Here is a 72,089-nt window from a genome sequence, read left to right on the forward strand (position 1 = left end):
TTTTATTTTTTATTTTTTTTATATTTCATATTATTCTTGGTTTTTTTCTATATTTCATATTTTTTATTTTTATTACGTATTTTGTATTTTTTTCTGGACAAATTCATGTCTACATTCCTTATTGGAGAAAATATGTTGTGCATTAGTGTAGACTGCCAAAAGACTCAGACAGTATATGCTCTATGATACCACATGGCTCATAGCAAAACTGGATCCAATTAAATATATCTTCGAGAAGCCTTATTTGTCTGAAAGAATTGCTAGATGGCAAGTAATGCTCTCAGAATATGATATTATATATGTAAGCCAAAAGGTAATAAAAAAAGCGCTATAGCGAAGTTTCTTGTAGATCGTGCTATTGAAGAATATGAACCAATAAGGTTGGAATTCCCTAATGAAGATCTAATGACTATTTCCCAATTGAAAAAAGGAAAGCATGGAAAAAATGTTGGAGAATGTATTTTGATAGAGCTCTCAATGCCTTGGGACATGGAATTGGGGTAATTTTGATCTTTTTCAGAAGAACAATACTGCCCTATAATAGCAAGGTTAAATTTTAATTGCACAAATAACATCGCTAAATATGAGGCATGTGTCATGGGCTTACAAGCTGCTATAGATAGAAGAGTGAAAGCATTAAAAGTGTTTGGAGACTCAGCTCTAGTTATATATCAGTTGAAAGGGGAATGGGAGACGAGAGATTCAAAACTCATTTCATATCATAAGTATATCCTAGAGTTGATAAAATAATTTGAAGATATCCAGTTTGATCATTTACCTCGAGAAGAGAATTTGATTGTCGATGCATTGGCTACTCTGGCCACAATGATTCGAATTAATGACAATACTGACATTCAGCCCATCATGCTAGATATTAAGGATATGTTAGCTCATTGCTCTAATGTAAAAGATGAGGAAAATGGGAAGCCCTGGTATTATGATATCCTACAGTATATTAAGGATCAATAATACCCAGTTCAAGCAACAAAAAATGATAAAAGGGTTATTCGAAGATTGGCTATGAGCTTTTTTCTATATGGGGGTGTTCTGTAAAAAAAAAGTCAGGATCAGGTATTACTAAGATGCGTAAGTAAGGCTGAAACGAGGAAAATCATTGAAGAGGTGCATGATGAAATATATGGGGCACATACAGTGGACATATGATGACGAGACAAATCATGAGAGCAGGATATTACTGGTTGATAATGGAGAGTGATTACATTGACTATGCTCGTAAATGTCATAAATGCCAGATATATGCTGATAAGATCCTACTTCGCCATCTGTTTTACATATTATGGCACCACCTTGGCCATTCTTAATGTGGGGCATGGATGTCATTGGTCCTATCACTCTAAAGGCTTTTAATAGGCATAGATTTATTTTTGTGATGATAGATTATTTACAAAATGGGTGGAGGTGGCATCATATGCAAATGTAACACAATTTGTGGTTTGCAAGTTCATAAAGAGAAAGATCATTTGTAGATATGAACTTCTAGAAAGAATTATTTCAGATAATGCCAAGAATCTAAATGGTAGGATGATGCAAGAAATATGTGCTCAATACAAGATTTAGCATATAACTCGACACCATACCGTCCGAAAATGAATGGGGCAGTTGAGGCAACCAACAAGAACATAAAAAAAATTCTTGAGAAGATGACCGAGACTTATAAAGATTGGCATGAGAAGTTACCATTTGCATGCATATCGAACATCAGTGCGTACCTCTACTGGAGCAACCCTATTTTCTTTGGTTTATGGGATGGAAGCTGTACTACCAGTGAAAGTGAAGATCCCATCCTTGAGGGTTCTAAAAAAAGTTGGATTGAAAGAAGCTGAATGGATTAGGGAACGCTATGAATAGTTAAATTTCATAGAAGAAAAAAGATTGATTGCACTGTGCCATGCTTAGTTATATCAAAGAAAAATGATGAGGACTCATGACAAAAATATTCGACCCCATTGCTTTTGAGAAAGAGAGTTGGTCTTAAAGAAAATCCTCTCAATCCAGCATGATAATAGAGAAAAATGGACTCTGAATTGGGAAAGGCCGTATATGATGAAATGGGCTTTCTCGGGTGAAGCACTAATACTGATTGAGATGGATGAAAATGATTTACCCCATTCTATAAATTTTGATGCTGTGAAAAAATACTATGCTTAGAAAAAAAAGAAGAGAAAAAATGAAATGAAAAAAATGAAAAAATAAAAAATGAAAATGAAAAGAAAGGAAAAAGAAAAGAAGAAGTGAATGAAAAGGAGGACTCAAGGCGAAAACCCTAAAAGGGTGGTTTGAGTCATAGGGGATTTATCTAAGTTGAAAATCTAAAAAGGCAGCTTAGATAAAGAGAATACAGCGTCAAATTTAAAAATTTGTTGGCATGGAGGCTAGCAAATTTGAAGGAGCTTTAAGTTGTTAAATGCATCGGATGGTTGGGTTTTTAGAAAAACCTTGAGATGTGTTATCATGATTATTCGATTGTTCATTTTTGGGCTTTGTCTCCCCATACTTATCCTTGTAATTCTTTCTTGGCCAAAGTTTGCCAACATTTTGCTAATAAAAGACATTCTATTTCACTCTTTGTATGCCTTTTCTGGTGACTATTTCTCAACCATTCTTATTATTTTCTTTTTAATACCCTACAATGGAAGAAATGTGCAAATGCATTCTTACTTTTTGAGTTTGAAATAATGATTGATAAATGAATAATGGCATGAAAGATTTTTACATTATATTGAATAAGTCAAGAGTGATAAAGGCAGAATTGAGATGATCAATTCTTGATAAAGACATTGAATTTAGAAAGAGATGGAAGAGATGGTTTAGAGTTACACTAGCTCGATCTTGGAAAAATAGCGTAACTTGGTCTTTGAAGAATCAAGGGGTTCGATGCCCAAGAAAAGAGCTTGAGAAACTTGAATACTACAATTGAATAGGAATTAATTAGCCAACATTTGCATGGCATGCATTAAATTTCACATGCATTGCATAGCATATACTACATTCAAGAAAATATAGTGCATAAATTCAAGAAACATGGGTATTCCAACATCTCACATAGAGAAGACAGATGTGAAGACATTTTTAAATTTGAGAAAAAGCTTGTTAGGTAAGTTTTTAATCCTTGAAATAAGATGTCTTGCGGTATCAAGGTTGATTTGTAAGACCTTTGGGCATAATCTCCTGAAATTTCTTCAAACACGATTTTTAACTCCTTTAGACTTGATTGTTAAGGAGCAATTTATTTTTCGAAGTTGTGATGCCTCTGTTTAAAGGAGTAATCTATTTTTTCAAAGTTCTGATGCCTCCGTTCAGAAAAGTAATTTACTTTTCAAACGTCATTGAGCCTCTAATTAGAGGAGCCTTTTATTTTCAAAAGTCGTTGAACCTCTGATTAGAGGAGCCTTTTATTTTTAAAAGTCGTTGAGCCTCTGTTTAGAGGAGCTTTGTTTATTTTTTTGAAATTGTTGAACCACTATTTAGAGGAGTTATTTATTTTTCCAAAGTCATTGAGCCTCTGCTTAAAGGAGCCTTCGTTTATTCTTCCAAAGTTGTTGAGTATCTATCATTGAGCCTCTACTTAGAGGAGCTTTGATCAAAATTTAAAAAATAAAAAATAAAAAAAAAATGTCAAGTTGAGTCTTGAATGAGTATTTACGTCTTAGCACAATTCCTATTTCACAAAAAATGTACAAAAAGGGGCAGCTGTAGACACTCAATTTGGTCCAAGCCAGATCAATTGAGCCTAGTCCAAATGGGTAAGCCCATTTCAGTTTATTTTATTTTATTTTTTATTCTGTATTTTGTATTTTGTATTTTTTGTATTTTATTTATTTATTTATTATTACTATTTATTAATATATATATACATATATATTTTTATTATTATTACTTATTTGTTTATATATCTATTATTATTATTATTATTTATCTATTAACATTTTTATTTATCTAATTATTTTCTTTTAATTATCTATTAACATTTTTTTATTTGATTTGATTTTCTTTTTCTTCTTATTCGGCTGGGATTGGGATGGAAATTTGGAATTATACTGTGGATTCAAGATTCAATCAGAGTCCATATTGGATTCAAGGATTGAATCCCAATCCAAGGAGGACTTGGGATTGTTCAGAAACTCTTCTGATCAATCCATATGAATAGATCCACGAATCACAAAGACTAGAACGAAAACGCAGACACTGATTGAGAAAAAGAGTGAAAAGAGAAAGAAAAAGGCATCCAGAAATGTCAGAATTAATTTCATGATTTTTTAGAAAATTTGGCAAATTTTTTTTTCTAGAAATTTTTGAAAAATTTTCAGATTCTGATTGAATTTTTCGACAAAGTTTGAATTTTTCAATGACTTTTCTGGCACCATTTGAATTTTTCGGCCAGTTACCTAGTTTTCGACAACTATTTTTAGAAACCGACCAACTTTTTGGAGAACTTCCGATGAAAAACCCAGATTTCAGTAAAATTTTTTAAAAACTGGTTAGATTCAACCGAGTTCTTCATCTGTTTAGAGAGAAGAGAGAGGAAAAGAAAGAAAGAGAGAGAGAGAGAGAGAGAGAGAGAAGGATCGGTCTGCTGAAAAATAGAGAAATTAGCCTTTTATACCTGTTGAAAATGACGTCATTTTGGTGTTACTGTTCCCAGAGGATTCGCGTGTTTTGAAATCGGGCGACCCGACTTGAGCGTTCACTCATATGTGACCTGAGTGCTATCAGACCCTTGGAGCCGAGCCAAGCCGACCCCACTGAGCCGCGTCTTCGAGCCTCCCTTTCTTCCTTAAGCCGAGCCGAGCCATTCCCAGGGTTTATTTTATTTTATTTATTTATTTATATTATTATTATTATTTATTAATTAGATTAGAATTGTTTAGTACTTTTTATCTTATTTTGTTTCTTTTTTTAGTTTCTTTTTTTTCTTTATTTTTATTTTTTTATTCTTATTCTTTTTTTATTATTTCTTTAAATAAAATTCAAAAAAATATATTTTTAAGGAAAAGTTGAAAGTATCAATTTTCCTTGAAAATAAGCTTTTAAAAAAATATTTTCGAGGAAAAGTTGAAAGTATCAATTTTTCTCGAAATTAAAGTTTCTAAAAAATATTTTGAGGAAAAGTTAAAAATATCAATTTTTTTTGTACAAAAGCAATGAATTTTTGAAAAGAAAAGAGTTTATATCTAAAGCAATCATTCTTTTTTCTTTTTTTTTTATTTTTTTGAATTTTTTTAATGTTAAATAATCCGATAATGGAGCCTCTGTAAGTGAAATAGTAGTTTTCTTGCATATTCTTGAGGTGAGAAAATTTTTTCAATTTTTTGCTAAAAGTATTAGAGTCAATTGAGAATAATTTTCAATAATTAATTACTTGATAAATTTTTAAGGCTTATTGGATAACACAAAATTAAGCTGGTACCATTTTTCGATGGGCGTTGTGAGGGTGCTATAACCTTCCTCACGCGTAATCGAACTCCCGAACCCTGTTCTGGTTAATAGACCTGAACCTATTCTTTTAGGGACCCTTAAACTTAGGTGTTCCTTGGAAGGATAGATTCCTTAGGTGGCCAATCACACCTAGATAAAAAAGATTGGTGGCAACTCCTTCAAGTCAATGTCTAGCGATGGATCCCCGGATCTAGACGTTATGACAACATGTAAACATGGCTCTAACCTAAGGTTGACTTCTTATATTCTACTACATGTAGTTTAGGTTAACTTTAAAGGTTCCTAAATTATTCCTCACATCATTGTCCATTACAAACTAGTAAAGCACTCCAATACTTGCCCATTATAGGCTACAAGCGAAAATGATTCAATTTGAATAAGAGTATTTCGTTAGCCCGGGTGGAGACATGAAATCTCATGAAAATATAGGTACTTTACTGTCTTCTAAGGGACGAAGCTCGGGTATAGAGCTCATGTTATATAGATGCAAGTGAATGATAGAATATGGTATAATTAGAAACGGATACAACATTAAAAAAAAATTCTTAATTTTAACTTAGGCTTTAAATAACACAAGTTTACTGGCCTGACTCTTAGAATCCCAATGGAGTCACCAAGCTATCAAAACGTATAGATTCATAGACCTATAGCTAGATTTGAGGTAAGGAGTTACCACCAATCTTTTTTATTTAGGTGTGATTGGCCACCTAATTGAATTTATTCCATTTTAAAGAGAAATCCCAAGCATAACTAAGGTACTTTAAAAGGTAGATTCCAATCCACGAAACCAAAATTAGGTCCAGGAATACGGTTACTTATGATGAAGGTTATAGCACTCTTACAATGCTCATCAAAGGATAGTGCTAGTTTGATTTCATATTTATCCAAGCCTTAAAATGCATTTGTAATTTACCAAGTAAACTTAATATTGGAAATTTTTCTTAAAATTATTCCAATAGTTTGGTAGTAATTTAAGACAAGTTTCTCATTTTAAGAGTATTCATGAGAACTCGTGTCCTACTCTGAAAAGGTTTCGTTATCTCATTCATTAACATATTTTCTAAGAAATCATATTTGAAAGCAAATAATAAAATTCTTCAATTATTTGGTAGGATTTTATATCAATGCATATCCCCAAATTGTTTGGTGGGATTTTTGTTGAAAATCCTTTTATGAAAATTTTCTTTTTTTTTTTTCTTTAAAAGTCACTAAATCTCTAATAATTTGGTAAGATTTAACAGAAATTTGAATTCTCTAATATATTGGTAAGATTTTATGAAAATTATTTTTTTAAAAAAATCATAAGTTTTTCCAATATGTTGGTAAAACCTTATCTTAAAAATCAAATTGCCTTCCAATATGTTGGTAAGACTTTATTGAAAACCATTTTTTCTCTTGAAATTTGTTTTTTATAAAAAATTAATAAGGTTCTCCAATATGTTAGTAAAATCTTATTTTAAAAATCAAATTGCCTTTCAATATGTTGGTAAGGTTTTTTATTTTATTAAAACAATTTATTAAAAATTTGAATATTCTAATATGTTGGTAAGATTCCTTTTATTTAAACATTTATTTTAAGAAAATTTAACCTTGCATTATATTGGTAAGGTTCTTTTTATATTATTTAAAAAATATTTTTTCCTCTTTTTTTCTTTTTTTTAAAAAATATTTAGAAATAAATAAATAAAATAAACAAATAAGCAAATAAATAGACAATTCTGATAAAATACAAAGATAACTAGAACTTAAAAAAAAAAAAAGATAAGTAAAAAGCAAATATCAAAGATAAAGCCATAATTGATTCCAAAGCATGTAGGCCTTTGTAATTGTGCTTGCCCACTTCAATTTGCTAGTTGTTGAAACTAGTTACGATTTAGACTTTTTATTAGATTGGATCCTCAAATTGGGTTAGTCTTATTTTACTTTTCCTACTTCTTCACTTCCTTGTCTTCTTTCTTATTTCTCTACAAAATAGCCTATGCCTTCGCTAGCACCTTTCGCCTATGGTGATTGTCTTTCTTTTTAGTTTAAATTAAAATCAAACAAATCTAAAGTATATATACTTGAAACCCTCAAAAATTTTGCTGCAAAAACATTTTGTTGAATGCCTCCCTTTTGTGCTTCTTCTCAACTCATTTATTCAACGCAAAACTCCAAAAAGAAAACCCTAATTATCTAAACCCACAACACTAGAAAAGACTATGAAAAACACTCTTAATTTTTTTGCATTTTTTTCTTCTTTCTATCTTGATTTTTTTGATTGTTTTTAATTGATCCTAATGGGGTCTTTTTATAGGCCTCTAATCCCAATTACAATAAGAAAATAAGTTTTCTTGGTTTGAATCTCTCAATCAACTTCAACCTTGGATTTTTAATCTAAATACACCTTTCAAACCAATTCCCTTTTACAATCATTTTTCAATTAAAACACTTTCAATTTAACAACCTGATTAGAATTAAACCCTCTTCAAGTTTCAGCAAAATAATTCTTTCCTTTTTTTAAATAATAATAATAACCCTAAATGAAATACAATATCAAAAATAAATAAATAAAATTTAAATCTAATCTTAAAATATAATTTTACCCCAAATTAAATTGGGTGCTACAATCTCTATAAGGTTACACCAAACTTCTGTTTGAGCTTAATTTTTATAATTTCACACCTATACGGGATATCCTAAATCTTTTTCTTTTACATAACTAGGGATATCTTCTGCATGACATGGAATTTTTATTTATAAAAGCAGCCAACAACAATAGCTTTGACGATTAGTACTTGGTTGGATACATGCACACCCATTATGTGAAAAAATATATTATTTGAATAAAAAGAAAAAGTTGGTATGGATAGTTTTTTTAAAAGAGGTGGGTAGTTTTTTTTTTAATTATTTAAAAATATATTATATAAAAAATTAAAAGACATGGATATCCTTTTTATATAATTTGATATTATGATTTATTTGGTTTTGTTTTTTTTGTATTTTTTTCAATTGAATTGATATTACTCAATTTGTGATATAAGTTCATTCAAAAATTTTAAAAGTATTATGGTAATTATAAGTAATTAATATATTAAAAAATATAATTAGTTTTTTTTATATAAATAGGTGAGCTTTGATAATTAGTATAACTGGATATTTATGAATAAGATTCAGCAAGTCACCGACTTTGAGTCCATCTAAGTCCACCGCCAAATGCATTGCTCTTCCACCAAAGGATACGAAAGCAAGAATTTCTGTCTCAATATCCCAAATGCTAGCTTTGATTGTTGTCAAAAGAAAGTCTCAGCCAACAGTCTTGTGATCCTTTTTATATATAAATAAATAGAAATGTATTTTACATATATAGTGGTCCTAAACATGATAGCTTTTTTTTTTTTAATTTAAATTATTTCATGAACTTGTCAATTAATTAGAAAATGAAAATGTATTGTAAGCTCTTACAAAAATTCTATCCAGATGAACACTACTTGTTAATACCTTAAAACTTTTATATTAAATTATTTTTTAATACATAAAAATTAACTCGCTCATTTTCTCTTCAAGATTATTTTATTAATAATGCTGGAAAATGATTGAAGCAAACTCATTTGAAGCATATCTAACTTGATGTTATACTACCCTTATTGTTCTCAAATTAAATTCCTAATTGCATGAGTTGGAACCAATAAAATCCATTAGACAATAAAATATAAAATATAGCCAAAAAAGATGAGATTGGATCCAGTACTCTTTATTCCAAAGAGATTAGGTTAGAGTGATAAAGTGTTTAGAAAAGCTATTATAATAAAAATAATAATCAAATTTTAAATTTAATTAGATATAATAATAATAATTTGACAGCAACATTAATTTTAAAATTTTCCTATTAGTTCTCGAATTCAAAATTTTCCCATTAGTTCTCGAATTCCCCATATCCATAAGTATATATGGAAGTCCCACAAGGCTACCTTTATATGGATGGAAGCCCCGCAAGGCTACCTTTATACCTTTATACCTTGATCTTTGTATTTTTTGTTTTTTTTTTTTTGGCCATTTGGCTCATGGCACTTGATAGCTAAGAAAGGGCAGTAATGGGTACCAAAAAATTCAAAAATCAGATAAATTGGTTAGGAATTGTCATCAACTTAATTTCTAAATGTTTAGGCATTTCAGTTTCACCATAATTCTTGTTAATCATCAATAACTGAAATGACAGAAAGTTGGAGGAATAAATGGGGAACCGACTTCCTCTTTTTCCTTTATTTTTCCCCCAAGAGATTTCCTTAATCTTTTTTTTCCTTTTTAATTATGATGGACCCTTGAAATGGGAAGCTAGAGGGCTTCCGCTCCCCAAAACTTCCTCTATATATTGAGGCATAGCCTCTAACCATATAGGCAAGAAAAACAACACGAATTTAGTACTTGTTCTTGCATTCTACAAGAAAGACTAAGCATGGCATGTTCAGTAGATCATCTTAAGAAGGTTGCCTTAGAAGGCTTCCCCTTGATAGATGAGCTCCATGGCCGGCAAACTGCGAAGAAGGCTCACAGGCATGCCCCAAACCAATACGTTTATCATGGACCTCAAGCTGTCACAGTTGTCCAACTGCCCGATACCGGCAACTATCATCAAATTCAGACTACCAAAAACTATGAAAGACGGTATGTTTGTCAGGTATCCCAAGCTCCAATAGTAGCAGAGGGTGGAACAATTACCAGCAATGATGCAGCAGCATACTATGGTGGGATGCTACTTATTGACTATGGTAAAACTAAACAAAAACAGTGGGCTTAGTTTTTTTTTTTGACTTGTGTAAAATACTACAACTATAGCTAGTAGACATGCAGACCTCCTCAGCCTGGTTAGTAACATGCATGTATTTTTTTCTTTAGTGTTACACCAGACCTTAAGCTTGTAGCAGCTTGAAAATAAGTTTCTGCTTGGTGTAAGATCGTAGTATTTTTTAAGTTGTATTTTCTTTTGCTTCTGTAATCTGTACTTATGTTTCTATTGCTTTTATTCCAAGTTCACTTTTCTCTCCCATATAAGTACTTGGTTTTCATTATTTACACATGATTCAAAACTCTTCCATCTTCAATAATTTCATTTTCCAATACTTTACTGTTAATATAAGTTCGCTCTGCCAACATTTGTACGATCTATTGATAGAACACTTTACTTTTATTTTCAGTTTTTTTTTTTTTCGGGGGGGGGGGGGGGGGTTGGTGTTCTCTTTGTAATTTTGGGCATTTTCGCTGTTTCTACTGATTCAACCAGGCATGCCTCTAAGTTTAATGCAGTGAATAGATAATGAATAATAGAAGAAACTAACTGAAAAGAATATAAGAAACTATTGGAGGGTGACTAAAAGGTGTTAAGAATCTCACTTTGTTAACTAAAATGAAATGACTTTTCCAAGTGGAAAGTGCCTTTTTCCTCATGGAGAACAAATTTTTTATCAGCAATCAGAGGGAAAAAATCTTTTTCTTTTCAATCTGAACTAAGAATATAAATAAATTTATATCAGAGAGGACATTTCCTTTAAATCAACTAATCAGGAAGGATTTTCTCTGTTGCCTTGTTGTTATTTTTGTTTCACCAAACAACTTCTTGTTCACAACATCCTATCAGGTCCAAATGAGTGGTCATTTTACGTAAGATAATAGTGTGAAGGACATAGTTATTCGCACCTTTCCTATCAAAAGAAACTTTGCCTTTACAAATTTAATCTCCACATGAACCCTTTCTTTTTGCTTAACATCTTAAATGCGATTGTCATCCATCGTGTCTAGTTTGTACAGTTCATCTCAATAAATTACTATTTATCTACGTGGATTAGTCACCAATTAATCAAGGGTTTTGATCGCTACTTCAAAAGTAAAATCGATCAGATGTGGGAATATGCACTTTTAAGATCACTCAAGAAAGAGATTGAACTCAAACAAAACCTATGATACACTTGATTAGAGGTGTAATCTATCGAATTCAAATCGATAAGTACTAAGCTCGAGCTCGACTGTAAATTCGATGCTTAAAACTCAGCTCGAACTCGACTCAAGATGAAAATCGAGCTACTTAAACTTACTTGATTAGATTCGGTTAACATGTAAAAATAAGCTCAATTATTATATTCGATAAAAGCTTGATTGTTTGTGCTTGAGCTTGAACTCAAGTTCGAAATATTTTATTAATTAAAATAATTAAAATACATTAAAATATAAAGGCTTAATTAGGCTCACAAATAATTTGAGCCGGATATAAGAATACTTGAATTTGGTTCGATTGATGAGTCAAGCTACTCAAGCTCGAGCTCAACTTGATAATAACCGAACCAAATTCAAGTTTTATTCGAATTGAACCCGAGTAGCTTGTGAGTATTAATATATCATTTACACCCCTACCCTTTATTGTATTATCCAAAAAAAATAGAGTATATGCTATGTTAATTAGTTCTATGTTCTTGTTGAACTTTGTATTTCAACTTCATTTATTAATAAAATTACTTTTATAAACACCCATATTATTATTATTATTATTATTATTATTATTATTATTATTATTATTATTATTATTATTGTTTTCTTATCTTTTCTAGTTTGTTTGACAAAAATCTTGGTGCACTAAATGCACCCACCCTAGATCCATTATCCCTGTCAGTACCAGCTGCCTAACACTCCCTACCTAACTTGGCAGTGTAGAATCCGGTCACCAAAAGTCTAGTGATTTTGAAAAAATATAACAAAACCTTTGAAAATCTGGGTTCTCAATCCCAGAAAATATGAGATTTGAATATAAAAAAAACTCTATAAATAGAGCTTTTTCTTTGCAAATCAAAAAGGAGGAGAAGAAAGGAAAACCCATAGAATCCAAGAAAAAAATCCCTGTAAAGAAACGAACCTAGAAAAACAAAAAAAGGTTCGCCAAAAAGTTTATTTCTCTTTTAAAACTTAAGAAAACCAAAACCAAAACCAAACAATACAAACATGTAAAACACAACTCCTAGTAACAGGATCTCAGCACCAAAAAAACACAAAAAAAAAGTTATTTTTGGTTGAAACTTTGGGCTTTGATCTATGCCATTTAAGCCATTTCTCAGAAAATAGAGATTGGATTTGGGTTCAGGGGTCAAAAATAATTTTTTAGGTATTTTTTGAGATTTTTTTTGTCACTGGCAATGGTGGCCAATGACCAGTGATGGTGGCTGGCATAGCGGTGACTAACCGGCTTCGGAGTTATTGGTTTTTTAGTGAGGGACCTTTCATTTTAGAGAGAGAAAGGCTCTTTCTTTTAGAAAGAGAAAGAGATAAAAAATGAAGCGAAAAAAAAATTATGGGAATTTTATAGTGCTACCAAAAAAAAAGGAAAACAACGTTATTTTAGGAAGGCCAGATTCATGTGTGACCTGCGACCCGAACCCAAGAACTATGCACCTAACTCAAGACTTAGCCTTCTCCCCTACTAATCGATTCGATTGAACCATTTGATTGAATCGCCCTTTGACTAGGCTGCTGAATTGCCCTTTGACCAATGTTAACCAAAGGTATTTTAGGTATTTTCATTTTATTTTTTATTTTTTTCTACTCAATGTTTTATATATTTCTATTATTTAATTTATAATTTTTTCTATTATTTTATTTTCATTTTGCATAAACTTTTGACAAAATAACAAAATAAATGGTAGAAAGAATAACTTTTTATTGAAATTAATTTAAAATAATTGCTAAAAAATAAATTTAGGAAAATTCAAAATCTTAATTTTCTCTTAAATAATTTTTAAATAATAAAATGAAATATTGAGAATTAAAATTTTAGTGAACAAAAATAAAAAAAACAATAATGAAAAAATAGATATAATATGATAAAATAACAACAAAATCACAAGTAATGATTTTATTAAAAATATTTACACAAAAATTTTTCTAAAATATTCTTAAAGTGTTAGAAATATTTTAAAAAATTTCAAGTATAAAATAATTATTAATAAAAAGATAAAATCACAAGTGATGATTTTTCATACAAAGAAAATTTTTAAAATATTCCAAAAATGTTAAAAATATTTTAGAATTTTTCATAAAAAAAAATAACAATAATATTCACTTTAGATAAATGGGAAAAATACGAAATAAAAAATAATAACAATATTAATTAAATCACAAGTGGTGATTCTTAAAAAAAGTATTTTTTTTCAAAATTTTGCCAAAAGTATTGGTAAAATTATTTGAAAATCTTTTTAATAAAAAAATAATAAAATATAAAATACTTAAATTGTCAAAATAAATAAAATTTTATAAGAATAAAAGTCACAAGTAGTGACTTTATCAAAATTTCTTAGGTAGGATATTTTTCTCAAATAGTCCAAAAGTGTTAGAAATATTTTAAGAGTTTAACCAAAAAAATTTTTATCTCAATAATAAAATAAACAATAAATAAACATTATGAAGTGAATTAAAATTTTCATTAATAATAAAATTAAAAGGTAATCACAGGTGATGATTTTTCTCCAAACTTTTAAAATCATAATAGAAATATCGATATAAGAAAATTATGATTTACTTTAAAAAATATATTAAAATAAATATGATGACGGAGTCCCTTTAATGAAATAAATGATTTCTTTAAATACTCTTAAAGTTAGAAAATTTTAAGTTATACCAAAAGTGTCGAACATAACTTACAAAAATTTTGAAAATAAAAATAAAAAATAAAAATGATACAATAATAAGTAAAAGACTATTTGAAAGAGACTAATTTAGGATCATATAAGATTAATTGGTATCGTATTCGAACGGGTATTGTAGGAGTGGTATAACATTTTTCATACGTAATCGTACTCTCAAACCCTACCTCGAATTCGTAAACCAAAAGATAGGATTGATGGCCAATAACACCTCAACAAAAAATATTGGTAATGACTCTTTGATCTTTTACATTTAGCAATCAAAGTCCCGACTGGACGAAAAATCTTTATGACAGCTTGGCGACTCCACTAGGGACATAGAGAGTCGAATCAAAAATTAATTTTAATATGATCCTAGGTCTTGGTTGAATAGTATAGTTTTCTTTATTCATTCATTTTATTAATCATTTGATTAATTTCTCATTTATTTATCTATTTGTTTAAAAGGTGTTTAAAATCTATTACTTCACACATTGCACATACATATTATAATATGAGTTTTAGACCCAGGCTTTATCCTTTTTAAGAGGGAGTAGAGTACTTATGCTGTCATGAGGTGTTAACCTCCACAATAGCTAACGAAATACTCTCACTCAAATTGAATTCTTTCCATTTATAGCCTATCATGTGCAAGAATCAGAATGCTTTACTAGTTTAGTGTGGACAACAGTGAAGAACAATTTAGGAACCTTTAGCTTGCTATCTTACCCCATCTTATAAATGACCTAGGAGGCCTACCTTAAGATAGAGCCATGACCACTTATTATTTAGAATTAAACACATAGGGACACATAAAAGAATAAGCTATGATTATTTAAACTTCTTATTATTTGTCTCATGCATCATCGTATTCTCATACAGGGAGTTGTTTGCCACTTACCAATTTTAACAAAATAAATCTCGGTGACATCCATGGAAAGCTTAGAATAGTCTCAATCCACATCGGTCTAATAAGATGCCTTGAAAATCATATCAAAAGAAACACAAAGTAAAGAAAGAGATTGTTTGTTGATAGATTATGTGTCCACTCTTCATAAGAAGGTTCACCTTAATTTGAAACAAAATGACCCTTCTAGTTTGACTTTGATTTGGAAATAATAGAATAACATTATGCGAGAAAATTTTCAAGAAAAATATGGGGACTTAGCATTAATTCTCTATGTAAATGTGGATGAACAACTTATTAGAGTCATGATGTGGTTTTGGGATCTTTCATATAGATACTTCATGTTCAATGAGGTGGATATGGTGCCCACAATTGAGGAATATTCCATGTTGCTTTGCCTACACCTTTCATCTCCTAACAAAGTTTATCTACAAAACAAAAACATAGGCTACTGTAAAAAGCTTATTATAATGACGAAAATCAGTAGGAAAGAGGTTGATAGACATATTAAAGGAAAAATGTGAGAATGTATATATTTCTTGGGATTTCTTATATAGTTATCTCATCAAAACTACAGATGACAAGTGGCACATGACTTTGTTTGCTCTAGCTTTGTATGGGATAGTGGTGTTCTTAAAAAGATTTAGATATATGGACGTAACAGTGGTGGATTTCTTATAGCAAGTTTGAGAACAATGTCAATCCGGCTCTATTTTTTTAGTAAAAACCATTAGATATTTGAATTTTTGTCCACAAGAAGGAAAAAGTCATTTTATAGGGTGCATATAACTTTATATATATGGATGAAGAGTCACTTTAAAGCCAAAGAGGGCAAATTCCATAAACTTTATCTCACCTCTAGCATTCCACTAAAAGAATTTTGTAAGATCAAATGGCTAAAATTGAACTCTGAGAAATGATGGATATCTAATTTATGAAATATGATGATCCAACAAGTGGTATGGAGGGCTCCTCATATGCTATATGATTTTGTACTTCATTATTGTAGGGACAAACCTTAGGTTCCACTTTTAGTCTTTAGGGTTGTGACTAGCTATGCACCATTAATGGTGCTAAAGTAGTTCAAATATGAACAATTTGTTCCAATGATGCATGGACTTAATCAGTTAAGCTTTGCATACAGTGAACTGTATTCCATAAAGATGGTAAGCAAAATTGTTCAGGCATGGAAACAAGCAAAGAGAATGGATCGAGATAGGTGCATCGATAAGATCAACCCAGAATATTTTATGTGCTGCACTAGACGGGCTAAAGATGTTGTGATTCCAGATAAAGATAGTTTAGACAGCCCATCTGTCTAGTTTTTTTAAAGCCTCGAGATTTGTTGCTAGAAGAAAAAATTGCAAAATAGAAGTTATAGAAAGAAAAAAAAATAATTGAAACATAAAAACAAAATGCTCAAAAAAAATGAAGGAAAGTATACAATGACAAGAAAGAAAAATTCAATAGATTAGTTAGGATAGAGATGGATGAAAGAATTTGTTAGCTGATTTAAATAAGATATATTCATTTACCACTCTTGAACTAGCTCGACTTCTCTAAGAGAATAAACAGCTACAAGTAAAAGCGTAAGAAAAAGAAGATGCATTCTTAAAAATTTAAAAGTTTAATTCATGCTCCAAAAGATTGTCAATGGAGTCAAAGCTTAGGTTTCCATTCTAGAAGAGGAATGCTAAGAATACATTGATAAAAGAAAACAATGGAAGAATGCATACATGGCAAAATAAGAACACCTAAAGCACTTGTTTAAACAATTAGTATGGCTTCACATAAGGCTGCAAAAATGAAAGATAAGGTTAAAGAAATTAAAGATAGGAATTCAACCAATTGGGATACATAGCCTAAATCTGTTAAACATTTTTAATGAGTCACAGGATCAATATCAATAGATAAAGAAGTTCTTTTGATAGGTAGTAGACTTTGAGCTTTTATGGATGTAACTTTGGATCAGAAATAAAAATCATTTGTTATTAATTGATGTGTGGTAATTTCTCCTTAATGCATCATGTCCATTTTGTTTTCCATTCATGCATTTATTTATACACTTGTTTGAATAAAACATCAAAATATAATATCCTAATTCACAATAATTGTAGCAATAGAAGATCAAAAATAGCTCACCCATAAAAAATTTTGATTTAGTCTACTCGTCAGTCGTATAATACCGAGGCTCAAACAAGAATTATGAAACAAAAATGATCAATCAAATGGATAAAATCAAAAAAGCACAAGATGAGATAAAATGGCAATTTAATATGATGATAGAAATGATGAGAAAGATGAAAGAAGGAAAACAAGTGGTTAGAAAAGAAGTTGCTTTAAGAAGGTCATCAACAACAAGATGATGAAAATCCCCTGTATCCATCAGGTTTTACTCCACGTCAAGCCCAGACTTCTCAAGGGGCACAACCACAAATAACACCTTTAATTGGAGGATACCCATATGTCTATCCCAACATACCTATAATAGTTGTACCTAACCAATTTTATAGGCAAGCTATTCCTACCTTAGGAATACTTTGCTTAAAAAAAAGGAAAAAAAAAAAGAGAAAAAGGGGGATATATCTAAGTTCAAAACTTGAAAAAGAGGCTTGGATATAAAGAAAAGGTAGCATCATGAGATGACCACACAATGTAGGGCAGATATGATTGGACGAGCTCTGAAGGATCAAGAATGTCATTTAATTGAGTTTTAAAAAAATAATCTAGGAATTACTTGTTCTTGATTATCTTGTCATCATTCTTCAGGTGCTTTTGTTCCCCTCTAAACATTTTACGCTTTTGTCACCTATTTGATGAAATATATTCCCTCTTCTTTGAAAAATAAAAATAATATGTATCTTTTACCTTATTTACTATCCTGGTCCACCCTACAAATGAATAGGAGAAACATATGATGCATTCTATTTGTTTTAAAATTGAAATGATGAAAAACTAACCAATAACATAGAAGATCCCAGCATTGCTTTTTAAAAGTTGACAAAAGCAGGTAGAAAATGACAAGAAAAGCATGACAAGATAGTGATAGTGCAGAAAAAGGAATAATTATTGTTGAAAAAATGAAATGATCATATGTTAAGGATAAGTTGGTTCTATGGCAATTGTTAAAAACTTTGATGACCAAAGTAGAAAATACGAGAGATTCTAAGAACCTTTTACCATAATTAGAAGTGAATAATTTTGATTGCATTACATACATTTTATCTAGAGCATTTATTACATGCATCCATGAATGATTAAGATCATAAGTTATAGCAAGTACATGGATTTTTCATTCCCTAATGAAAAATAGGATTTTGGCCTTTGGGAAATGGGTAATGATAAAAAAAGAGACTTCAATCCCAAAAAAAAATTTTGTTTTTTCAAAATTGATATCTCAATTTCAAGAAAAGATGAAATTTTTAGAGTCATTGAGCAGATGTTGAGCCTCTACTTAGATGAGCTTTTTTAAAATAAAACTTTTAAAGTGGTAGGGCCTCTGTTTAAAGGAGCATTCATTATCAAGATTCATAAGTCTTTCGGACAAAATATTTTAAATTATCAAAAACTTATAGAGGCTTTTTTAAAGGAGCTTTTTAAAGTTGTCGAACCTTTATTTAGAAGAGCCTTTTAAATTTTTAAAAGTTGTTAAGCCTTGACTTAAAGGAGCCTTTTAAATATTAAAAAAAAAATCGTTGAACCTCTACTTAGAGGAGTTTTTCAAATTCTAAAAAAAAAAAACTTTTTTCATCTTTTAGAACAAAATGGTTGTCTGTTTGTCTTTACCTTATTCTTGATTCTCAAAAAAGGCAAAAAGGGGGCAGTTGTAAACACCCATTATTATTATTATTATTATTATATCCTCTGCCTAACTTGGCAACGTAGAATTCGATCACTAAAAGTTTGATGGCTTTGAAAAAAAACAACAAAACCTTTGAAAATCTAGGATCTCAATCCTAGAAAATCTAGCATTTAAATCCTAGAAAAGCTCTATAGATAAAGCTATCTCCTTGCAAATCAAATAGGAGGAAAAAAAAGGCAAAACCCACAAAATCCAAGAAAAAAATCCCTGCAAAAAAATGAACCTAGAAAAAAAAAAAAGAAAGGTTTGTAAAAAAAATTCTATTTTAAAACCCAACAAAACCAAAACCAAATAATATAAACACAAAAAAGACAAACCCCATGTAGCAGGGATTTCAATGCCAAAAAATCACAAAAAAGAAAATCATTTTTAATTGAAACTTTGGGCCTTAATCTACATCATTCGTGGTCATTTCTTGTAAAACGAAGGCTAGATTTGGGTTCAAGGGGTGGAAAATAGGTTTTTAGGTATTTTTAGGATTTTTTTAGTCACCGATGATGGTGACTAATGACTGACGATGACAATTGGCACAATGGTGATCGATCAGCTTCTGGGGCTATTAGTTTTTTGACAAGTGACATTTCATTTTAGAAAGAGAGAGAGATTTAAAAAAATTTTTTTTGAGTTTTTATAGTGCTGCTAAAATAAAAGGGGGAAAACAATATCGTTTTATAAGGGCCAAATCCGTGAGTGACCCTCAACCTTGACCTAAGGTTCGCATACCCGACTCACAACCTGACCTTCTCCCCTGCTGACCAATCCGGTTGAACTGATTGACTGAACTGCTAAACCACCATTTGATTGAATAGCTAAACCGCTCTTTGACCAGTGTTGACAATGGGCATTTTAGGTATTTTTATCATAATTTTTTTTATTTTTTTACTCATTTTTTTAATATATTTCAATTATTTAATTTATGATTTTTTTTGTTATTTTTATTTTATTTTTGTATAAACTTTTGATAAAATAATAAAATAAATGGTAGAAAGAATAAATTTTGTTATTGAAATTAATTTAAAATAATTACTAAAAAAATAAATTTAAGGAAATTCAAAATCTTAATTTTCTCTTAAATAATTTTCAAATAATAAAATGACATAATGAGAATTAAAATTTTAATGAACAAAAATTAAAAAAAAATAATAATGAAAAATAAATATAATATGATAAAATAACAATAAAATCACAAGTGATGATTTTATTAAAAATATTTACACAAAAAAATTTTCTAAAAAATTCTAAAAGTGTTAGAAATATTTTAGAAATTTTCAAGTATAAAAAAATTATTAATAAAAAGATAAAATCTCAAGTGATGATTTTTCACACAAAGATATTTTCTAAAATATTTCAAAAGTGTTGGAAATATTTTAAAATTTTTCATAAAAATAATAACAATAATATTCACTTTAGATAAATAGGAAAAATACAAAATAAAAAATAAAAAATAATAAAAATATTAATAAAATCATAAGTGGTGATTCTTAAAAAAAAAAAAATATTCTTTTCAAAATTTTGCCAAAAGTGTTGGTAAAATTATTTGAAAATCTTTTCAATAAAAAATAATAAAATGTACAATACTTAAATTGTCAAAATAAATACAATTTTACAAGAATAAAAGTCCCAAGTAGTGACTTTATCAAAATTTCTTAGGTAGGGCATTTTTCTCAAAATAATCCGAAAGTGTTAAAAATATTTTTATAGTTTAACCAATAAAATTTTTATCTTAATAATAAAATAAACAATAAATAAACATTATCAAGTAAATTAAAACTTTCATCGATGATAAAATTAAAAGATAATCACAAGTGGTGATTTTCCTCCAAACTTTTAAAATCATACTAGAAATATTAATATAAAAAAATTGTGATTTACTTTAAAATATATATTAAAATAAATTCGATAATGGAACCCATTCAATGAAATAAGTGATTTTTTTGAATATTCTTGAGGTAAGAAAATTTTAAGTTATACCAAAAGTCTCATAAATAACTTAAAATTTCATAATAAAAATAAAAAATAAAAATGATACAATAATAAGTAAAAGACTATTTGAATGATGCCAATTTAGGATTGTATAAAATTAATTAGTACCGTCTTCAGGCGAACATTGTAAGATTACTATAACATTTTTCATACGTAATCATATTTCCGAATCCAATCTTAAATTTGTAAATCAAAAGATAAAATTAATGATCAATCACATTTTAATAAAAAATATTGATATCAACTCCTTAATCCTTTACATCTAATCATCGTGTCTCCTGCCAAAAATCATTATGACACCTTTGCTTTTAAAAAAGGATTTAAGATAATCTGTCTCCTGATCAGGAAACTCTTGTTATTTGGTATGATGAAAGAATGAAACAAACAACATGATTAACACGCAACGAACAAAATTAAAATCATCCAATATACGAAATCCTCTCAATATTTATCCTTCCTAGGAAGCAAACTCATGAGAAGAGGCAAGCATGCTCAACTGAAGCTGATGAGAATAATAGAAAACATCGCCATGCCAGCCACCTAATCTGCATAGAAAATTTTCTTTCGGGTACGTAAAAAAAAGGAAAAATAATGATAAAATCTGAATATAGTACCACCCATCTCAAAGTTTTAGGCCCTAGTGGCCAAGAATTAATACTTTTTCCTGTCCAAATGCTGTTGGTATTTATGTGGGAAATGTGTGTATGTTGGTTGTATATCACTTATAATTATTATAATGTAATTAATCAATACTTATAATTTAGTATTGTGTAAAATTTATAAAAAAAAAAAAAAATTATGATAAATTCACGTTTTTAAGTGACATCCTTACATAATTTTTTTTATTATAATTAATTAATTAATTGAATGATTAGGGAGCAGGTTTTATTAGGCTGATGGTGCTTGTATATCATAGTCACCATAACTGTGGTACATTAAAAGTGAAATTATTGCCAATTTACCTTAATCCTCTCAATCTTAGACTTTCCGCAATTCTAACTTTTCACCACAATATTAAATTTAATTTCTTAAAGTTAAATTTTTCACCGCAATATTTGCTGTTGTACCCATCTAGAACAAGAGGAAAAAAAGATGCGAAAGAAATTTTGAATGGAATCCTTGGACCGCCTTTATATTGTTCATATCATAAACTTTATTTTGATTTATCTCTAAAATATTATTTCATTATGTGAGAAGATAGAGAACTATATCCACTTTATTTATTAATTTTTTTTATACTTAAACAAACGCAAAGGATTATATCTATCTCTGTAGATAGATAAGGTAGAATATTTCTGCTTCACAAATTGTGTGCCTTTTCACAAATTGACCAACTTCAGGACCGAATGGTTTGCCCAAACATTTCCTTCAAACCTTAAATTATACGTAAGAGCGATGACGCGAGCTTCACGATGCATATTAATTACCCAACTTTTGAATCGAAGCCCACAGTCTGGACGTATGCTTTTGCTCTTCGAGAAAACGGAACGTTCATAGAAAGGAAAATTGTGCTTCATCATCAATCCATCTTATCTTCTCAAAGGGTCGTTTTGTTAGCCACGTGGCTCTAGAAAATGGGGCACCTTACTGACAAAAGGCAGCAATCACCACGGAAAACGCCAGAAATAGAGACACTTACTGACTTTGGAATATTAGTCCTAAAATGATTGAGGCATTTCCCAATTCACCGCAATAATAATGCATGTTGATCAAGAATAATAGAATCAGAAAAAGTTGGGATTCTTTGGGTACATCTCTTTTCTTTTAAGAAGAAATATTATTTTCTTAGATAGTTTTTAGTAGGCAAAAAATCAGCAGGGCCCCTAAACTAAAATTTATTAATCATCCAAATTCCTATTATCATTCGCAATCAATTAAACTCTCAATTTTCTATTTTTACTAATTAAACCTTGGGTAAAAGAAAATTGGTTAATTATTTTTATCCAATTGAGGGTATAATTGATTGAAAATATATATTTAAGAGTTTAATTTAGTGAAAATAAATATATAAGAGTTCAAATTATTTGAAATAAAAGATTCAAGATTTAATTGATTGTAATAAAATATTAAAAACTTAAATGATTATTAATTTTTTTTAGAGTTTTTTTAATATGTCATAACGTCTAGATTAGGATAACCTATCCATTAGACATAAAAATTATGGAGTCGTCACCAAATTTTTTTACTTAAGTATGATTAACCACCTATGTGAATCTATTCTCTTTATGGTCGTCCTAAACGTAAACTAAAAGTCTCTAAAATGATAGATTCTAATTTACATTATCAGAACTGAGATTCAAGGGTTAATTAAATGTAGAGAATGTGTTAGCATCCCTTTATACCTAAAATTGGTACCATATTAATTAGGCGTTATCTTACCTAAGCTTTGTCAAAAATGGTCTTTATCATGCAAATCAAAATCATAACATAGTGATACAAAAAAAATCGATCAAAATATCAAGCAATCATGCAAAAAATATTAAATCATATGATACAAAAATTATCATACAGATATATAATAAATCATACCAAATATCGTGTAATAATATCCTGCCTAAATCATTATAGAATATTCATGTAAGAATGTCATGCAAATATATTAATTATCATATAATAATAATATTATATATATAATATCATGCAAATATATTAAAAATTATTTCATTAAATATAATCATGCAAATACACCCACAATAAATATAAAAAACATGCAATTAGACATCATTAAAAAATCATGCAATAACATATAATATCATATTATGCAATAAATATAAAATCATGCAATAATAATAAATAAATAAATAACTATGCAAACAAATATATTAATTATCATACAATCACATTAATTAATTAATTAATAATTATGCAAATATACATGTAATTAAATATATATTCACACAATTAACAATGTAAAACATGCAATTAAATATATAATCATGCAATTAACAATATAAAACATGCAATTGACTATATACTCATGCAATTAACAATCTAAATCATGCAATTAAGTATTATCATGCAATTAACAATGTAAATCATGCAATTAAATATATTATAATAATATAAATCATGCAAATAAATTTGTAAATAACATATCATGCAAAATAAATATAAAATAAAAATATTTTCTTTTTAGCATCATATTAGTTCCGTTAATATTCAAAACAATAAAATTAACAGAAAAATAAAATCAACAAAAAATAAAACCAGACAGAAAATAAAATCAAACCAAACAGAAAATAAAATCAAACCAAACAGAAAATAAAAATAAACTCAAACAGAAAATAAAAATCCAATAAATCAAGAAACAAAAATTAAATAAAAAAATCAAAACAGAAAAATAGTCTAAAAAAAAGAAAAGAGGAAACCTGCGATCTAAGTTGAGTCAAAGCCGAGTTAGCGCGTAGATCTCAGATGGATTAAAGCACGGGTTTGGGTTTGCTAAAATGACACCGTTTAATGTTGGTATAAAAGTAAAAAATTTTATGTTTCTTCAAACCTACCTTGCTTCTTCTCTCACTAGCTTCAAAATGCTATGCCTTTTCTCTAGGTTTTTCCCTAGGACATCCAAACTAACGCATAATCTGATAGAATTCCCATAAACCAATGTTGAAAAAATCAAATGGAGTTAAAAAATTCAAAGAAAACCCAGAAACAACCATAAGTTCCAGAATATGACTACTGTGAAATTCCTTCAGTCATCGTAAGCCCATCAGTAAATTTAAGTTTCACCTGAAACTACAAGCTTAAACCCAGAAAACCCAAACATTTTTCCAAAAAAAAAAAAATTTCAAACCTAGAAATTGTAATTTAATTCTAGATGACCAAGAATGTTAGAAACCCAAGATTAAACCCTGAATCAAACTGCAATTCTCAAACAATCAAATTAGAAATCTCAAAAACCAAAATTTATAAACTTAAGCATGAATAAAAACCCCAAATTTTGATTGCTTTCATTATGAGTCCTTTCCATTGCTTCTGCTTCTATTTTTCTAATCATTTCTTGTTATCCTCTTCTAATTGCCTCATTTCTCCCTTGATTCACAGATTGGGGCTACTTTTTATAGGGATTTCACCCTTTTTGGTTTAGAAACTAAGAAATCCTACTAAATCTAGAAAAATTTCCTAAATTCAATTTATTGTAATCTTTCCTTTTTCCATTCAATTAGGAATCAAGTTTTCTTAAATTAATTAGTTTCACAAAATCAGAATCCAAACAAATCACACATTCTGATTTGATTTTTTTTAGAATATTGTTTCATTTCCAGAAAATTAAAGTAACAACAAAGTCAAAGTCAAAAATCAAAACTAAAATTAAAAATCAAAGCCAATTTTTCTCCTTTTTTTCCTTTTTCAAATTTTGTTTCCCTTTTTCTTTGATTTTTGACATTTTTTTTACCAAAATTAGAATTAAAATTAAAAACAAAAACCAAAATTAAAGATCAAAATCAAGATTAAAATTAGATTAAAATTTTCAAGGTTTTAATCATTGGGTCAAAATTCACTTTTTGTATTAAGGCCCAATTACACAATTGAAGTCCATTTTATTACCGAAAAATTTTTCAGACAAAATGAGATGTCTATAGTTATCCCTCTTTATGCACTTTCTATGAAAAAAGAATTGTACAAAGACAAAACATCTATTTTATTTGGGTTAAGAAAAGTAAAAAAAAAAAAAAATTGCAAAGGCTCATCCGTCATAAAGCTTTGAAACTTTTTTTTTTAAAAATAAAGTGCTCCCCTACAACTGAGGCTTTGAAACTTTTTAAAAAATAAAATGAGAACATTCTTACCTTAAAAAAAGCTCATCGCTAATAGAGGCATTGAAACTTAAAAAATTTTACCTTAAATTGAGTTTTTTCATCTTATCTAAATCATCATTGATTGTCTTTTAATGTCTCTTTTCAAAATTATTTTGTCATCTAGTTTTTCCTTTCTGCTTTCCAAACATATGCAATAAATGCATGCAATGAATGAAAAGATTCTCCATAATTCTCAAATTCAATTTCAAGATTCAAACTTTAATTTTTCTTCCTTTCAAACATACATGATACATGGGATGAATACAATGTTTTTAAAGTGATTCATGTAACGCATGTGAAAAAATGCAATGCATGCCATGCAATTCATTTATCTTTTCAATTTTAATAAATTAAAGAGTTCTCAAAGCTCTTGATTTATCTTCTTACTCCTTTTAACTCATTAACTCTTATGGTTTTCAACATGAGCTATCTTGTATTATCAAGTAATCTCATCCATTTTATCATCCAAATTCAAGCAGGGATATCAAAAATTTCATTCTGAATTACTGGGGATTGACATTTTTCAGACCTTATCATTACCTTTACTATTTCATTCCCTTTTCTAAAGTAATATGGAGATCTTTTATGCATCTTTCCATCTACTTATCATTATTATAATATCACGACAATGATAATGCAATCATGTATTTTCTCAATCAAAATGGAGATAAATAAAGCAATGTGAAAGTTTAAAATGATTTTTATTGAAGGATATGGGTTTGGTAAACTAAAGACAATAATCAATCAATAGTTGAATGGATATCAAAATATCCAAAAAGAAAAATGACAATGGTCAATCAATAACTGAATGGGCAATAAAATATCGAAATAATGAATGTTTCAACAATCATGAGCAAATAATCCAAAATTCTTCTCTCAAAGCCTATTCCATCAACGTTCTTGATCATACCAAACATTATCAAACCAACTTTGCCCCTACACGGTAAGACTTTCATGATGTTGTTCCATCCTTATATCTAAGCCACATTTTCAAGTTTTTAACTTAAATGACCCCATTTAACTTAAACTACCCTTTTTGGGTTTACACATTGAGTTTTTTTTTTTCTTTTGTTCATCTTTTTTCCTTTTTTTTTCTTTTTTATGAAAAATATTCCTTTATAATATCAAAATTAGTTAGACTTGGCATCAACCCCATCTATTTCAGCTAGAATTAATGTACCACCATAAAAAGCTTTCTTTACCGTATATGGCCATTCCTAATTTAGTGTCCATTTCCCTCAATTGTTAGACTAGTTTGGAAGGATCTTTTTCAAAACCAATTCTTCTTCTCAAAATTGCCAAAAGCAAACCTTTTTTTTATGTGCTCACATTATCCTTTTCTGCTACAATTGACCATGGTATAAGGCTATCATTCTTTTCTCTTATATGAGATTTGGTTACTCATAACGATCCATGATCCATTATGCTTATTCTAATTCAGCCTCCATTAGAACTTTTAAGGAAGTAATCTCTACTTTAATTGGCAATACTGCATATATACCATAAATTAGTGAGAATGAAGTAGCTTTAGCTGATGTTCGCACTTAGGTCCTATAAATATATAGAGCAATAGGTAGCTTATCATGCCAATCCTTGTAAGTATTAGTTATCTTTTCTTAAGATTTTTTTTTATGTTCGTATTAGCAGCCTCTATTATCCCTTTCATTTTTTATTGATAAGGTACAAAATTATGGTGCTTGATGTAGACACCCAATTTGTCTAGGGTCTATTTCTTTGGTTTTGTTAATTAATTAAAAAATAAAAAAAAAATGGTTGAATTGGTGTAAAACTAGAATTAAGGAGTTTGAGATAAACTAGAAGAGATTGAATAAGACTGAAAGTCCAAAGGAAATTGGGATTCCTATTCAGCTTTGGAGTCAGTGGTTTTAAAGCTTATAAATAAATCCATAGATCACACACGAAAAAGATAAAAAGTATAAATAGGAAGAAAAGAAAGAGAAATAGAAGCAAAGAAATAGTGTTTAGCAATCTTAAGAATTTTAGAAATTTTTTGAAAATTTCCAGAATTCGATGAATTTTTCGACGAAAATTCAAGTTTTTCAATAACTGTTCGATGAGACACCCAATTTTCGACAATATAACCTAGAAATTGATGATTTTCCCGATGACATTCAACCAAAAACGATGATAAAAAATCACATAGAGAGAGAAAGAGCAGAGAAAAGTGAAAAAACGTGGGGAAACATTTGAGGAAAGAAGAAAATTTTCCCTTTTATATGCAAGCAAAACGACGTCATTTTGAGTCAGCATTTAAACAGGATCCACACTTTTTGTCAAGATCCGACCCGTAACCCCAACCTAAATGCGTTGACCCATGCCCCTACCTTTGGTTCAACCGAGTCGAGCCGTATATCAAGCCGTTTAGCCACTTCTGTCTCTCAAGCCAAGTCGAATCCATGCCAAGCCGAGCCATTCCAAGGTTTATTTTTAATTAATTAATTAATTATTATTATTATTATTTCTAAATTAGAATTATTTGTAATATTTTTGAGGAAAAGTTGAAAGTATCAATTTTTCTTGAAAATAAAATTTTAAAAAATATTTTTGAAGAAAAGTTGAATGTATCAATTTCCTTTGAACACAAAAATAAAAAATATGTTTTTGAGGAAAAGTTGAAAGTATCAATTTCTTTTGAAAATAAAAAGATTTTAAAAAAATATTTTTAGAGAAAAGTTGAAAGTATTAATTTTCCTTGAAAATAAAATTTCTAAAATAAAAATTATCAAAAAGTATTTTGAGAAAAAGTTGAAAGTATCAAATTTCCTTGAAATTAAAATTTCAAAAAAAAAATATTTTGAAGAAAAATTGGAAGTACCAATTTTCCTTAAAAATAAAAATTATCAAGAAAAATATTTTTGAGAAAAAGTTGAAAGTATCAATTTTTCTTGTACAAAAGCAATGGGTTTTTTTTTGTAAAATAAAAAAAAAGATTTATATTAAGAGTCGAATCATTATTCCTCTTTTTTATTTTATTTTATTTTCTTTTTTTGAAAAATTTTTAATGTTAAATAATCCGATGATTGAGTCTCTGCAAGTAAAATAGTAGTTTTCTTGTATACTCTTAAGGTGAGGGAATTTTTTTGATTTTTTGTCAAAAGTATTTAAGTTAATTAAGAATAATTTCTATTAATTAATTACTTGGTAAATTTTTTAAGGCTTATCAGATAACATAAAATTGAGCTGGTACTATCTTTCGATGGGCGTTGTAAGGGTGTTATAACCTTTCTCACTCATAACCGAACTTCCGAACTTTGTTCTAGTTAATAAATCTTAACTTATTCTTTTAGGGACCTTTAAGCTTAGGTGTTCCTTGAAATGATAGATTTCTTAGGTGGTCAATCGCACCTAAACAAAAAAGATTGATAACGACTCCTTAAATCAATGTCTAGTGATAAGATCCCTAGATCTAAACGTTATGACAGTTTGGTGACTCCGCTGGAAAAAAAGCTGAGAGTCAGGCCACCAAATAAAAATTATGTTATCCAAAAGCCTAATAAAATTGAACTTTTTTTGTATAGATTTTTTATTCGTTCATTATATCTATTTACTTTGTTAATTCTGTCATTCATATGCATGTGCATAATATAAGCTCTATACCCGAGCTCTGTCCCTCTAGGAGGGATAAAGTACCTATTGCTTTCATGAGGTTTTAATGCCTCCGCAGTGGCTAGTGAAATACTCCTACTTAAATTGAACCTTTTTCACTTGTAGCCTGTAGTGGATGAGGATTGAGGTACCTTACTAGTCTGTAATAGACAATGATGTAAGGAGCAATTTTGAAACATTTAGACTTTAACCTCAAAACATATATAGTGAACTTTAAAAGTGCCTAACCTATAGATAGAGCCATCTCTTTCCCTTTAGAATTGAGCAAAAGCATATGATTCATTCCTCTTATTGTGTGTGACATTTTAATTAATTAATTAATTTATTTATTTATTTCTCTTTATTTGATGTACTAACCTCTTCTCTTATTCATGTTTACATGATCCATACTTATATCATAAAGTAGCATAAAAAATATTTACCTAAAAGACGATCTTCAACAACGAGTTTTTCATAGACTCTATAGAATGACTAGTTTGCTCTTCGTTTGTATTAGCTTCTTGTGAGTCACCCAATGAAGTAAAGGTCTGTAAAAAAGGATTCAACTAAAGAAGATAGATTGTTTACCAATCAGCCATGCTTCTACCTTGTCTCAAGAGACATCTATCCTCATCAAACAAAATGATCTAGAAGATTTGATTGATATATAGAAAAAGATAAGTCCATCAAGACAAGAGGAGTTTTGCTAGAAACATAGGCATAGAGCACACCTTCTTGTAGTAAATATCGATAATTAGCTAATTAGAGCTGTAATGCAATTTTGAAATCTTACATATAACTGTTTCATTTTCAATGAAGTTGATATAACACCAACCATTGAAGAATATTCGACTTTGTTGGGTCTGCACCTCAAGGCTCCTAACAATATATATGTCAAAAAACATAAATCAAAATTTTGTAAGAATTTGGCCCATCTCATGGGGATAGACAAAGAGATTGTGGATACTCATACAAAAAAGAAACAAGAATAGGTTTGCCTACCTTAGAAGTTTATTCATGATTTTCTAGTGCAACATGCTGACGAAGAACGGAAGTTAGACGTGTTTACCTTAGCCATATACAAAATGGTGATATTTCCAAAGGTTTTGGGTTATATTGAAATAGCAGTGATTGACTTCTTCGAAAGTGTGATCAATGGTTGTAACCCTTCAATGGTAATATTAGCAGAAACTGCCAGATCTTTAAGTTACTATCGTCATAATGAAGGGCGTTTTATAGGTTGCATACAGTTATTGTACTTATAGATGAAAAATGGCTTCGAATGGAGAAAAGGTGCTTTCTCGAAGCTTTATGTCCGTAATCAAGCTCCGATTAAAGAATTCTGCCAAAGTGGATGGTCAGAACAAAAGTCTAAAAAAGAGTGGATAACTTTCTTTCAAAAATTAACAAGTGTCGAGGTAAGATGGTTGGTCCTGTGGATGAATCGTGAACCTATGCTATATCAATATAGAGATAACACTATGGTCCCACTTCTGGGTTTATGAGGAGCAACAAGTTATGCACCACTTCTAATGAAAAAGTAGTTTGGGGCAAAATAGTTCATTCTCATGACACATAAGTTTCATTAATTAGATTTTTCTTATAGTGAGCCAAAAGCATTTCAAAGGATAAATGAGGTGATTAAAGCATGAAAAAACCCCCGTAGAGTGAGTCCTAACCGTTCACTAATAAGGTCATTCAGGGGTACTTGGTTTGGAGAGCAAGACGAAAACATGAAATGGTATTCACTTATGAAAGCTTTCAACTGTCAATAGGAGGAAAGCTTGAAGAGACACCATCAGAATTGGAGCTTGCGACAAAAGAATTCGAGAACGAAAAGGATAAGTTAAAGTAAGAAATCCAAAAGCTTCAAGAAGAAAAGGATCAATGGAAAGATAAAGCTGAAAAGCATGAAATCAAAGTTTGCAAGATTGCTAAAAAATGTGACATAGCTGTCAAAGACTTAGCAGAGCTACATTATGAACATAAGAGGTTGTGTGTAAAGGTACAAGCCAAAGAGATAACAATCACTGAGCTGACAGATGAAAATGAGTGATTGAAGCAAGAATATGCTGAATTAGAGGAAGAAAGTACCCAAGTACAGACAAAAAATAACATATTGAATAGCTACTTAAGCAGATTGAGATAAATGTTGAATGAATAAGAAGACTATATTACTGTATTAGTTAGAGAGCATAGAAAGTTATCATATCAAGTCTACTGTGGTAAAAGGGAAAACCTAGGATGATAGAAGTATATTGAGCACTTAACAACCTAAATTTGTAAAGGGGTATGTAAGACAAGAAAGATGGTAGAAGAGGTAGAGGTATTGAAACAAGTGGTGGCCCCAATAAGAAAATATAGGCAGTGTCTCTTGAACTTCATCGAGGAAGCCAGAGCTCAGTATGAACAGATCAAATGATTTTATGGTTATAACTCTAGGATGATAAATTCTATGTAAATGAAAGTTCTTTGAAATAAATGAAATCTTTTGGTTGAACACTGTCTTAAGGTAAATGTTCTCTTCATGCATGCATTTTCATTCATTGCATTCTCATTCAATACATTTAACAAAGTAACCATAAGATAGTCATATAAACTTACTAATTCTAAGATATGGTATTTAAGGTTCAAAAATAGCTCCATCCAGTAAGAACCCCATCCATCAATATAACATAAGAGCTATAGCTAGACAAATGAAGTAAGAAAACTCTTATCGATTTGAGAAATTAGAAAAAACACATGAAAAAATTGAGAATGAGTTGAGTAAGATTTTGGATGCTCTTAACAAGTTGAACAAAGGAAAATGGATAGAAAAGAACATAAGCCATCATGGCCCTCTATTATAAGAAGTGGTCGATCCTCTATATTCTCCTAGTTTTGGTCCACAACAAGCCCAGTTCATATAGGATATACCACCATAACAGTTCACATATCCTGTATACCCTGAAATGCCACTATAGCTATGTGAATCCGATATTTACTGAAAAGGTAGTAGAATCGATCCAAGTTCTTGATTTGGATGACTTGAAAAAAAAAAAGAAAAAAAAGGCAAAGGTGGTGGAATCTCAGAAAGATTCAAAGATTAGTATACTTGAACAAAGGTTATGGGCTGTAGAAAGAATCAAGTTTTATGGTTCTGTCAATGTTGTTGGGCTTTGCTTAGTCCCGAATGTAGTTGTTCCATCGAAGTTTAAAGTACCAAAATTTAAGAAATATGACGGTATGAAGTGCCCAAAGACTTATATCACCATGTATTGTCGAAAAATGACAACCTATGCTCATAATGAAAAACTATTAATGCATGTTTTTCAAGATAGCCTTACAGGCTCTGCTGCTAGGTGATATGTCTAGTTGGACAAACTCGCATCTGTTCTTAGAGTGATATGGCCCATGACTTTATCAATTAATATCGACATATTATGAATTTGGCCCCTGATCGTTTACCTTTACAAAACCTGAAAAAAAATGTAAATGAATCTTTTAAAGAATACGCCCAAAAATGAAGGGATGTAGCTTCTCAAGTGTAACCTCTTCTAACAGAAAAAAAAAACTACAGTGCTATTCATCAGCATTCTAAAATCTCCTTATTATGAAAAGATGATAGGGAATGCAACCAAGAATTTCACCGACATGGTGATTTCGAAAGAAATTATTAAGAGTGCCATCAAGAATGGCAAGTTAGAATGAGGGGAGGCATCAAGTAAAAGAGCCCTAAAGAAAAAAAAGACTGAAGCTCAAGCTGTGAGCTTTGATAGGCAACAATTCAAGGGTTATCAACCTTACCCATCGTAAGGGTACCCTCCATATTATCCTACTATGAATAATACCTTCCCTTACCTATACCAACCATTCCTATAATCATCTTATCTCCAAACATATTAACTCTCTTTTAGAACTCAAAATACCACATACAGTCTTAACACTCAATCTACCTCAAAACCTTAGACTCATCCAGCTAGCGTAATGGATGGATCATGAGAGCAATGAACTACTCACAAAAAATCTATATTTGATTCAATTCCTATAACCTATAGAAAGTTATATCGTGAGCTTTACAACAGTCATTTGATTGCTCTTAGCAAATTAGAGCCATTCAAGCTACCTTACCCTAAGTGGTATGTCCCACAACCCATTGTGATTATCACTACGGGATTGCTGATCATTCCACTAAAAATTGCACTACCTTAAAACATAAAGTGCAATGGTTGATCAAGAATGGAGTGATTAGCTTCGATACAATAGGGGTAACTGCACCAAACGTTAGTGGTAATGTTTTGTCTAATCATAACGTAAATGCCCTGAGTAATGAATAGGAGCGTCATTTGAAAAGAAAAGTTACAGATATTAAAACACCTCTCAGTCAGCTGTTTGATGCTTTGTGGAAAGCTGACTTGATATAACCAAAAAATTCGCACTATTATCATAGGGCATATATAGTAGGTACCAATTGTAAATATCATAATAAGGTAATTGATCACTCTATCAAAATTTATGAGCAGTTTTGCTCAAATGTACAAAAGCTCATGGATTCATATCAAGTAGAACTCTATAAAAAAAGAGACATCTTAAAGAGTGTTAAGGTATTGATGACCGAAAGGCCAACAAAACTATTTCCAAAACTGGTGACAATTCACTATGGGAACAAGTCAAAGTCAGTTATAGATAAACTCATTCCCAAGCCAATAACTTTTAAAGTCCTGGCTCTATTTTCGTATAAGGATGACAAAGTTGTACCTTAAAAATATGGCTGTGATATGGTAGTTCAGGGGCAAAAGTAAAGTGCTTCTAAGTTCGATGCTGCTAACATAACAGGTATAAGGGGCATCACCCAAAGTGAAAGATACTATACTCTAAAAATGCTGAAGAAGGCTAAAAAAGAAAATGCCAAGGTAGGTGAAAAGTAAAATAACCTCGAAGTGAAACCTAAAGAGGATCATCCAAAGCCAGTGTCAGAAAAGAAAGCTTGTGAATTCCTAAAACTCATAAAACATAGTGAATATTTCATGTTGAATAGTTAAATAAAATGCCAGCACAAATCTCATTATTATCACTGCTTTTGAATTTGGAACTACACCGGAATGCCCTACTACAGGTGTTGAACCAGGCATACATGGCACATAATGTGTCTGTTGAATATGTGAACCACTTAGCTGGAAATCTAGTCATGTCAAACTATATTTCATTCAATGATGATGAGATTCCTCTAGAATGAAGGGGAAGTACCAAGGCTCTGCATATCATAGTCAAATGCAAAAGCCATATCATGGTCAAAGTCCTTATTGATAATGGCTTCACTATCAACGTCATGCCTATGTCAACTTTGACAAGGTTACCTATCGACTACTCTAATATGAAGGACAATCAAATGGTTATACAAGCTTTTAATGGGACTAGACGAAAAATCCTAGGAGATATTGAGATGCCTTTACAAATTGGGTCGTACACTTTTAATGTGAAGTTTCAAGTGATGGATATCTCTTCATCTTACAACTGTCTATTGGAAAGATTATGGATTTACATGGTAGGGGCTATTCCTTCTAACCTACACTAAAAAATTAAGTTCAATGTGGAAGGCTAGTTAATGGTAATGTATGGAGAAAAAGACATGTTGCTAACTCAACCATTAAATGCCTCATATGTGGAAGCTATTGAGAAAGCAATGGAATGCTCTTATCGGTCCTTTAAGTTAGTTAACTCTATGGGTGAAGGATATAAAAATCAACACTTTTCAAAGATAGTAATGTGCCAAGTCATCAATAAGGGCTGGTATCCAAGAGTAGGGCTGGGTAAGAACCTACAGGGAATAAGAGAGCCCTCAACAATGGTAGATAATAGTGAAAGGCTAGGCTAGGGCTATGAAGTAGAAGAATGGGAGATCAAGAGAATACCAGCAGGTAAAACAACAAGATTAGTGATCATCTCACACTTATACGACACTTTCAGGCCTATAAGATTCATGTACCTAAACGCAGAAGAAAATCATAAATAAAGTATGGAAAAAACTTTCGCCCAATTGACCATCCATGCTATTGAAGATAAAACGAGGCTTGAATAAGAAGGGTGGGTCTGTCCTTGTCTACTAGATTATAAGCTAAACAATTGGAGTACCATTGAAATACCTTTTACCTTTGAGACTAATTCAATGTAATTGTACATCTTAATAGCTATTGCCTAAGGTAATGGGGTGATTTTTCTTGTTTGGGCCATTTATCTTTTATTATTTTAATAAAGATTAGAAAGGATGCATTTTTATTCATTTCTTCTTATGTCTTCATTATTGCCATTTTTTCATTTTTCCAAACACATCTTACCAATATATCCCATTTCATTTAATTTCAAGTCTTTAAATGAACAAAAAGATAATTATAATAAAATCAAGAGGTTAGTTTTGAGAATTCAATTAACACTGATGAACTTGACAATGAAGGTGATTCTGAAGAGTATGTTATACCTTCAGACCTAATGAGATTGATTAAATAAAAAAGTAAGCCAATTGAGCCTCATCAGGAGATAATTGATTTGGTGAACCTAGAAGATAAAGAGAATAAAAAAGATGTCAGAATTGGTACTTCACTTTCGTTAAGAGATAGGTAACGTTTGGAAAATCTACTTTGAAAATTTGTAAATATGTTTGCTTGGTCTTACCAGGATATACCAGGGTTGAGTACGAAGATAATAGAGCATAGATTACCCCTGAAGCCAGAATGTAAGTCAGTCCAGTAAAAACTAAGGTGAATGAAGCCTAAAATGCTACTAAAAATCAAAGAAAAGGTAAAAAAATAGTTCGATGCAGGTTTTTACAAGTGGCTAAGTATTTAGAGTGGTTAGCCAATATAGTACCAGTTCTTAAGAAAGATAAAAAGGTACGAATATATGTAGACTATCATGATTTGAATAGGGCTAACTCAAAGGATAATTTTTTTTTACCTCATATAAACACACTGGTAGATAACATGATTAAGCATTCAATGTTCTCCTTTATAGATAGGTTCTCATGATATAATTAGATAAAAATGGCTATAGATGATATGGAAAAGACCATTTTCATGACCATGTGGGAGACCTTTTGCTACAAAGTCATGCCTTTTAGGTTAAAGAATGTTGAGGCAGCATACCAAAGAGCCATAGTGACATTCTTCCATGGCATGATGCATAAAGAGATTGAGGTGTATGTGGACACTATGATTGCAAAATCTCGTGAAAATGAAGATCATGTCACCAACTTTAAAAAGTTATTTAAGAGATTGAAAAAATTATAACTCAAGTTGAACCCAGCCAAGTGCACCTTCAGGGCAAAGTTAGGGAATGTACTAGGCTTTGTGGTTAGTGAAAAGAGGATTAAAGTCGATCCAGATAAAATATGGGCCATTCAAAATTTGTCACCTCCGAGTACACCAAAAACGTTTTAAGGTTTTCTGAAAAGATTAAACTACATTTCATAGTTCATATCTCAGCTTACTTATAAATGTGATCTCATTTTTAATCTTCTCTGTAAGAATAATCTTAGAGAATGAAACGAGGATTGTCGACTGCTTTTGATAAAATTAAGCAATACTTGTCAAGTCTTCTAGTGTTGGTGCCACCTATTCCAAGAAAACCTTTAATTTTATACCTGACAGTGTGCGAGAATTCTATGAGATATGTGCTGGGGTAGCAAGATGAATATGGTCAAAAAAAGAGAGCTATTTATTATTTGAGTAAAAAATTCATTGAATATGAGTTCAAGTATTCTTCTTTGAAAAAAATGTGTTGTGCATTAGCTTGGACTGCCAAAATGCTCAGACAATACATGCTCTATCACACCACTTGGCTTATAGCAAAATTAGATCCAATTAAATACATCTTCGAGAAGCTTTCTTTGTTTAGGATAATTACTAGGTGGTAAGTAATGCTCTCAGAATATGATATCATATATGTAAGCTAAAAGACAATAAAAGAGAGTGCTATAGCTGAGTTTCTCTTAGATCGTGCTACTGAAGAATATAAACCAATGAGATTAGAGTTTTTTGATGAAGATCTGATGGCTATTTCCTAATTAGAGAAGGGGGAACATGAAGGAAAGCGTTGGAAGATGTATTTTGATGGAGCTACCAATGCCTTGGGACATGGAATTGGGGCAATTCTGATTTTTTCAGAAGAACAATACTACCTTATAACAGTGAGGTTAAATTTCAATTATACAAATAACATCGCTAAATATGAGGCATGTGTCATGGGTTTACAAGTTGCTATAGATAGAAAAGTTAAAGCATTAAAAGTATTTGGAGACTCAGCTCTAGTTATATATCAATTGAAAAGAGAATGAAATATGAGAGATTCAAAACTCGTTCTATATCATAAGTATATTTTAGAGTTGATAAAGCAGTATGAAGATATCTAGTTGATCATTTACCTCGAGAGGAGAATCTGATTGTCGATGCCTTGGTTACTCTAGTTACAATAATCTAAATTAGTGATAATACTGACATTCAGCCTATCATGTTAGATGTCAAAGATATGTCAACTCATTGTTCTAATGTAGAAGAAAAAAAGGGTGGGAAGCCTTGATTTTATGATATATTATAGTACATTAAGAACTAGAATATCCAGTCTAAGTAACGAAAAATGATAAAAGGGTCATCCAAAGATTAGCTATCAGCTTTTTCTTAAATGGAGATGTTCTGTACAAAAAAAGCCATGATCAAGTATTGCTAAGGTGCGTAAGTAAGGCTGAGGTAAGAAAAATCATTGAAGAGGTGCATGATGGAATATGTGGGCCACATGCCAATGGACATATGATGGCAAGATAGATCATGGGAGTAGGGTACCATTGGTTGACAATGAAGAGTGATTGTATTGACTATGCTCGTAAATATCATAAATGCCAGATATATGCTGATAAGATCCATGCTTCACCATCTACTTTACATGTTCTGGCACCATCTTGACCATTCTCGATGTAGGGCATGAATGTCATTATTACCCTAAAGGCTTTTAATGGGCATAGGTTCATTTTCGTGATGATAGATTACTGCAGAAAATGGGTACAAGTAGCATTATTTACAAATGTAACATGATTTGTAGTTTATAAGTTCATAAAAAGAAATATCATTTACAGATATAAATTTTCAAAAAGAATCATTTTGGACAATGCTAAAAATCTGAATAGCAAAAGAATGCAAGAAATATATGTCCAATACAAGATCAAGCATCATAACTCGATGCCATACTATTCGAAAATGAATGGGACAGTTAAGGCAGCTAACAAAAATATAAAAAGAATTTTTGAAAAGATGATCAAGACCTATAAAGATTGACATGAGAAGTTGCCATTTGCACTGCATGCATATCGAATGTCAGTGTGCACCTCTACTGGGGCAACTCTATTTTCTTTGGTTTATGGGATGAAAGTTGTATTGCCAGTAGAAGTGGAGATCTCATCCTTGAGGATTCTAAAAATTATTAAATTGGAAAAGACTAAATGGATTCGAAAACGCTATGAATAATTAAATTTTATAAAAGAAAAGAGATTAACAATATTGTGCCATGGTTAGCTATATCAAAGAAGAATGATGAGGGCTCATGATAAAAAAAGTTTGACCTCATTGTTTCTGAGAGAAAGAGTTGGTCTTAAAAAGAATTCTCTAAAATCAACACGATAATAAAAGAAAATGGACTCCGAATTTGAAAGAGCCATATGTGGTGAAATGGGTTTCTTGGGTGAAACATTGATACTGGTTGATATGGATGAAAATAATTTATCCCATCTTATAAATTCTGATGCTGTGAAGAAGTACTATACTTAAAAAAAAGAAAAAAATAAAAAAATAAAAAAGGAAAACTCAAGACAAAAACCCCAAGAGGGCGATTTGAGTCAAATGGAGGTTTATCTAAGTTGAAAAGCTGAAAAGACAGCTTAGATAAGGAGAATATAACATCAAATCTAAAAATTCATTGGTATGGAGGCTAGCATATTCTGAGGAACTTTAAGTTGTTAAGGGCATCGGGTGATTGAGTTTTTTAAAAAAGACATCGAGATGTGTTATCATGATCATCTGATTGTTCATTTTTGGGTATTATTTCCCCATACCTATCTTTGTAATTTTTTCTTAGCCAAAGTTTGCCAGCATTTTTGCCAATAAAAGACATTCTACTTTATTTTTTATGTGTCTCTTCTGTTGACTATTTTCTAACCATTCCTATTATTTTCTCTTTAAAACCTTATAATGGAAGAAATGTGTGAATATATTCTTACTTTTTTAGTTTGAAATAATGGTTGATAAATGAATAATAGCATGAAAGATGTCTACATTACATTGGAAAAGTCAAGAGTGAGAAAGGCAAATTTGAGATGTTCAGTTTCAGATAAGGATATTGAATTTGGAAAGAGATGATTGAGAGTTACGCTAACTTGGTCTTTAAAGAATAAAGGGTTCGAGGTCCAAGAAAAGAGCTTGAGAAACTTGAGTACCACAACTGAATGGGAATTAATTAGTCAACATTTGCATAGCATGCATTGAATTTTGTATGCATTGCATTTCGCATAGCATATACTGCATTTCAGAAAGTATAGTGCATAAATTCAAAAAGCAGAGGTATTTCAGGGTCCCACATGGAGAAGACAGATGTGAAGACTTTTTGATATAAAAGTTTCAAATTCTTGTTTGAGAAAAAGCTTGTGACGTAAGATTCTAATCCTTGAAAAAAGATTTCTCTTGGTATCGGGATCAATTTGTAAGATCTTCGGGCATAATCTCCTAAAATTCCTTCAAACACGATCTTTAACTCCTCTAGACATAATTATCAAGGAACCTTGTTTATTTTTTAAAAGTTGTTGAGTCTCTATTTAAAGAAGCTTTATTTATTTTTCCAAAGTCATTGAGCATCTGATTAAAGGAGCTTTGTTTATTTTTTCAAAGTCATTGAGCCTTTGTTTAGAGGAGCCTTATTTATTTTTTGAAAGTCGTTGAGTCTCTGTTTAGAGGAGCTTTGTTTATTTTTTAAAAGTCATTGAGCCTCTGTTTAGAGGAGCCTTGTTTATTTTCCAAAGTTGTTGAACCTCTATTTAGATGAGCAATTTATTTATTTTTTAAAGTCGATGAGCCTCTTATTAGAGGAGTAATTTATTTTCAAAAGTTGTTGAGCCTATGTTTAGAGGAGTTTTGTTCACTTAAAGAAAAAACAAAGAAAGGGGTTGTGAACCTCTACTTAGGGGTGTTTTAAGTGTTAAAAAAATGTGTTGACATAAGTGGGGTGTCTACGTCTTTGCATAATTCTTGTTGCACAGGAATACACAAAGAGGGGTAGCTGTAGACACCCAATCATCCAGGGTCTATTTCTTTGGTTTTGTTAATTAATTAAAAAATAAAAAAAATAAAAAAATGAAAAAAAGGTGGTTGAATTGGTATAAAACTGAAATTGAGGAGTTTGAGATAAACTGGAAGAGATTGAACAGGACTGAAAGTCCAAAGGAAATTGAGATTCCTATTCAGCTTTGGAATCTGTGGTTTTAAATCTTATAAATAGATCCATAGATCATACACAAAAAAAAACAAAAAGTATAGACAGAAAGAAAAGAGGGAGAAATAGAAGCAAAAAAAGAGTGTTTAGCAATCTTAGAATTTTTAAAAGATTTTTCAAAAATTTTTGGCTTTGTTTTTCTGAAAATTTTTTTGGAAATTTTCAGAATTAGGTGAATTTTTTTGTTAAAATTAAAGTTTTTCAGTGACTGTCTAGTGAGAAACCAAATTTTCGACAATATAACCTAGAAACTAATGATTTTCCCAGTGACATTCAACTAGAAACGACAATCAAAAATTGCCTAGAAAGAGAAGAAGTAGAGAAGAGAGAGAGAATACCGAGAAACATATGAAGAAAGAAGAAAATTTTTCCTTTTATACGCAAGCTAAATGATGTCATTTTGAGTTAGCACTTAAACAGGATTCGTGCGTTTTACCATATTCGACCCGACCCGTAGCATCAACCAGAGTGCGCCACCTGCACCTTTGCCTTTAGTTCAGTCGAGCTGAGCTGTTGAGCCGAACCGCATATCAAGCCATCCAGTCGCTTCTCTCTTTTAAACCGAGCCGTTCTAAGGTTTTTTTATAATTAATTAATTAATTATTATTATTATTATTTCTAAATTAGAATTATTTGGTACTCCTTAATTTGTTTTTTAATTATAAATTTAATTTAATTTAATTTTTTATTTTTCTAAAATAAAATTTCCAAAAAAAATATTTTTGAGAAAAAGTTGAAAGTATCAAATTTCCTTGAAAATAAAATTTCTAAAATAAAAATTCTCAAAAAGTATTTTGAGGAAAAGCTGAAAGTATCAATTTTTCTTAAAAATAAAAATTATCAAGAAAAATATTTTTAAGAAAAAGTTGAAAGTATCAATTTTTCTTGAAAATAAAATTTTTAAAATAAAAATTCTTAAAAAGTATTTTGAGGAAAATTTGAAAGTATCAATTTTTCTTATACAAAAGTAATGAGTTTTTTTTTTTTGTAAAATAAAAAAAAGATTTATATTAGGAGTCGAATCATTATTCCTTTTTTTATTTTTTTTATTTTCTTTTCTTTTCTTGAAAAATTTTTAATGTTAAATAATCTAACAATGGAGTTTCTGCAAGTGAAACAGTAGTTTTCTTGTATACTTTTGAGGTGAGGAGATTTTCTTGATTTTTTGCCAAAAGTATTGGAGTTAATTAAGAATAATTTTCAATAATTAATTACTTGATAAAATTTTTAAGGCTTATTGGATAACACAAAATTAAGCTGGTACCATCTTTCAATGGGCGTTATAAGGGTGCTATAACCTTTCTCACTTGTAACCAAACTCCCAAACCCTGTTCTAGTTAGTAGACTTGAACTATTCTTTTAAGGACCTTAAGCTTAGGTGTTCCTTGAAAGGATAGATTCCTTAAGTGGTCAATCGCACCTAAACAAAAAATATTGGTGACGACTCTTAAAGTCAATGTCTAATTATAAGATCCCTGGATCTAAATATTATGACACTTAATTTTGAATTGAGCACACATTCCCTCCATCATCTTGCTATTTAAATTCATGCCATTGTCTGAGATAATCTTTTCTAAAAGCCCATATCGACATATTATCTCTTTCTTCAAGAACTTGCACACCATTGCTCTTGTGACACTTGCATATGAGATTGCTTTCATCTACTTGGTGAAGTAGTCTATCATCACAAAAATAAATCTATGTCTATTTAAAGCTTTAGGAGTAATATGTCCAATCACATCTATGTCCCATATTGAGAATGGTCATAGTGGTGCCTAGAGATGTAAGTTGTTGGTGGAGCATTAATCTTGTATGCATAGATATGATATTTGTGACACTTTCTTACATAACTGATGTAATCATTCTCCATTAATAGCCAGTAATGCCCTACCCTCATTATTTGTTTGGCCATCATATGACCATTAGCATGGCCCTTACAAACTCCATCATGTACATCTTTAGGTATTTTTTTAGCTTTAATGGTATTCACACATCTTAAGAAGACTTGGCCTCGACTTCTTTTGTAAAGTACTTTCCTATCCAAAAAGAATCCCATTGCCATTCTTTAAATGATTCTTTTGTCATTTTTTGTCATATGCATTAGATACTATTGACATTTCAAATACTACATGATGTTATAATACCAAGGTTGCCCATTAACTTCTTTTTCAATACTTGAATAATGTGCTGGTAAGTTTTTTACTTCTAGCTTGATAGGTTGGATTTTAGAATTCTCATTTACGTTCATCATAGTAGCTAGAGTAGCTAAAACATCAACAATTTGATTTTCTTCTCTAGGCAAGTGCTCAAATTGGATATTCTCAAATTGCATGATCAACTTAGAAATATATTTTGGTAGTGAACTAGCTTGGCATCTCTTGTTTCCCATTCTCCTTGCAACTAATAAATCACTAAGGTTGAATCTCTATATACTTTTAAAACTTTAATTTTCTTTTCAATTATAGCCTGCAGGCCCATTACACATGCTTTATATTCATTATTAATGCAGCTAAAATTTAATCTAGCAGTGATTGGGTAATAATGGTCATCTAGAGATATCAAAATTATCTCAACCTATGTACGAAAGCATTTGAAACCCCATTAAAGAACATCTTCCATGGTTTTTTTATAGATACATTTTCTTCAATAGTCATCAAGTCTTTATCAGGGAAATAAAGCTTTATTGGTTCATAACATCAAAAGCTTGGTCTGCTAAGAACTCAACTATTGTGCTTCTTTTGATAGATTTCTATGTCACATAAACAATGTCAAATTCTGAAAGCATAACTTGCCATCTAGTTAGTTTCTCAGATAGTGAAGGCTTTTCAAAAATATACTTGAGAGGATTCAATTTTGTAATAAGCCATGTTGTATGGTATAACATATATTGCCTAAGTTTTTTAGTCATCTAGGCCAGTGTGTAACATATTTTCTCCAAAGGTGACTATCTTGATGTATAATTAGTGAATTTCTTACTTAATAAATAGCTCTTTCTTTTTTGCATAATTCATCATGTTACCCTAATACACTTCCTATGAAATTTTCATGCACTGTTGGATACAATATCAAAGGTTTTTCAAGGAATGATGGTACAAATACTAGTGGACTTGATAGGTATTTTTTGATTCTTTCAAAAGCCATTTGACATTCGTCATTCCAGTCACTTGATTGTTTATGCAGAGTAGTTTGAAAATGAGATCACATTTCAAGGTAAGTTGAAAGATAAAACAAGCAATGTAGTTTAATCTATGTAGTTTTATCTCCCAAGGAAGCCTCTCACTTCTTTTTGTGTTTGGAGAGGAGATAGATTTTGAATAGCTTGCATTTTATCTGAATTCACCTATATCCTTCTTTCACTGACTATGAATCATAACAATTTCTAAGATTTTACCCCAAATGTGAATTTGGTTGGATTAAGCTTAAGTTGGAAAGTTTTTTAATCTTTCAAATAGTTTTCTAAGATTGGTAACATGATCCTCTTCTTTATGAGATTTGACAATCATATCATTGACATATACTTCAATCTCTTTGTGCATCATATTATAAAAGAGAGTTACCATTACTTTTTTATATGTGGCTCTAGTATTTTTTAATCTAAAAAGCATTACTTTGTAGCAAAAAGTTCTCCACATTTTTATGAACATGGTTTTTTTCATATTTTTATGGGCTATCTTAATCTAGTTATAGCTTGAAAAACCATCCATGAATGAGAACATAGAATGCTTGGCAGTGTTATCTATAAGTGTGTCAATACAAGGCAAAAAAAAATTATTTTTAAGGTTTGCTCTATTTAAATCTCGATAGTCCACACACATTTTGACCTTACCATCTTTTTTGAAAACTAAGACTATGTTAGCCATCCATTCAAGATATTTGGCTTTCTCAAGAAAACTAGCATCATATTGTTTTTTAACCTCTTCTTTGATTTTTAGCAACATTTTGGCTTCATACATCTTAGCTTTTGTTGTACTAGCTTGCATTCAAACTTCAAAGGTAGCTTATGTTCTACTATATCAATGCTAAGCCTTGGCATATCTTCATAAGACCATGTGCACACATCACATACTCATTGAATAGATCCATTAGCCTACTTTTATCGTTTGGTGACAGGGTTGTGCCAAATTTAACTTTTTTTTATTTTTTTCTTCCCCTAAATTAACAATTTATAGAGCTTCTTAACATGGTTCAATTGGTTTCTTTTCTTGTTCTATTAGTCTTATTAATTTAAGAGGCAAAGTATAGTCATTTGAAGCTTCTTCATTATCAAGTTCATCAATATGAATAAAATTTTTAAAGTCAAATCTTGAATCATTGTCATGACTTTCTTCACATTCATTATTTGGAAACCTGAAAAATAGGTATAATGAAAAGATGTCGGCAAGTGTTTGTGCAAAAGGATGAAAGAATTGAAAGAGAAAATGTCATGATAATACATTATGCAAATTATTTTATTAAAATAATAATGAGTTTTTACCCTTAATGCTTGAGCTTAAGTAGTTAGGGTTTGACTCACTGCATTATTTTTTTAAAGATTCAAAGACAGTGGGTAACTTTGTCATCTTTTAGTTTTTCACATCATTGCTTAGCAAAGTGAGATACACAAATGACTTCTCTTCTTGATCTTCAAAAGTTTCATCATTCACCATCATAACAAAAAGCTCAAAAAAGATCTTCCCTAGATTCCTTTCCATATCCCATTGGTAGCTTGAAAGGACTTAGGATACATTCATCATCTAGAATGAAAAGTATCATAAAGGTAAAGAATGATTAACTTTTCATCTTCAGGTTCACATCCCTAAAATGTAGCTATTTTTTTTTCAACATTTGCTATTTTCATCTTGTCTATCCTTGTTGGTTTGCATCCAGATCGCTTTTATCTTTATTATCTAGTATCAATAAAGGTTGTCTTACCCCTTGCAGATTCTTTTCTAATCCTTTCCTAGGGTGCCAACCCTTTTCAATTACTTATTTGATCATCATGTTGTGCTTATAGTCAGTTGAGGGGCATAAAGTTTAGATCATTCCCTTACATATATTGTATTGATTATTTCAAAAGATCTAAATTAGCATTCCAATGTTCCACTAGCTGCTTCTATATATGGAGTGGATATAGATTGTGTTACTAGTAAATCCTCTTCCCAAAAAATACAAACCAAATATCCATCAATAATGAATTTGACTTTTAGTGCAGAAATGAATGAACAGCACCTACCATGTGAATTCATGGTCCTTCCAGTAGACAGCTATAGGCTAGAAAGATGTCCATCACTTGGAATTTGATATTGAAGGTACAAGAACCAATCAATAATGGTATCTCTATGTCTTTCAACATTTTTCTTCGTGAACCATCAAAAAACCTTTACTACTATATGGCTCGCTTTCATATAGGAAGTGTCAATTAGGAGCTTAACAAAAGTACTAGTAGGCATTACATTTATCGAAGAGCCATTATCAATCAAGATCTTAGCAATGGTATGACTCTTGCATTTTATAATGATGTGAAGAGTCTTTGTGCTTTTTCATCCTTTAGAAGGTATTTCATCATCATTAAAGGCTATGTAATTTGAGACCACCAAATTTTCAACAATGTTGCCAACTTATTTCATAGATATGTTATGAGAGACATAAGATTGGTTTAGCATTTTCAATAAAGCATTCCTATAGGATTCTGAGGAAATAAGAAATAAAAAAAATGAAATCCTTGCACGCATCTTATTCTGTTGTTCCACCATGCTATATTCATTGTGTTTGATTTATTTCAAGAATTCATATGCCTCTTTCTCAGTGACTGGCTTTTGGTATCCTCTATTAAAAATTTTAATAGGGTTATTTTGGTTTTTTTTTCACACTTTTTGGCTTTCTCTTTAATAGCCTTATCATTCATTTCAAGTGAGTAACATCATCCACTTCTAGTCATGCCTCCTACTCTAGTTATATTTGTAAAGCTAGTTGCAATTTGATTATCATCCAATCTTTGAGTTATCACTTCACAATTGTATTTCCATGGCACTGTTTTGTTGCTTTGATATGGAAAAAAACTTGGGACCTTGATTGTCAAAACTAGTTTTGAAGTAGGTTGTTTTTTATTCTAAATCGGCTTGTAGTAAATTGTGAGAGGTTTGACCCAAACCTTGTAAAGTCCTTATTCCCTTACTACATTCACCATGTCTTCTTCAACTTCTTCATAAAACTCGATTTAAAAGGCATCCATCATCTTTTGTAACTTTTGGCAAGAAGCATCACAATGCTGGATAGAATGCCTCAAAGCCTCTTTATTATATTTGTAAGACTAATTCAAATCCATCTTGTCATAATAGTTTTTGACTTATAGGTTCTGGACAAATTATGTCTATCTTAACCAAAGCTTTAAAAACTTGTTCCAAAGGAGTTTTGACATCATAGACACTCCCCTTAACGTAGCAAGTTTTATTACTATTTACAATATTAGTGGTTCTAACATGAGTTTGTAAAGGATTCCTACTGATGTTTGGTCCCCTAAAGGTATCAAATTTTAACACACCCTAGTCAATGAGATGTTACACCTTGTATTTCAAAGCAAGGCAATTTTTAGTTGAATAAACTATGTTTCTAGCATGATAGTCACATCTGACAGTAGCACTATACCATTTAAGGTAGGGAACTTTAATGGTGCTGATGAAAAGGTACTATAAGGTGACATATTAACTACAAGAATAATTTAGTATAGGTGATCAAGCTAGGTCTTTGCTTGAGTAGCTCGAGATGCCCTTTAATAACTGGCTTGTGCATTTGGTTGGGTGATGAAAAAAGGCAAAGCCACATATGAGGGTTATGAGTTGGAAACTAGGTTGATAAGTAAATGGTACGGGGTGGTAAGGATAGGTGTTTGGTGAAATGTTATGGGTGGAATGGTAAGGGTCTTGCTATATAGGGTACAAAAGATATTGAGAGCACCCTTTGAATTGTGACCTTTCATGAAATACAGCTTGAGCATCAGCCTCTTTCTTTTTGGGTGCAACTTTTTTCTTTGCACTACATGTTTCACCCATTTCTAGCTTCCCATTCTTAATAGTATTTTCAATGATTTACCTAGAGATTACCATATCAACAAATTTTATGTGGCATTACCAATCATTCTCTCATAGAAGGAGCCTTGAGAATATTGACAAATAGAACTATGGTTTTTTTTTCATTCAATATAGGTTAAACTTAGGCAGCCTTATCCTTTCACCTTTGTGCATATTCCTTGAAACTCTCACTTACCTTTTTTTTATGCTTTAAAGAGACATACAATCCGATGCATGTCTACAATATGTTATATTGTGCAATAAAAGTCCTTACAAGTTCTTTCCATCCACGGACATGAAATTTATCTAGTTGCACTTTCCACTTAGGTGATGAACCAATAAGACTATCTTGAAAAACATAGATAAGCAATTTCTCATTATGAGCATATGCAGTCATTATATGATAATACATCTTGACATATGTAATAGGGCATTTTGTCCTATCATAATTCATGAACTAAAACACTTTAAATTTTGATGGAATCACCTCATTAGGGTCTAAGCAGAGTCTAATAGCATCCATTAACCAATAAAAATCTATCCCCTCAATAGCACTAAGCCTTTCTTCAATAATGTCCATTTTTTGGGTTTCAAAGTTTTTTTTAATTTCAACAAGGTCAATCTTCAGCTTTTCTTACTCTTAGGGATCATCAAGATTTAGAGCTTGCATAGGATCAGGTATTTTGATATCAAGAGCAAAGGTAAAAGGAGCAAGACTAATAGTTGTTGGCATGCCAATCTGCACATAGTGATAGTTTGCAATAAATGGCATTTAGTGCTAAGCCCCTTAAAATGCCTGTGCTAAACATGGGCCAAAACCAAGGGGTTATAATGGATCAACCTCATTTTGTATCACCACCTCTTTCATTTTCTTCCCTTTGCTCATATGTTTCAATAATTCAGTAATAGTTTCCAATTGCCCTTTCAATTCTTTTTATGACTTTTCTAACTTTTAGAAGTGAAGAGTGTTTTCTTTTTCCTTGATCTTTGCCCGATATTTAGTATTGTAATACCTTAGATTATTTAAAGATTGAGCTATCCTTGAACCTTGATTTACCATAATTTTTAAAAAAATTATGATGACTTATTATCATGTATTTTGAAAACATATTTATATATGAATGCATAGATATATGAATGCAATAAGGAGGATTTACCACATAACAATTGTTAACAATGAAAATGTTTATTGAATTGAAAGTTATTTCTAACCAAATCCAACATTACATCCATGAAAAGTCTAAAATTTATTGTGAAAATAAATCCATAATTTTTCAATATTGGCCTTGCACTTCATTAAGGAAAGTTAGCATCTCTTGGCCATGTATTCCTACTAGTAGTACTTGTGTCTTCTTTTCTTCAACTTTTTCTACCATGTCCTTAGTGTTATAGATAGCTATGGTTATTTGATCAAACAGGCACTCCAATTGGTTATGTTTTCTCACATATGCTTCATTGGCTTGTTCACATTCTTCATTCATAACACCCATTTGTGTTTCAATTTTGAGCACTACCCATTGTGCATTTGGATGTACTTTTGTGTTTGGGTGAGTTTTTCATCTTTTTTCTTGCATCTGTGCTTGTAATTGTCTATTTTCTTTCAAAAGTCAGGCTAAGTCATGATTGGTGGAAGACTATGTGAAGTGGAGATCAGAAAAAAATTCTTTCATTCATCCCTTTCTTGTTTGAGTGCTTGAATCTTTTTGTCCACCCTTCCCTCTAACTCTCTTTTTAGCCTTTTTTTTTCAAGTTCCAATTCATCTTTTTTTAACTTGGAACTTTCTTTTAGTGGTTTCTACTACCAATAGCGGATCAAGAAGGGATGATTTCATTGGGCCATTTAGAGTTGTATCTTTAGGGATTTTAATGTCTTTATCTCGCCTAATGTGCCACACAAAGTATTTAAGGGTAACTTCAATTAAGCTTCTCCTCTTATCTTCCTTTTGAGGCAAATTCCAAGCATGCATTGGCTTTAGCTATCTTTATAGATGCATCAATTTCAACATATGAGAATTCATTTTATTAAGTCTAGAACTGACTAGGATAAACTGTTCATAGCCATATTGTCTTTACACTATGGTGAGAGAATAATTCACTGCACCCCAAAGGCCTAAGAAAGGAACCCAAACCTTATCTTCACAACCATACAACATTAGTCCATAAAGCATCCAAAGAGCTTTCCATATCATATCTTCTATAGTGAGCTTGCATAGAAATAAGATCCATGCTTCTTTGGATTTTTGTGTAGGCCATTTATTCTCACATAATTCCTTAATAAGAGTGCTTTTAATGAAATAGGGCTTGCAAAATTTACTATCATTATTTTCGATATGACTTTTCATCCAAATGGTTAACAATTGAGCACATCCAATAAAACGATCATCTCCATTTTGACAATAATAATATAAAGATTAATTAGTCTCAGCCAAAATTATAGGAATAAGGTTGATTTGGTAACCAAGTTGATCAAAGAAATTCACTACTGCAACATCAATTAATCTATTACTTTTGGAAATACCATCATCCCATATAAAGCCAATGCCATCAAATCCATTCCTTTTTTAATGCCAAAATATTTATATATAAAGTCACAAACAATAGACCAAGGAATACCAATACTTTTACCTTTTTCTTTTACCCAATTATCAATAGTTTGGATGTTTACAACCATCATTTGAGCAAGCTTTTTTGGTAACCAATCTTTTTATTTTTTCAATATACCTTATCAAGATTTGGGAGATCTAAATGGAGGAGAGATGAATATTTTTCAATAATTGGCACCATATCAACCTGATTGAACACAAGGCAACAATATAAAGGGTCCCAAAACTAAACCATGGCCCTAATAAGCTGATCATCAATAGGAACTAAAAAAAGTAATGTAAGGCCCACAAACTTCTTTTAGAAAATCTCCTTAGCAATGACACTCCATTGGTTCCAAATACTAACCAAATCACTAAGATCATTTTGTTTAAGATTAAGATAGATTTTGATAGGTAGAGTAGTTACATAATAGAATGGTAAACAATCACTTTTTTTATGTTAAGCTTCCTCGGACTTCATTCTCAGGCTCATATTGAACTTTGATAGGCTCTCCATGGATGTAATTAAGATTCTCTTTGTTAAGATTATTTTGTGGCAATCACTCATTATGTAAATCTAATGATGCATGAGTGCAAAATAAAGTAGAGGAAAAGGTTAGTTAACATATACAAGGAATAACATAATATATTCAAGGAACAATATAAAATGTTAGTATGTAAAAATAAATGCAAGGGATAACATAAATTGACAAGAATAATAACTATCGCATCATGTGTCTTATTTAGATTTTTTCTAATAAAGGGAGGACAAGACTCTAACCTAAATTTGGATTCTTAGAGTTCATGTACATGTTGGGTTCAAAGGCTTGACAATCTAAAGGCTCCCAAATTATTTCCTACATCATCGTCCATTATAAACTAGTAAGGCACCCTAATCCTCGCCCACTATTATAGGCTCAAATGAAAAAGGTTCAATTTTAATTGGAATTTTCGCTAGCTCAGACAGAGGTTATCACCTCCAAGAGTATAGGTACTTGCTCCTTCTTAATAAAGGATAAAACTTAGGTATAGAGCTTATACATGAATGTACATGTGGCACGTGTAGAGGGACATGCAAAATAATCAAATATATATGTGCAAAAGAAACAAATAAAAAATCACAAACAAATAGATTAGTCCGCATGAAATCATAAATAATTACATAATAAAAACTATCAAAATAAAATTTAAGATAACACATAACTAACTAATGGCTTGACCTTTTAATTTTTTCAATGAAGTCACCAAACTGTCATAACGTCGGGAAAACCTACCCATTAGACACAAAAATCATAGTCACCACCAATTTTTTTTTTACCTAAATGTGATTAGCCACCTATGTGAATCTATCTTCTTTAAGATTATCCTAAATGTAAACTAAAGGTCCCTAAAAGGATAGGTTTTAGTTTACATTATCAGAACCAAGGTTCGGAAGTCAGTTACATGCAAGGAAGGTGTTAGCACCCTTTTATGCCCAAAATTGGTACCACATTAATTAAGTATTATCTTACCTAAGCCTTGTTAAAAATGGTCTTAATCAAGCAAATCAAAATCATAACATAGTGATATAAAAAAATCTATCAAAATATCAAGTAATAATGTAATAAATATTAAATCATATCATGCAAAAATTATCATGCAAATATATTATAAATCATACCAAATATCATGTAATAATATCATGCCTAGATCATACTAGAATATTCATGCAAAAATGTCATGCAATATATTAATGATCATGTAATAATAATAATTATATATATAATCATACAAATATATAATTATGCAATAATATAAAATACCATGCAAATATATAATCATGAAATCAAATATAATCACACAAATATATTAACAATGATTTAATTAAATAAATCATGCAATTATGCACACAATAAATATAAAAACATGCAATTAGACATCATTCAAAAATCATGCAAGAACATATTATATCATATCATACAATAAATATAAAATCATGCAATAATAATAAATAAATAAATAACTATGCAAACAAATATATTAATAATTATACAATCATATAAATAAATAAATAAATAATCATGCAAATAGACATGCAATTAAATATATAATCATGCAATTAAATATATAATCATACAATCAATCTAAATCATGCAATTAAATATATTATCATGCAATTAACAATGTAAATCATGCAATTAAATATATTATAACAATATAAATCATGAAAATAAATTTGTAAATAAAATATCATGCAAAATAAATATAAAATCAAAATATTTTCTTTTTAACATCATAATAGTTCCATTAATTTTCAAAATAATAAAATTAATAGAAAAATAAAATCTACAAAAAATCAAACCAAACAGAAAATAAAATCAAACCAAATAAAAAATAAAAATAACACAAACGAAAAATAAAAATCCAATAAATCAAGAAATAAAAATTAAATAAAAAATCAAAACAAAAAAAAATCTAAAAAAAGAAAATGGGAAACTTGTGGTCTAGGTTAGGTCAAACCGAGTTAGTGTGAGAATCTCATATGGGTTGAAGCGTAGGTTTGAGTTTGCTAAAATGGCATAATTTAATGTTGGTATAAAAGCCAAAAATTTCTTGCTTCCTCATACTTGCCTTGCTTCTTCTCTTACTAGCTTCAGAACGCTCTGCCCTCTCTTTAGGTTTTTCCCTAGAACATCCAAACCAATGTAGAATCCAACAAAATTCCCATAAATCAACATTGAAAAAATCAAATAACATTAAAAAATTCAAAGAAAACTTAAAAACAATCATAAGTTCTAGAATATGATTGCCATGAAATTCCTCTGGCTATTGTAAGCCCATTAATAAATTTAAGCTTGAACCTAGAAAACCCATAGATTTTCTAGAAAAAAAATTTTCAAACCCAGAAATTCTAATTTAATTCCATAGGACCTAGAATGTTAGAAACCCAATACTAAACCTAGAATCAAACTGCAATTCTCAAACAATCAAATTAGAAATTTCAAAAACCAAAATTCATAAACGTAAGCACAAATAAAAACCTAGAATTTTGATTACTTTGATTATGAGTCCTTTCCATTGCTTCTGCTTCTGTTTTTCTAATCACTTCTTGTTATCCTCTTCTAATCGCCTCCTTCCTCCCCTGATGCATAAATTGTGGTCACTTTTTTATAGGGATTTCACCATTTTTGGTTTAGAAACTAAGAAATCGTACTAAATCTAGGAAAATTTCCTATATTCAATTTATTGTAATCTTTCTTTTTTCCATTCAATTGGGAATCAAGTTTTCTTAAATTAATTAAGTTTCACAAAATCAAAATCCAAACAAATCACTCCTTTTGATTTGAATTTTCTTTTGTTTTCAAAATATTTTTTTCTTTCTAGAAAATTAAAAGTAACAATAAAGTGAAAGTCAAAAATCAAGACTAAAATTAAAAATTAAAAATCAAAACCAACTTTTTCTTTCTTTTTCTTTTTTCGAATTTTGTTTCCCTTTTTTTTTACTTTTTTTTTAATTAAAATTAGAATTACAATTAAAAACAAAAACCAAAATTAAAAATTAAAATTAAAATCAAAATCAAAATCAAAATTAAAATTAAATTAAAAATTTCAGACTTTTAATCATTAAATCAAAATTCACTTTTTATATTAAGACTCAATTACACAATCGAAGCCTATTTTATTATCGAAAAATTTTTTAGACAAAATGGATATCTACATTACCCTTTAGTAATTAATCAATGTGCTGGAGCCTAAGTTGGCAGCAAGCTTCCACTACTCTCGAACATAACTTTTTCCTATATATTGGAACCCCCGCTTCTAACCACTGTCACAGCAAAACAAACAAGCTTATTACTTGTTCTATATACCCCAAAACCAATCACTTTAAGTACAATAACCATGGCATGTAATCAGGTTGATTACCTTAAAAAGGTTGCACTAGATGGCTTCGCTATGATAGAGGAACGCTATGGCCGAGTGTCTCAGGGGCATCCTCCTCCTCCACCTCCTTCTCCTCCTCTTAGAAGGCAGCAAGATCAGTTCTGTCACAATCAAGCTTATGTTCCAGTAGTGGAGCCTAACTCTAGAACCTATCGTCCGCCCACAAAACAGTTCTATGAAACCTGGTATTTTTTACCGGTACACCAAGCTCCTAAGCAAGAAGGAAGGACTGTGAACAGCAGCCATGCAGCTGAACAATATGGTGGGATACTGTTTAGCGATTATGGTTACAAAACTAAACTTTATCGTTGGGATTATAATTAACTTATTTACCTTGGCTTTTTTACTTCAAACTTGTATCAGTTAATATAAATAGTAGTACTAGACCTGCTCAGCTGGACTAACATGCTTATATTTGTTAATGTTACACCAGACCTAGCTTGTAGCAGCTAAAAGAATAAGGGGCTTGCTTGTATTTAAGCTTATGCTTTAAGATTTAAGCTTACGCTTTAAGATTTAAGCTTACGCTTTAAGATTTAAGCTTACGCTTTAAGATTTAAGCTTATGCTTTAAGTTTATCTTGTCTTTCCTTTTATCATGAGTTGATTTAATTACTCTCTGTCATGTTACACCAGACATCAAGTTCTGTTTGAGCTTAATTTTTTTAATTTCACACCTCCACATCTACGAGGATATCCTAAATCTTTTCTTTTACGGAACTAGAGATATTCTTCATGACATGAAATTTTTATTTATAAAAAGAGCCAACAACAATAGCTCTGACGACTAGTACTTTGTTGGATATATGCACACCCATTATATGAAAAAAAAAATATTATTTGAATGAAAAAGAAAAAGTTGGTACAGATAGTTTTTGTAAAAGGAGCGGGTTATTTTTTTTAATATTTTTAAATAATATATTATAAAAAAAATAAAAGACATGAATATCCTTATTATATAATTTGACACTAGGATTTATTTGGTTTTTTTTTTTTGTGTTATTTTTCAATGGAATTGATATCACTCAATTTGTGATACTAAACTCATTCAAAAATTTTAAAAGTATTATGGTAATTATAATTAATTAATATATTAATAAATACAATTAGTTTATATATATATATATATATATATATATAAATAGATGAGCTTTGATAATTACTACAACTGGATAAGCATGAATAAGATGCAGCAAGTCACCGACTTTGAGTCTACCTAAATCCACCGCCAAATGCATTGCTCTTCCACGAAAGGATACAAAAGCAAGAAATTCTGTCTCAATATCCCAAATGCCAGCTTTGATTGTGGTCAAAAGAAAGTCTCAGTCAACAGTCGCGTGATCCTTTTTATATATAAATACATATAAAAATGTATTTTACATTTATAGTGGTCCTACACACGAGAACTTTTTTTTTTTAATTTAAATTATTACATGAACTTGTCAATTAATTAGAAAATGAAAATGTATTATAAACTATTAAAAAAATTCTATCCAGATGAACACTACTTGATATTACCTTAAAACTTTTATATTAAATTATTTGTTAATACATAAAAAATTAAGTCACTCATATCCTCTTCAAGATTATTTTATTAATAATGCTGAAAAATGATTGAAGCAAACTCATTTGAAGCATATCTAACTTGATGGTATACTACCTTTATTGTCCCAAATTAAATTCCTAATTGCATGAGTTGGAACCAATAAAATCCTTTAGACAATAAAATATAAAATATAGCCAAAAAAGATGAGACTGGATCCAGGACTCTTTATGCCAAAGAGTCTAGGTTAGAGTGATAAAGTGTTTAGAAAGGTTATTATAATAATAATAACAATAATAATCAAATTTTAAGTTAAATTAGATATAATAATAATAATTTGACAGCAACATTAATTTTAATTTTTTTCCCATTTGTTCTCGAATTCCCCTATCCATATATATGGAAGTCCCACGAGGCTACCTTCATATCTTGATCTTTGTTTTTTCTTTTTTTTGGCCACTTGGCTCATGGCACTGGATGTCTAAGAAAGGGTAGTAATGGGTACCAAAAAATTTAAAAATCAGATAAATTGGTTAGGAATTGTTATCAACTTAATTTCTAAATGTTTAGGCATTTCAATTTCACCATAATTCTTGTTAATCATCAACAATTGGAATCACAGAAAGTTGGAGGAATAAATGGGGAACCGACTTTCTCTTTTTCCTTTCTTTTTCCCCTAAGAAATTTCCTTAATCTTTTTTTTTTTAATTATGATGGACTCCTCAAATGGGAAGTTAGAGGACTTCTACTCCCCTAAATGTCCTATATATATTGAGGCATAGCCTCTAACCATATAGGCAAGAAAAACAACACGAATTTAGTACTTGTTACTAAGCATGGCATGTTCTGTAGATCATCTTAAGAAGGTTGCGTTAGAAGGCTTCCCCTCGATAGATGAGCTCCATGGCCGGCAAACCGGGAAGAAGGCTAACAAGCATGCTCCTACTCCGAGAAATCAAGATCATTATCATGATCATCAGAAGCAGCTTGTACCAAACCAATACGTTTATCATGGACCTCAAGCTGTCACTGTTGTCCAACAGCCCGGTACCGGCAACTATCATCAAATTCAGACTACCAGAAACTATGAGAGATGGTATGTTTGTCAGGTATCCCAAGCTCCAATAGCAGCAGGGGACGCAACAATTACCAGCAATGATGCAGCAGCATACTATGGTGGGATGCTACTTAATGACTATGGTAAAACTAAACAAAAACGGTGGGCTTAGTTTTTCTTTTTTTTTTTTGTGTGTAAAATACTACAACTATAGCTAGTAGACATACAGACTTCCTCAGCCTTGGTTAGTAACATGCATGTATTTTTTTTTCTTTAATGTTACACCAGACCTTTAGCTTGTAGCAGCTTGAAAATAAGCTTCTGCTTTGTGTAAGATTTTAGTATGCTTTAAGTTGTATTTTCTTTTGCTTCCGTAATCTGTACTTTTGTTTTTATTGCTTTTATTTCAAGTTTAATTTTCTCTCCCAGAGTACTTGGTTTTCATTAATTACACACTATTCAAAATTCTTCCCTCTTTCATAATTTCATTTTCCAATACTTTACTATTTATATTAATTCGCTTTGCCAACATTTGTATGGTCTATTAATAGAGTACTTCACTCTTAATTCTAGTTGTCAGAATTCAATTTCAGGTGATTAACTAAAAATTAATAGTCTGAAAATCAGATTTTTTTTTTTTGGGAGGTGCTTCTCTTTGTAATTTTGGGCATTTTAGCTGTTTTTACTGATTCAATCTAGCATTTTTCTATGTTAAATGCGGTGAATAGATAATGAATAATAGAAGAAACTAATTGACAAGAATCTAAGAAACTATTGGAGGGTGACTAAACGGTGTCAAGAATCTCACTTTGTTAACTAAAATGACATAACTTTTCCAAGTGGAAAGTGCCTTTTTCCTTATGGAAGAACAATTTTTTTATCAGCAATCAACAAATTTTTTATCAGCAATCAGGGGGGAAAAAATCTTTTTCTTTTCAATCTGAACAAAGAATATAAAGAAATTTAATCAGAGAGGACATTTCCTTTAATCAATTAATCAGGAAGGATTTTCTCTGTTGCCTTGTTGTTGTTTTTGTTTCATCAAACAACTTCTTGTTCACAACATCGTATCATGTCCAAATGAGTAGTAATTTTACGTAAGATGATAGTGCGAAGGACATAGTTATTCGCACCTTTCCTATCAATAGAAACTTTGGCTTTACAAAATTAATCCTCTCAATATTTATCTCTACTAGAAAGCAAACTCATGGAAGGAGGCAAGCATCGATGCTTAACTGAAGCTGATGAGAATAATCAAAAGCATCCCCATGTCAGCTACCGTATCTGCATAGAAATTTTTCTCCCGTGTTCATAAAAGAAAAGGAAAAATACTGATAAAATCCGAATATAGTACCACCCATCCCAAAGTTTTAGGCCCCGTTGGCCAAGAATTAATACTTTTCCCTGCTGCTGGCATTTACGTGAGAAACGTATATAATTATTGTAGTACAATAATTAATTAATTATAATTTAGTATTATGTAAAATTTATAAAAATTTATACAAAGTTTGTGCACTTTTTTTTATTGTAATTGACTAATTGGATTATTATATTACAAAAATTTAAATAAAATGCAGTCATATGCTGAGGAAGCCGGTGTTGTCAAGTTGATGATACTTGTAATTATAGTCACCAAAACTATGGTACATTGAAAGTGAAAATTATTGCCAATTTACCTTAACCCTCTCAATATTAAACTTTCCACAATTCTAACTTTTGACTACAATATTAAATTTAATTTCTTAAAGTTAAATTTTTCACCGCAATATTTGCTGTTGCACCCATCTAGAAAAAGAGGGAAAAAAAGATGCGAAAGAAATTTTGAACGGAATCCTTGGACCTCCTTTATATTGTTCATATCATAAACTTTATTTTGATTTATCTCTTAAATATTATTTCATTATGTGAGAAGATAAAGAACTATATCCATTTTATTCATTAATTTTTTCTTATACTTGTAGACATCCAATTTGGTCTAGGCTCGGATCAATTAGGCCTGGTCCAAATAAGGCAAAGTGGCCTAAAATTTTTTATTTTTTATTTTTTTATTTTAAATTTATTTTAATTATTATTTTAAGAAATAATGATTAAAATTAAAAAAATGAAAAAAAGAAAAGAAGGTTCTACCAATTGGAGGCAGAATCATGGATAGATCAAACTTTTTTGGGATAAGGCAGAAATTCAGTCAAAGGTGAGACTTAGAATTAATTTGGAACTCCTCTAATTCAGCCTATAAATATAGGCTTGAACAGATCGAAAAAAGACATGAAACAGAGAGAATGAAAGCAAAATGGGAGTTAGGAGGAGTAGAAGCGATTTTAGAATTTTTAGGATTTTTTTTTCGTGAATTTTGGCAGTTTTTTTTCTAGAGAATTTTTGGAAAAATTTCAGAATCCGATGAACTTTTCAGCCAAACTTTAATTTTTCGACAAGTTTTTTCTAGTTTCCGGTGTGTTGTTTCAGATTCCGATAAAAACATTCAACCAAAATCTGGGTTTCTCAAAGAGAGGGGAGAGAAAAGAAGAGAAGAGAAAGAGGGAGAAAGCGGGGAATCTAGTGAAAAACAAAAAAATTTGCCTTTTATATCGCCCAAAAACGACGTCATTTTGGGTCTAAATACATCTTAGGATCCGCGCGTTTTCTAGCAGGTGACCTGACCCACTCGTCAACCAGTTTCTGCGACTCGTATCCTAGCCAAATCTCACTGTTGAGCCGAGTAGAGCCACACCCCTGAGCCACATTTCGAGCCGTTGCTGTGCTTGTAGCCGAGTCGAATTTTAGCCACCAACTGAGCCGCTTTTAGTTTTTGTTTAGTATTTTTTAATTTATTTTATTTACTATTTTTCTTAGTTTTTTTTAGTAGTTTTTGAGTTTTTTTCTTTCATGATTAAATTTAAAAATATATATATAAAAAATGGTAAAATAAAATTTTGGGAATAAATATTAATTATCCAATGATGGAATTTATAAAAATTTCAAATGGTAAAATTTTTATAAAATTTATAGGTAAGAAATTTTATCTAAATTTATCACAAATTGTGGAATAATTTAGATAAAGTTTCAATAACAATAATTAATATTTATTTTTAACAAAAAATAATAATAAAAAAACAAAAAAAGAAGAAAAAGAAAGAAAAAATATAAAAATTTTGGAATTAAATACAAATTACCTAGGGATGAGATTCTTAGAAATTTTAAATGGTAAATTCCTAAAAATTCTCTAGGTGAGAAATTTTCTCTAAATTTGACTCAAATGATGGAATAATTTAGATGAAATTTTAATACAAGTAATTATATTCTTTTCCAAATAAAAAAAATTGATTGAAAATATTTGATAATTATCCAAGGATGAGATTTTTAAAAATTTCAAATGGTAAATTTTTAAGATATCTATAGGTGAGAAATTTTTTTAAAATTTATCCCAAATAGTGGAATAATTTAAATGAAATTTCAATAAAAATAATTATCATATTATTTTCTTTCCAAAACAAAGAAATAAAAGGAATTTCTAAATAAGCCCAAATGCTGAAAAAATTAGAAATTCAAAAAAGAGAAAATATTTATAATTTCTCCCAAATTGTGAAATAATTAGATATATTTTCGATAAAATAATAATAATAATAATAATAATAATAATAATAATAAATGATGACTAAAATTATTTCAATGATGGAACTTCAAGAAATCAAATGAGATTCTTGAATACTCTTGAAGTGAGAAAATATTTTTTAAGAATTATACCAGATTGATGGAAGAATCTTAAAAATTATTTTCAATATTTGAACATAAAAATTTGAAACCATTAGACTCAAGATCCTAGGATAAATTTAAAATAATATGGTACCATCTTTTGGATGGGCATATGAGGGTGCTATATCTTTCTTCACATGTAATTAAACTCCAAAATCTTGTTCTAGTTAGTAGACCTGAACTTATTCTTTTAGGGATCCTTAGTTAAGCTTAGGAGCTCCTTAAGAGAATAGATTCTTTAAGTGACCAATCACACTTAGTTAAAAAAGATCGATAGCGACTCCATCCATTTGTTAAGTACATTTTTGGATCTATATGTTATGACAGTTTGGCAACTCCACTAGGGACAGCCATAGAGAGTCAAGCCATAATTTTTGAATTTATCCTATCATTTGATCTAATGGTTTTAATGATTTGTGTTATATGTTTACTAACATTTTCTTGTTTTGTATTTTATTTTTGAGGCATGAACTTATATGTTCCTTCATACACCATCACATACATTTGCATTACAGAAGCTTTATACCCGAGTTCTGTCCTTTTTAGGAGAGAGTAAAGTACCTACACTCTTGTGAGATGATAATCTCCACAATGGCTAGCGAAATACTCCCACTTAAATTGAATCCTTTCCGTTGGTAGCCTGTGATAGGTAAGGATTGGACTGCCTTACTACTCTGTGATGAACAATGATGTAAGAAACAATTTGAGAACCTTTAGTGGTCAAAATCACCTAACCTTGCATATAGTGTACATTTAAGAAACCAACCTAAGATAAAGCTCTTCCTATCTATTGATAAATATAATCCAAAATTAGGACACAAGAAGGAACAGTTTGTTATCTAACCATTTTGTTTGTTTGATTTTGTGCATCATTTCCATCCTCATGTTTTACCATTTCCATATCATTCCATTCTATGCATGCATCATTTCTCCATGCACATGTTTAACATTATCATATCATTTCATTTCATTCTATGTATCATTTTCGTGATCATGTTTTAACATTATCATTTGCATCATTCTCATATAGGAAATATTTGTCACATATCAATTATTGATAAATCAGATCTCACACTTACATCCATGAAGAGCCAAATGCAATCAAAGTCTGCATCAGTCCATTATGAGTCCGCTCATCAATTGAAAATCAAGTCAGAGGAAGGTAAAAAAAAATAAGCGAATTATTTGCCTGAAGGTTTTATCTCATTATTACCCTAGAGAGTTCATCTTGAGCTAGAACAAAATGATATAGCTGACTTAAGTAGTGTCTGAAGATGCATGAGTAAAGCAAGATAGGAAGCGTTTGAGAACAGATATGGAGACATAGCATCACTACTCTAAGTAAATGTGGACAATAATCTTATTAGAGCCATCATTTAATTTTGGGATCCTTCTTATAGATGTTTCATCTTTAATGAAGTAGACATGGTACCCACAATTGAAGAGTATATGTTCTTACTTCGTTTCGATTTGCCAAACCTAAACAAGATTTATTGGTCCAATAAAGTGGACTTAGCTTGCCTCAAGTTGATGCATATGTCAATACAAAAGGTGAAAGTAAGGCTATCTCATAGAGTGTTTTGTGAGACTTCATCCAGGGGCATATAAATGATGATCAAAGATTAGTGGCTATGGCTATAGCTCTATATGGACTAGTGATCTTCCTAAAAGTCATTGGATATATTGATGTTACAGTGATAGACTTCGTTGATCAGTTAGCATACAAAGTCAATGCATCACCTACCATTTTGGCAGAAACCATTCATTCTTTAAATTTTTATCACTGAAATGGTAAAGGTTGATTCAATGGGTGCCTACAGTTACTTTATGTATGGATGAAGAGTCACATTGAATGTGAAAAAAGTCAGTTTCATAAACCATACCTTCGTTCTAGTGCCCCAATCAAGGAGTTTTGTTGTAGCATATGACCTCAAGCAAAGTCAAAAAAGATTAATTTTCTTACTTTCGAGTCATTGATAGTCAAGGGATAATCTGGAGAGCACTTTAGATGTATCATGATACAGTTTTATATAGTTGTAGGGATCAACTGAAGGTATTCTTATTAGGCTTATGGGGTATTGTTACTTATGCCCCAACTTTAGTGAAAAGATAATCCAAATGTGAACAATTCATTCTTGAAACCTATGGACTTAACCAGTGAGAATTCTCTTTCACTGATAAAGAGGCATATGAAATGGTCGAAAAGATCAAAAAGGCATGAAAGCAAACCATCCGAGTTAACCAAATAAGGCTTACTTATGATGTCCCCTAAGAATATAGTGTGTGGCATACAATGAGAGGTAAGGACATTGTGTTTCCTAGTGAACAAATAGGTCATGCCTCAAAGTCCATTCTTTAAGATTCTTTACTTAAAGTGGAAACAGCTAAGAGAAAACTTCAAATCGAGAAAGATGAGTTGAAACAAGAAAATAAGCTATTAAAGTTAGAAATAGAAGAGAGTTTGAAGCTTCAAGAATTGAAAATCCAAAGCTTTATAGAGTAAAAAGATCAGTGGAAAGCCTTGTTCAATGATTTAGACATGACACATTCATCAGTCACACTCGAGCTTGCCTGACTTTTAAAAGTAAATAGATTATTGAAAACAAGAGTGGATGAAGGACAAAAAGCTATTACTAGGGCATATAGAGATAATCAGATGCTACAAGAGATAGTGGATCAACACACAGTACAAGTAGAAGCCTTATCTAATGAATATAAGAAACAAGCTAAACAGAGTGAGTTATGGAAAGATATGTGTATAAAAAAACAAATGCATCTAAGGTATTTGTTTGATCAGTTATGCATTGCCACAGACAAAGCATCAAAAATGGAAAAAAAAAGTAGAAGATTTGAAGGCTATGGTGTAACCAGTGGGAACTCATAGGTGACAATTGCTTGATTTCCTAGATGAGGCTCAAAATCATTACCAGCAAGCTAGAAAGTTCATAAGGAGACATTAGAAGTAAAAGATGATGTTTAGGACTTTAGAATATTGCTTTGACTTTATTAAGATGTAATTTTAAAATTTTATAAATAAAGTTTCAGATAGAGATTTCTTTTATCAATAATGGTGATATCGCAAATATTAGTACATTTCATGCATGTATTAGCACATCTAAACATAAAACACATAATTTCTAATAATCATATAATTGTGGTACTCAAGGTTCAAAGATAACTCCACCCAGTAGAAACCCCACCCATCGATACAACAAGAGATCCAGAGTTAGACAAATGGAGCAAAAAAACTCTCATCATCTGGAAAAGATAGAAAAAGCTCAGAAAAAGCTTGAAAATGAGCTGAGTAAGATTTTGAATGCTCTAAACAAACTAAACAAGGGGAAAAAGTAGAAGAGAATACCAACCAACAGGACCATCCACCACAAGAGGTGACTGACCCCTTATATCCACCTGATTTTGGTCCAACTCAAGCCCAATCTATACAAGAGGTTCCACCATAATAATTCATATATCTCACATATCCTAGAATGCCATCAACCTCTAACCTAAGGCATTATCATAGCTATGCGAATCATGTCTTTACTGAAAAGGTAATTGAACCAATCCAAGTTTCAGATTTGGATGAGTTAAAAGAAAAAAAGAAAGAAAATGCAAAAGTTGTTGAATTTCAAGAAGACTCAAAGATTAGTATGCTAGAACAAAGATTACGGGCTATAGAAAGAATTGGTTTTTATAGTTCTATTGACGTTGCTAGGCTTTGTTTGGTCTTAGATATGATTATTTCTTTTAAGTTCAAGGTACCAAAGTTTGAGAAATATGATGATACAAAATGTTCGAAGACTCATATTACCATGTACTGTTGAAAGATAATAGCCCATACTCATAATGAAAAGCTGCTAATACATATTTTTCAAGATAGTCTTATAGGCTCTACTGCTAAATGGTATATCCAGTTGGATAGAATTCGCATCCATTTTTAAAGTGATATGGCTCATGACTTCATTAGTCAATATCAACTTATCATGGATTTGGCTTCTGATCATTTATCTTTGCAAAACATGAAGAAAAAAGCAAATGAGTCCTTTAAGGAATATGTCCAGAGGTGAAAAAATATAGCTTTTCAAGTACAACCTCCTCTAATTAAAAAGAAAACTATGGTGTTATTTGTCAATACTTTGAAATCTCTCTATTATGAAAAGATGATAGGGAATGCAACAAAGAATTTTGCCAACATAGTGATCTCTGGTGAAATTATTGAGAAGGCTATCAAGAATGACAAGTTAGAGAGAGGGGAAGCATCTACTAAAAAAGCCCCAAAAAAAAAAAGACTAAAGCTTAGGCTATGAGCTTTGATAGATAATGGTTCAGGGGTTATCAGCCTCACACACCACAAGGTTACCCTCAAAATTATTCCATTGTAAATAATGCTTACTAGTACTAGCCAAATCTGTAACCACCTTACCCTCAAACCTATCGATCTCTTTTTAAACCTTAGACTGCCACATATGGCCCTAACACTTTCAAATCCGTTCAGCTAGTCTTACAGGTGATTCACGAGAGTAACGAACTACTCATAAAAAATCTATATTCGATCCAATTCCCATGACATATACGAATTGTATCGAGAGCTTTATAATAATCATCTAATTGCTCCTAGCTGAGTAGAGCCACTCAAGCCATCATACCCCAAGTGGTATGATCCCATAGCCTATTATGACTATCACTATAGGATTGTTGATCATTCCACCGAGAATTGTACTACATTGAAACATAAAGTGCAATGATTGATCAAGGATGGAATGATCAATTTTGATACAAGAAGGGTAATCGCACCAAATGTTAATGGTAATCTTTTGCCTAATCACTATGTGAATGCTCTGAGTAAAGAACGATAACATCATCTAAAAAAAATGGTAAAAATCAAGATCCCTCTCAATCAGCTATTTGATGCTTTATAAAAAGCTGACATGATATAACCGGTGAGTTTGCTTAGTTACCATATGGAGTATATGTTAAATAGCATTTACAAGTATCATAGTAAGGCATCTGGTCACTCTATAGAAACCTATGAACAATTTTGATAAGAGGTACAAGGGCTTATGGATTCATACCAGATTGAATTCTATGAAAAAAGGTATGATTCAAAGAATGTTGAAGTGTCCATGACTAACCAACCACCCAAACTATTTCTAAGGCCGTTAATGATCTACTGTGGGGATAAGCCAAGGTTAACTATAGAAAAGCATGTTCTCAGGCTAGTAACCTTTAAAGTCCTTACTCTATTCCTTTACAAGAGCAATAGAGTTGTGCCATGAAAATATGGCTATGACACAATAATCCAAGGGTAAAAAAAAATGATTCTAAGTCTGATGCCTCTAATATAACTAGTGTGGGGGGCATTACCCTAAGCGGAAGGTGTTACACTCCAGAGGTGTTAGAAAAGGCTAAAAAAGAAAAAACCAAAGAAGGGGAAGAACGAAATAACCTAAAAGTGGTACCTAAAGAGGATTGCCCTAAGTTAGTGTAAAAAAAAAAGGCTTGTGAATTCCTAAAGCTAATAAAACACAGTGAATATTCTGTGGTTGAATAGTTAAATAAGATGCTGGCACGAATCTCATTATTATCACTACTATTGAACTTGAAATCACATCGAACTACCTTGTTAAATGTACTAAACTAGGCATATATGGCACACAATGTATTTGTTGAATATGTGAATTACTTGGCTGGAAACCTGGTCATGCCAAATTACATAGCATTCGGTGATAATGAGATTCTTCTAAAGGGAAAAAGAAGCACCAAAGCTTTACATATCACTATCAAATGCAAGAGCCATATTATAATGAAGGTCATTGTCGATAACAGCTCTGCTATTAATGTCATACCTATGTCAACTTTGGCAAGGCTACCTGTTGATTATTCACATATGAAAGATAGCCAAATGATTGTTCGAATATTCGATGGGACCAAGCGAGATGTCATGAAAGATATTGAAATGTCCTTGCAAATTGGACCGTACATTTTCAATGTAAAATTTCAAGTAATGGATATCTCTCCATCTTATAGTTGCTTGTTGGGAAGGCCATGGACTCATAGGATAAGTGTTATCCTTTTTACCCTACACTAAAAGGTTAAGTTTAATGTGGAGGGTCAGTTGGTGGTAATGTTTGGGAAAGAAGACATGTTGGTAACTCAGTCGTTGAATTCTCCATATGTGGAAGCTACTGAAGAAGCAATGGAATGTTCTTACCAGTCATTTGAGTTAGCCAACTCTATGGGTGAAGGATCCAACAGCCAATGATTTTCAAAGATAGTGATGTGTCAAGTCATCAATAAGGACTAGTATCCTAGAGTAGCATTGGGTAAAAATTTATAGGGGATAAAAGAGCCTCCGACAATGATGGACAATGACAAGAGGCTAGGTCTTGATTATAAAGCAAAAAACTGGAAAATTAGGGGAAGACAAGCCAACAAGATAGCAAGGTTAATGGTCATCCCACACTTTTATGAGACTTTCATCTCTGGAGGTTTCATGTACCCAACTATGGAAAAAGATTTTGAACTGAGCATGGAGAAGACATTTGCTGAGTTGTCTATCTATACGATCAGAGATGAAAATGGGTATGAATAAGAAATGTGAGTTCGTCCTTATCTTTCAGATTATGAGTTGAATAATTGGAGCATTATAAAATTACCTTCTATCCTTGATACTAATTCAATGTAATTAAACATCCCAATAGCTTTTGCTTAAGGCCTTAAGGTGATCTTTCTTGTTTAGGCCATTTATCTATTATTATTTTAATAAAATTAAGAATGATGCATTTTTTTTTCATTTCTTTTAGTACTTTTGTTTTTCTATTTTTCTCGTATATTTTGCCAACATATCCCATTTAATTCAATTTCAGGTTCTTAAATGAACAAAAAAATAATCATGATAATGATCAAGGGGTTAATTTTGAAAAATCAATTAACACTGATGCACTTGATAATAAAGATGATTCTGAAGAATATGCTATTCCTTCAGACCTAATGAGATTGATTGAGCAAGAAAGTAAACCAATTGAGCCTCATCAGGAGACAACTAAATTAGTGAATTTAGGAGATGAGGAGAATAAAAATGAGGTTAAAATTGGTGCGTCACTCTCATCGATAAACAGGAAACAATTGAAAAATCTACTTCGAGAATTTGTAGATGTGTTTGCTTGGTCTTATTAGGATATGCCTGGACTCAATACAGAAATAGTAAAGCATAGACTACCTTTGATGCCAGAATGTAAGCCAATCCAACAAAAATTGAGGTGAATGAAACCTGAAATGCTATTGAAGATTAAAGAAAAAGTAATAAAACAGTTTTGATGCAGGATTTTTACAAGTAGCCAAATATCTAGAATGGATAGCCAATATTGTACCAATTCATAAGAAGGATGAAAATGTGCAAATATGCTTAGATTATCGCAATTTGAATAGGGCTAGCCCAAAGGATAATTTTTTTTTTGCCTTATATTGACACATTAGTGGATAACACAACCAAGCATTCGATGTTTTCCTTTATGGATGGGTTCTTAGGGTATAACCAAATAAATATTGCTAAAGACGACATGAAAAAAAATCACTTTTGTGACCATGTGAAGAACCTTTTGCTCCAAAGTCATGCCCTTCACTCTAAAAAATGCTGGGGCAATATACCAAAGAGCCATGGTGATGCTCTTTCATGACATGATGTATAAAGAAATCGAGGTGTATATAGATGATATGATTGTGAAATCTCGAAAAAATGAAGATAATGTCACCAACCTCAGAAAGCTATTCGAAAGGTTGAAAAAATTCCAACTCAAGTTGAACCCAGCTAAATGCACCTTCGGGGCAAAGTCAGATAAGTAGCTAGGCTTTATAGTCAGTGAAAGAGGGGTTAAAGTTGATCTTGACAAAATATGAGCCATTCAAAATTTGTTACCTTCGAGCACACTAAAAAAAGTTCAAGGTTTTCTAAGAAGATTGAACTATATTTATCGATTTATATCTCAGCTTACCTACAAATGTGATCCTATATTTAAGATTCTTTACAAGAATAACCCTGGAGAATGGAATAAAGAATGACAAATAGCTTTTGATAAAATTAAGCAATATTTGTCAAATTCTCTAGTGTTAGTGCCACCTATTCCAAGGGGATCATTAATTTTATACCTAACAATGTGCGAGAATTCAATGAAATGTGTGCTAGGGTAGCAAGATGAGTCTAGTCGAAAAGAAAGAGCTATTTACTATCTGAGTAAAAAATTCACAGAATACGAGTCCAAGTATTCTTTTTTAGAGAAAATGTATTCTGCATTAGCTTAGACCATAAAAAAACTCAGACAATATATGCTCTATCATATCACCTGGCTCATAACAAAACTGTATCCAATTAAATATATCTTTGAGAAGCCCTCTTTGTCTGAAAGAATTGCTAGATGGCAAGTAATGTTTTTGGAGTATGATATCATACACGTGAGCTAGAAAGCAATAAAAATGAGTGTTATAGTTGAGTGTCTCACAGATTGTGTGACTGAAGATTATAAGCCAATAAGATTGGAATTTTTTTATGAAAACATGATGACTGTTTCCCAACTGGAAAAGGAAAAGCATGAAGAGAATCATTGAAAAATGTATTTTGATGGAGCTACTAATGCCTTAGGACATAAGATTGGGGCAATCATAATTTCTCTAGAAAAATAATATTATCTTATATCAACGAGGTTGAATTTCAATTGCACAAATAACACTGCTAAATATGAGGCATGTGTTATAGGTTTACAAGCTGCTATAGATATAAAAGTTAAAGCATTAAAAGTATTTGGAGACTTAGCTCTAGTCATATATTAATTGAAAGGAGAATGAGATATGAGATATTCAAAACTCATTCTATATCGTAAGTATATCCTAGAGTTGATTAAGTAGTTTGAAGATATTCAATTTGATCATTTACCTCGATAGGAGAATTTGATTACTGATGCCTTGGCTACTTTAGCAGCAATGGTTTGAATTAATGATAGTGTCGATATTCAGCCCATCAGGTTAGATGTCAAAGACATGTCGGCTCACTGTTCTAATGTAGAAGAAGAGAATGATGGGAAGCCCTAGTATTATAATATTTTATAGTATATTAAAAACTAGCAATACCCAGTCTAGGTAACTAAAAATGATAAAAGGATCATCCGAAGATTAGCTATGAGTTTCTTCTTACATGAAAATGTTTTCTACAAAAGAAGCCATGACCAAGTATTGTTGAGGTGCTTAAATAAGGTCGAGGTTAAGAAAATGATTGAAGAGGTGCATGATGAAATATATGGGGCACATGCCAATAAACATATGATAGCAAGATAGATTATGAGAGTATGGTACTATTGGTTGACAATAGAGAGCGATTGCATTAACTATGCTCAAAAATGTCATAAGTGCCAAATCTATGCTGACAAGATCCATACTCTGTCATCTGCTTTATATATTTTGACACCACCATGGCCATTTTCTATGTGAGGCATGGATGTCATTGGTCCTATTATCCCAAAAGCTTCTAATGGGCATAGGTTCATTTTCGTGATGATAGATTACTTCACGAATGGGTGGAAGCAGCATCATTTGGAAATGTAACATGATCTATGGTTTGTAAATTCATAAAAAGAGAGATCATTTATAGATATAAACTTTTAGATAGAATTATTTCAGATAATGCCAAGAATTTGAATACCAAGATGATGTAAGAAATATTTACCCAATACAAGATCAAGCATCATAATTCAATGCCATATCATCTAAAAATGAATGAGGCAATTGAGGCAGCTAGTAAGAATATAAAAAGAATTCTTGAGAAGATGACTTAGACCTATAAAGATTGGCATGAGAAGTTATCATTTGCACTGCATGCATATCGAACATCGATGCATACCTCTACTGAGGTAAGCTTATTATTTTTGGTTTATAAGATGGAAGTTGTACTGCCAGTGAAAGTAGAGATCTCATCTTTGAGGGTTCTAAAAGAAGTTGAACTAAAATAGGTTGAATGGATTCGAGAGTATTATGAACAGTTAAATTTCATTAAAGAAAAAAGATTAACAGTACTATGCCATGGTCAGCTATATCAAAGAAAAATGATTAGGGCTCATGATAAAAAGGTTCAACCTCATTGTTCTCGAGAATAAGAGTTAGTCTTGAAAAGAATTCTTTCAAGCCAGTACAATAATAGAAGAAAATAGACTCCAAATTGGGAAAGACCATATGTTGTGAAACGAGCTTTCTCAAGGGGACCATTAATATTAGTTGAGATGGATGGAGATGACTTACATCATCCTATAAATTTTGATGCTGTTAAAAAGTATTATGCTTAAAAAAAAGAGAAAAAAAATGAAAAAAAAGAAAGACTCAAGGTGAAAACCTCAAAAAGGTGATTTAAGTCAAAAATGGGTTTATCTAAGTTGAAAACCTGAAAAGGCAGCTTAGATAAGGAGAATACAACATTGAATTTGAAAATTCATTGGCAAGGAGACCAACATAAAGAGCTCTAAGTTGTTAAGTGCATCGAATAGTTGAAGTTTCTAAAAAGGACTTCGAGATATGTTATCATGATTGTCTTATTACTTTTTTTTTAACTTTGTCCCCATACCCTTTTTTTATTTTTTTTTCTTTTCCAACTGCCCAAAGTTTGCCATCATTTTTGCTAATAAAAGACATTCCATTTCATTCTCTGTGTGTCTTTTCTGTTGATTGTTTCCTAGCCATTCTTACTCTTTTCTTTTCAATACCTTACAATGGAGAAAATGTGTGAATGCATTATTACTTTTTGAGATCGAAATAATGATTGATAAATGAATAATGGCATGAAAGATTTTTTACATTACATTAGAAAGGTTAAGAGTGATAAAGGAAAATTTGAAATGTTCAGTTCCTGATAAAGACATTGAATTTGAAAATAGATTTTTTTGAAATGGAGAAGATGATAATTAAATTAGAGAAATGATTGAGAGTTATATTGATTTGCTTAAAGATTGAGAGATTTGGGGCCCAAAAAAAGAGCTTGAGAAACTTGAGTACCACAATAGAGTGAAAATTAATTAACTAGCATTTGCATAGCATGCATTGCATTTCTAAATGTCTAGTGCATAGCATACACTACATTTAAACTGGTCTAGTGCAGGGATGTTTCAAGATCCCACTTGAAGAAAACAGATGTGAAGACTTTTTTATGAAAGAGTTTCAAATCTCATTTCAAAAGAAACTTGTGAAGATTTAATCCTTGAAAGAGGATATTTCTTAATATTAGGAATGATTTGTAAGACCTTTAGGCATAATTTCCTAAAATTCCTTCAAACATGATCTATAACTCCTTTAGATATGATTGTCAATGAGCATTTATTTTTCAAAATTGTGGTTGCCTCTGTTTAGAGGAGCAATTTATTTTTCAAAGTTTTGGTTGCCTCTGTTTAAAAGAGCAATTTA

Source organism: Durio zibethinus, chromosome 22 (genome assembly GCF_047325235.1).
Source record: "Durio zibethinus cultivar Kanyao isolate XHJ-2024 chromosome 22, ASM4732523v1, whole genome shotgun sequence".
NCBI classification, from domain to species: Eukaryota; Viridiplantae; Streptophyta; class Magnoliopsida; order Malvales; family Malvaceae; genus Durio; species Durio zibethinus.